The 72,089-nt window shown below is 44.1% G+C and overlaps 2 protein-coding genes across 3 annotated transcripts; both read right to left on the bottom strand.

Annotated features, from left to right (window-relative positions):
* Positions 1-43,719: 43,719 nt before the first annotated feature.
* Positions 43,720-56,454, bottom strand: SYF2 (SYF2 pre-mRNA splicing factor). 2 transcript variants are annotated; one of them, XM_081055990.1, is made up of 7 exons: positions 56,330-56,454; positions 55,993-56,103; positions 55,364-55,489; positions 54,792-54,909; positions 53,840-53,930; positions 53,004-53,102; positions 43,720-44,499 (listed from the first exon to the last, which is right to left on the bottom strand). In XM_081055990.1, exons 1-7 carry the CDS (start codon positions 56,357-56,359, stop codon positions 44,334-44,336), a joined length of 741 nt encoding a protein of 246 aa, XP_080912116.1. In that variant the 5' UTR covers positions 56,360-56,454; the 3' UTR covers positions 43,720-44,333. The 2 variants fall into 2 exon arrangements, with proteins under 2 accessions (XP_080912116.1, XP_080912117.1); XM_081055991.1 differs by having other exon boundaries at positions 43,721-44,499; positions 55,863-56,103; positions 56,330-56,385.
* Positions 56,455-60,321: 3,867 nt separating this feature from the next.
* RSRP1 (arginine and serine rich protein 1) lies at positions 60,322-64,427 on the bottom strand. The gene is made up of 5 exons (XM_081056847.1): positions 64,249-64,427; positions 63,448-64,027; positions 62,692-62,843; positions 61,377-61,460; positions 60,322-60,781 (listed from the first exon to the last, which is right to left on the bottom strand). Exons 2-5 carry the CDS (start codon positions 63,968-63,970, stop codon positions 60,662-60,664), a joined length of 879 nt encoding a protein of 292 aa, XP_080912973.1. The 5' UTR covers positions 63,971-64,027; positions 64,249-64,427; the 3' UTR covers positions 60,322-60,661.
* Positions 64,428-72,089: the final 7,662 nt, after the last annotated feature.

The following is a 72,089-nucleotide window of genomic DNA, read 5'->3' as shown; positions in this document are numbered from 1 at the left end:
GACACTTCAAAAGAAGAACAAAATGGGGGCATGTCATTAAAGATATCAAAAATTATTTTAAAGCTATTCACTACTAAGATAATGAAATATTAACATGGGAATAGACGAAATGATCAATGGAAGGAATAGAGAGCCTAGAAATAGACCCGCACATATATCAACATGAGTTACGACAAACTTGACATTGTAGATCAATGAGAAAAGGATGGACTCTTCAATAACTGCCGCTGGGACACTTGGCTATATATATGGGAGGGGGGAATGAAATTGAATCCTTACCTCACATCATACACTGAAATCAGTCCCAAGTAGATGAAAGACTCATAAAGCTTTTTAGTGGATAAAAGAGGATAATTTTTCATGACTTTGAGATAAGGGGATGGCTTTCTAAACAAGACATAAAATAACTTACCTTAAAGGAAAGGAATGGTAAGCTTAGTTACATTAAAATAATAACTTCTTTTATCAAACGACACAAAGAGAGTCAGAAAAAAGCCACGAACTAGGAAAAGATATATGCCATCCATAGTCAGAATAACATCAAGAACTCCCACAAACCAAGACGTGAAAGACAAACCAATCCAACAGACAAAGATTTTGGATTTAAATCTTTAAATCCAAAAGATTTAAAGCAAACACTTCACAGAAGAGGAAACCAAATGAGTAATAAACATCCGAAGACATCCAACCTCATCAGTATTCAGGAAATGCAAATTAAAACTGTAATGTGTTTCCAAATTTGGAGAATCAAAAAGTTCGATCTTGGGGTAGTGGGGTGGCTCAGGTGGTTAGAGCGCAGTGCTCATAACACCAAGGTCACAGGTTCGATTCCCACATGGGCCAGTGAGCTGTGCCCTCCACAACTACATTGAAAACAACGACTTGACTTGGAGCTAATGGGTCCTGGAAAAACACACTGTTACCCAATATTCCCCAATAAAATTTGTTTTTTAAGTTTAATCATATTAAGTGTAATTAAAGTTTGTGGGACAATACAAGGTTGAACAAAGGTGGTCATAGGATACCTTTGCTGGATTCCTGATCTTAAAGAGAACACAGATACTGCTGGTGGAAGCGTAAATTGGTGGAAGCGTAAATTGGTGCAAGCCTTCTGAAAACAATGCTCCATTATATAGAAAAGTTGACAGTGTGTATTCTCTATAAAGCAGTAATTCCACTCCTAGCTACTTAACTCTAAGAAACTTGTTCCTGTACCACAAAAGACGAACAAAATGCTCATAGCAGCACCATTTGTAATAGGAAAATCTGGAAATAACCAGAAAGTCGGTCAACTGTAGAATGCATAAGTAAACTGTGAGATATCCATATGGCAGAGAAAATAAATGAATTACAACTACATGCAGCTACACAGCTGTATCTCAGGAACAAAATGATGAATACTAAAAACAAATCACAAAAGAATACAAGATCCCATTTTTACAAAGTTCAAAAATGCAAAAAGCAGGCAATATTTATTCTCAGAAACATATTCATCTGGTGAAATTGCCTCTGAGGAGTGAGGTTAGGGAATGAGATTGAGAGGGTGGCACACAAAGGACCTCAAAACTAATTGTATAGTTATTTTTCTTAAACTGGGTAGTAGGTGATGGGGAGGGAGAGAAGAGACCATGTTAGTTCACTGATGGGAGTTCTGCATGCCAGTGCTCGTTAAAAGGAGGGGAGAAGGGTCATGTGTTCCCTTCGCTGGGGGTATTGGGAGGCAGAGATGAGGAAACTTGGAAGAGACATGAGAAGAGAGACAGGAGAGTCTGGCACAATGGAAAGTATGGAAGGCAAGTTTGCAGGGAAGCAGGAAATGGAAAGGTCAACATTAATTACCCATTAGGGTCTTTAACATATATAAACTCAATCCTTAATGATACCATCAGAGAGGCATTATACCCATTTTGCAGATGAGGCAACCGACATTCACCCTACTTTACCGACTCCTCTTCAAGCTCTCAAATGCCCCAAGGCTAAGAGAGTTCTTCTCCACCTATACTCACTTCTAGATGATTTCACCCAATCCACAGCTCTAAATGTCATCTGTCCACTAATGACCTTCACATTGATAGTCTAACCAGACCTCTTCTGGAAACTACCGTCTGGCAGCCCCAGCAGTCTGCTCAACCTCCAGACTTGGATGTGTCCAAATGAGAACACTCGATTGTTCCCATGATTAGGGAGGGCTTCTCTGAATCTTCCCCATCTCAGCAAATGGCAGCATCAGGTCAAAATTCTTGGGCAATCCTGTCTTCCTTCATGCTCCTCATTTAATCCAGGCACAAATTCTGTGAGCCCTTTCTTTAAAATAAACCTTGAATCCAGCCACTTCTCACCTTTCACCACGTCCTCCCTGGTCTAAGGCCCCATGATCTCTCACCTGGACATTAACACACAACAAATCTTCCAATGTCCATCCACTCTGAACTCCCTTTCCATCCATTCTCCACCCAGCAGCTAGAATGATCGCTCAGTATGTACTCCATCTGGGTGGTGGTTACAAGGATGTGTTCACTTTGTAGAGATTCACTGAATTTTAGGCCTATTATTTGTGCACTATTTTGTATGGATTTTATGCTTTAAGAAAAAGTTCACTTCGGTTTCCTCCTCCTCTTCCTCTCCCTCTTTTCTTCCCTTCCTTTCCCTTTCTGAACAATTTAGTTCAGAACAAAAGCTACTATCTGCGGTGAGGCCAGGCAAGGGCGGGTGTGGAGAGGGACAACAGGTGAAGAGTGGCCTGGAGTGAGGTGTCAGAGCCTGGGTGGGGTGAGGAGGACGTGCTCCTGAGGAGGCAGCTCTGAACAGGTGTTGAAGCCCCAGCAAAGTAAGGGAGACTGTCACACAGGGGCAGGGATGGCCCAGCACTGGGTGTTAGAGACCCGTTGGGTAAGAAGGACATTGCCATAGGTGTGCTGCCAGGGGCAGCAGAGTGGCATAGTGAGGAGGACGGACGTCTGTACAGCAGGACAGACCTGACTAGGGTGAAATAAATAAAATGTAATGAGATTCCTGGGAGCACCTGCCACCACTCCCATCCAAAATAACAACCACACCTAGGGTACAGATCTCGGTTTCTAAATACATTCCCCACTAAAAAAAAAAAAAAAAAAAAAAAAAAAAAAGACAGAAAAAAAAAGAAAAATAAATAAATAGAGGTCCTGGGAGAAATGGCCTGTTTCGGTGTTGGAGCAGGAAAAGTAGTACAAGATGAGCCTGGAACATCTTGTTGTACCAGAAAGTAGAAACACTCCAAGATAGATGAGGGAATGTTATAAGGATAGCAAGCAGCCTAAAGGGGCTTTCTCACTGGCTTAAATTAGGAGCAAGTTGATATCAAAATAAATAATAACATTAATAGCACATCAACAGGCAGAAAAATCACATGATCTTATTAATAGATGCAGAGAGAATATTTGACAAAATCCAACACCCAATCATGACAAAAACTCTCAACAAACTAGAAGTAGAGCGGAATTTTCTCTACTTGATAAAGAACATCTACCAGAAAAAGCCACAGCTAGCATACTTAATGGTGAGAAACTTTCCCACTACGATCAGTTAATAAGGCAAGGATGTTCCCCTCACAACAGCTTTTCAACATCATGCTGGAAGTACTGGTTAATGCAATAAGACAAGAAGAGGAAATAAGAAGCATAAAGATTAGGAAGGAAGAAATAAAACTGTGATTGTGTGTGTAGAAAATTCAAAAGAATCAACCAAAAAAACTTCTGGAACAGCAGCTTTATTATTCATAATTGCCAAAATTTGGATGGATAAATAAACTGTGGTCCATCCAGACACGGGAATATTATTCAGCACTAAAAAGAAATGAGCTGTCAAGCCATGTTCTCTCCTCCCTGGCCTGCCAGCACTTTGTTCCTCTCAGAGGACCCTGGTGTCTAGAGCATGCTTTCTGAGCTAGTCAGTGCATATGCAAGTATGCAGGTAATACATCTGCATATGTACATGTATATGATAGCATGAATATTTACTATTCTGCTCCTTGCCTTCAGAAAAAAAACAACTTTTATTTTGGAATATATTTTATATTTACACAAAAGTTGCAAAGGTAGTACAAATAGTTTCTGTACACCTTTCACCTGATTTCCCCTACTGTTAACATCTTATGAGTACATTTATATGGTCCATTTTTCACACTGCTATTATCCAAACTCCACAGTTTATTCTAATTTCATTAGTTTTTCCCTAATGTCCACTTCCTGTTCTGGCGTGCCATCGAGGACACCACAGGGTATAGCATTGTCATGTCTCCTTGGCTTCTTCTAGTCTGTGACAGCTTCTCAAACGTTCCTTGTTTTTGATGACCTTGACAGTCTTAAGGAATACTGGTTGGGTTCCACTCAGAGGAACAAGGTACTTGAAGGGCAGGACACTGCATGCCCTTTTTTACCTTTTGAATTCTGAATGTGAATGGTTAAAAATCAAGTGTTTTGTGCTGCTTTTTGGCAGCACGTAGGAGATCTGACAATTAAGTTCGTGAACTTGTTGCAACAATGTCGTTAACCTTTTTTGAGATCAGAGGGATTGTTCATTATGAATTTGTACCAACTGGACGAACAGTTAACCAAGTTTACTATTTGGAAGTGCTGAAAAGGCTGCGTGGAAAAGTTAGACAACCTGAACTTTTCACCAACAATTCGTGGCTCTTGCATCACGACAACGCACCAGCTCACACAGCACTGTCTGTGAGGGAGTTCTAAGCCAGTAAACAAATAACTGTATTGGAACACCCTCCCTACTCACCTGATCTGGCCCCCAGAGACTTCTTTCTTTACCTGAAGATAAAGGAAATATTGAAAGGAAGACATTTTGATGACATTCAGGACATCAAGGGTAATATGACAACAGCTCTGATGGCCATTCCAGAAAAAGAGTTCCAAAATTGCTTTGAAGGGTGGACTAGACTCTGGCATCGGTGCACAGCTTCCCAAGGGGAGTACTTCGAAGGTGACCGTAGTGATATTCAGCAATAAGGTATGTGGTGCTTTTTCTAGGATGAGTTCGCGAACTTAATTGTCTGACCTCATATACAAAAATTGGAACAATATAGAGAATATTAGCATGGCCCCTGTGTAAGGGTGACATGTAAATCTGTGAGGTGTTCCATACCTTTAGTGTTTAATGGGTATAGAGTTCCCGTTTTACAAGATGAAAACGTCCTAGAGATCTATTGCACAACAATGTAAATAACTTAACTATACACTTAAAAATGGTTAAAATGACAAATTTAATGGCATGTGTTTTTTACCACAACAAAATAAAAGTGCTCTGACGCAACGGTGACAAAATGTTGATATCTGCTCAGAAATGGGTACCCAGATTCTCTAAATAATTATGTTGTGTAATTTTCAGCAAATTTGAAAATTTTAAATCTCAGGCAAAGGATTGTGCGTGTGCAAAGGCCCTGAGGCAGGATGAAGCATAGCCAGTATGAGCTGGAAAGCAAGGAGCAAAGGACAAGATGGCACAGGATGAGAGAAGTAGGTGGGGACTTGATCACAGGGCCACAGAAGACAACACCCTTCCCATACATTCCAGACGCTCCCACCCCTGCCAGCCTACAAACCGTTCCGTCCTCAAGCACTAACAGGGCTCCTGAGTCACCTCCCAAGTCACCAGTGCCAGTGCCTTCCCAGGCCCTGCTGTATCCTAAACATGACAAGCTCATTGTTCCCCTTCTCCTGAAGGCTGCTTTCCCCCCAAGAGGCAGTTCTGAGCCCACAGGTTTCTGTGGGCGGAGGCCCCAGGGCACGGTTCACAAAGACACCACTGTCTGGGACACCATCCTGGCCCAGCAGAGCAAGATTCTTGCCTGAGCCTCCAGCTTCCACATCAAAGAGGAAAGATCAAAGCTCCTGCCAACAGCCCACAGTACACAGCCCAGCCCTGGTTCCGGGGTAGCTCTCTTGTGGCGCATTTCACCCTCTCGGAGGTGAGGAGGGTGGTGGAGGCAGGACACTGGCAGTAGCTGCTAGGCGCTAGCTGGATGCCCATTAGACACGCCAGGCTACGGGGCAGCCGCATCTCTCACGTGTACCACACTTTACAGTGCACAGCACAGCACGAGGAAGGCAAGGCCAGTATGGGTATGCTTAGGACAGGTAACAAAATGGAATCAGGGTGTGTCGAGGTCACACAGCTGGCCAGAGGGCTCCCTGTCCAGACCCTCAGGCTCCCTGTCCAGCACCCTCCCAGAAACACAAGAAGGCTTCCACTGCAGGAGTGGCAGTCTGACTAATGAAGACACTAGGGCCAGGCTTCCCAACTACACCAATTAGTAGCTGGGATATTTGGGCATACGATGGCCTCCTGAACTTGACCTCCCAAAGGTGCCAAGTGCAATGTCTGGCATGTTCAACAGACAGTAGCTTTTCTTACCATGACTCCCTAGAAACAACCCACCAGAGAGTTGTTACTTAACAGCCAAGACTTAGGCTGGTGAGCATTGCAAGGGCTGACACAGGAAGAGGGGTGAGGGTAGCAGAGGGACAGAGCACCCCCTGGGCAGGCCCAGTGTAGCAACTGCCTCAGGCCTCCAAGCGGACCCTCTGGGACAGACCCCCAGCCCCACCTCGAAAGTCACCAGCTTTGCTGTGGTTAAATGCAATCAGAGCCACAGAGGAAGCGGTGGCAGTCAGGAGACCTGGGGTCCAGTCTCCATGCTGATCATAACACCCCATGTTACTCTGGGTGAGTCACTTCTTCTGAGTCTCATGTTTTTTGCATCAGCAAAATGAAGAGTCTGAACTTAATGAAGTTGAAGTTCCCTTCAGAACTAAGTACCTATGAATGTATTTTATTCCCAAATTCCTCCTAAAAGAAATGGCTAGGTAGATAGAGACAGACGGATGTATGAGTGGATGGATGGATGGAAGATAGGTTAAAAACAAAAACTAATTAGTTAACATCTTCTCTTAAGGCAGACTCCTGAAAAAAGAAAATGAAGGAATGAAGGGAGGGAAGGAGAGAGGGATGGAGGGAGGGAGGGAGCGAGGGAGCGAGAGAGGGAGGTTGATTGTCATTTGGGGCATTCAGGGACCAGCAACTAAAAGGTAAGACCTACAGGGCTTCCTATGGGGCTGGTGCTGCAGGAATCAGGATAAGGCTCAGAGACTCAGAACTCAAAAATGACCAGTATGCATTTCTCTTTGTCCTTCCCCACCTGGATAAGGCCCTCCCTGTGACTCTAAGAATCCAGCCTTGTGTTGTGTTTGGATTGGAATCTGTTAGAAGCCCCTCTTATTACAACCAGGCCTAAGAGAGAAAGCTAGACCTAGATAGAAAGTCAGGAGCTTTCTCACTAACCCAAGATACTACTCATTTTATAAGACACAGTATAAGACTAGTGAAATACAATATGATTTTAATGAACTAAATATCCTACAGATTAAAATGAACAATGCAATGTCTCCATGTCAGTATTTCATCTCTACTGTGAACCACCAACTTGAATGTCTAACTCGCTCCTGGGCATATGAGTAACAATTGTCATCTCAGACTTGTCTAAAATTCATCTCCCACAGCCTTCCCAGCTCAGTAAGCGGCCATTCTATTCTTCCAGATAATAGGACTAAAACTTAGGAAGCTTCCATGGCTTTTTTTTAGCAAGTGCAATGGTTAATTTTATGTGTCATCTTGACCGGCTGCAGGGTGCACAGCTTAAACATTATTTCTGGGTGTGTCTGTGAAGGTGCTTCCCCCCTATTATGTCTGGGCAGACATGCAATCCGTTGAGGGCCTGCATAGAACAAAAGGCCAAGGAAGGAGGAATTTGTCCTTTTTTTCCTGCCTCACTGTTTGATTTGGGACATCTCATCTCATTTTCTCCGGCCCTCAAACTGGGATCCACACCCTCAACTCCCCTGGTTCTCAGACTTGAAATGAATTACAACACCAGCTTTCCTGGGTCTCCAGCTTGCAGACAGCAGACCGTGGGAATACTCACGTGAGCCAATTCCTCATAATAAATCTGTGTGTGTTTGTGAGTGTGTGTGTGTACGCGCTATTGATTCTATTCCTCTGGAGAACCGACTAATACAGCAAGTCTGGCTGGTTTCACCTTTGCACAATAGCTAACACATACCAGATGTGCTATGTGCCAAGCACTGTTCTAAACATTTTCCATATTAAGTCATTTAATCTTCACATCTTCACAATAATTCTGTGAAGTAGGTCCTCTTATCCCCATTTTACAGATGAGGAAACTAAGGCACAGAAAGGTTTGTGCCTTAGTTTGAAGGCAGGCTGCGTGGTCCCAGTGTCCTAAACCACACTGCCTTCCAGGGACTTCCATTGCCTCCATCACCACAGTTCTGGCCCCAGGCACCACCCTCTCTCACCAGCCTCCTAATGGGACATCCTGCTGCCCTCTCATGACACCCCTTACAAGTATTCTCAACAGAGCAGCAGAAAGCTCTTTTAAAGGGGAAGTCAGATCATGTCACACCTTTGTTCAAACCCTCCAGGGATTCCCATGCCACTCAAAGCCAAATTCTCACCATGCCCTGCCAGGTCCTATAAGATCCAACCTCATCTCCTCTCCCTCCTCTCTTCTCTCCCTCCATGTCAGCCTCCTTGCTCATCAAACACAGAGGCCTTTGCATTTACTGTTCCATTTCCTCTGCCTGAAACACCCTTCCTCATTATCCACCAGGCTCATGCTATCACTTACCAGAGAAGTCTTCCCTGAAAACCCTACTTAAAATACCAACTGCCCCCACCCACCCATTGCCTCCACTCTTCCTATCTCCCTTCTAGCACATCACCTCATCACAGTGTGCTCATCCTCTGACCTTTGGCCTGCCTACTGTCGACCTCCCCATTAGACAAAACCTTCCATGAGGGGAGAACCTGGGCTTGTTTGTTCGCTGCTATATCCCTCGGGCTCAGAAGAGTCCCTTATAGCAGGTGCTTAATAAATATGTGTTGAATAAGTGAATGAACACATGACTAAATGAAGCTCCTCAAGGTACAACAGCAGTCCTGTGGGAGTTCAGAGGTGGCACATTAGTCATGGCTGGGGATGGGAGCATCACGCTTCTGGGAAGGCGTCCTGGAGAAGTTGGGGTCTGAACTGGGCCAGCTGGCTTTGCAGAGGGATTTGAGTACAACTGAAAAAAACACCTGCACCACCACAAGTAGGGGTCAAGTCAAGGTGGGCAGCAAAGGCTGGGGGTCCCCGAGGCGCTCTCCCTGGCTGACTGATAAACAGCTGCAGGTCAGCCTTGCAGGAGGCCTTCCAGTTTGTCCTTCAGCCACATCACAAATGACCGTATATGGTAGACCGTCTTAGATGCCCATGAATAGTCAACACTGTACATGTTAAATCTGTAAAGCCTTGGGTCTGTTGTTCTGGCCCCTGTGAGGAATTCCAATATTCCTCACATTGTAGGGGGAAAATCAGAAAAATGAGAAAATGGAACAAGGTGGTGTAAGAGAACACCGATTACTGATGGGGCACCCAGGACTGCAAGAGGCCAAAGTGAGAGAGAGGCCCAGCTGAGCTTGAGTGCTTAAGGAAGTCTCCATGGAGAAGATGCCACATGATTTGGGTCTTGAAGAACAGTCTGAATTCTGTGTCAATTAGAATGTGTTTGGTTGTAAGCAACAGAAAACCTGAGCAAAAATGGCTTAAGCCATAAAGACATTTATGTCTATTTAACGAGTTCAAAAAAAGGCAGTCCCAGGTTAGTTTAAAGACTCCAAGAGGACCTTTGCCCCTTTTGCCTTTCTGTTCTGTCATCCTCAGCTGATCAGCTTTTAGCTGAATAATTATTGCTTCCCAGTAGCAACATGGCTGCCACAGCTCCAGGCATTACCTCCTCCCACCACACTGTCCAAAACAGGAAAGGAGGCCCAAAAGTCCATCATGGATAAATAAATTGTGGTACATTCATAAAATGGAAACCCACAGCAATTAAAAAATAAAAGAATGAAGTATTCCTGCAAGAAACAGTATGGATAATGCTGTTTAGCAAAATATAGATATCAACAGGGGATATTGAATGGGGAGGTCATGTATGTGTGGGGGCAGAGAACTCTCTTTACCTTCCTCTCAATTTTCCTGTGAACCTAAAACTGCTCTTTTAAAAAGCTATCTTAAAAAATAAAAAGCCAAACACAAATGAAGACATACTGGGTGATTCCACTTATATGAAACACAAGAGTAGACAAAACTAATCTATGGTGATACACATCAGAATAATGGTTACCTCTGGTAGGAGCTATGGACTGGGAGGGGACATGATGGCACCTTCTAAGGTGCTGGAAATGTTTTATATTTTGATCTGAATAGCATTTACGTGGATATTTGTGCAAAAACTCATCAAGATGTGTGCACGTCACTGTGTATATTTTACGAGTATATCTCAACTTTTTAAAAATTAAAGCATCGAGAGAGAGGAAAAGGGGCCATGGGGCATCCACCACATGGGTCTCTCTAATCAGGGGGGCAATTTTTTCCAAAGGCTCCAGCAGCTTTCCCCAAAAGAACTGGGGTCACACGCATACCCCAATACCCATCACCAGCCAAAGGGGCTGGAAGTGCCGTGATCTCCCAAGACCAAAATAATCCAGCCCCTGGAACTGGGCATCCTATTGCTGGAATAAAACCAGGGTTCAGTTACAAAAGAAGACCGGTGAGAGCTGTTGGGTGGGCAGCCAACAGTGTCTGCCACAACTGCAGGCAGCCCCAAGGAGCAATGAAAGTCAGCTCAGTCAGGGAGCATAAAAGCAAAACTAGCTCCTACTCACTGGACACTCCCACACGCATGTGTTGTGCAAAGCACTTACATAGGGTTCTCCTGCCTCTTCAAGATGGCACCAAGTGAAGACAGATGTGCAGAAATGATGAGAGGGAAAGGTCCAAAAATTATTTCCAGAAACCAACTATATGGGCAGGCTGGGATCTTACAGCAGGCTGAAAACTCAGGCAGCAGTTGATGTGAGACTTGGGGCAGAATTTCTTCTCTGGGAAACCTCGGTGTTTGCTCTTAAGGCTTTCAATTGATTGAATGATGCCTTCCCACATTACCAAGGGTAATCTCCTTTACTTACAGGCAACTGATTGTAGATGTTAATCACATCTACAAAATTTCTTCACAGCAACACCTAGGTGAGTGATTAAATAACTGGGTGCTAGAGCCTAGCCAAGCTGAAACAACACAGACTGTCAGCCTCAACTGTGCTGCCCTTGCTCTCTCTCCATCTTCCCAGTCCACCCCACCCCAACTCCCCATCCTTATGTGAGTTCAAATGGCTCCAGAATTAACTTCCAGACAGTGATGTTTCCACAGTCAAAATCTCCAGGGGGCTCACCCAGTAGGGTTCCACATTAGGGTAGGAGTGAAACGGAACCAGAAAGATGTTTCTGTCAAAAACAAGAAATGCTGCCTTGGCCGCATCAGCCACAGAAACCTGAGAAAGAAAAGAAAAAACCTACTCCCCAGATCAGCTGACCTTTCTCTGGCTCTCTGGCGTTTTCTACTCCATGGATTCCTTGGTAGTCTCTGTCTCTCATAAACATATTTCTGTGATATATACTGTAAATCTGCTTCATTTGAAATTCACAGTTAATGACCTATTCCCTCGTATTCAGGAAACATAGTAAGGTTCCGGCTTTTAAAGGCCAGGAGTTTACTAGCCAGAATATGACAAGTATTACAAAGTATAGGCCTGCTCTAAAAGCACTTAAGAAACAGTCTCCGTCAGAAATTTCAAGAATACCTTCAAATAACATCATTTATCTGCCAAGAGGCCAAGAGGGTGGGGAGTGATGGTGGGCAGAGAGTAAATGCGTATTTGATCAAATCCATACTTTCAACTCCCCAAGGGAGGGATAAATATTTACTAAACCCTTCTCACTCTACAAAGGTTTGTGTGCACACTTGTGTGAGCAAGGGGTGGGGGGGCACGCATGGGTGCAAGTGCGTGTAAGCACATGTGTGCAACAAAGCTCCATCCCTTCCTCCCACCCACCCCCATGGCGGACACAAAACCAACTTCGCCATAATCTGAACTCTATGATCAAAGAGTAATTTAATAAAACGAGTATCCCTGTTTTCGGGTTGACCCACTTAACTGAAATCCAAAGCCAGCTCTGGAGTAAATTGGGCTGTGAATAGATCGATTAGGCCCATCCGCACTTTCTCATTTTCAATAGAGTCAGGGCTTAACCAGGTTAATTTTTGTTAAACACATTACCCAGGTACTCTCCTCTTACCAGCCCAATGATTTTGTGTCGGGCCTGAAGGATTGTAATTGCAATCCTGCAAGACGCCAACTGAACAAGGTGATTGACTGAGGGCCATGGAGGAGGCTGGCCTTCTACCCGCAGGCCGCCTGGTGGGAACTTTCTTCCTTGAATTTTGTCCTGATTAACGGTGGTCCGAGGGTCTGGAACAAGGTGTTGGGTGGGAGGCCGTCCCTGGGGAGAACAGGATACTGCTGCCTTTGGATACCCATCCTGTGGTTCTCTCCAAATCTGGGAGGGGGGTCATGAGGGCCTCTTTGTTCCACAGAACAGACTCAGGAGGGTTGGGCTTCCAGGAACCAGCTTGGGTGCTGCTGGTCCTTCTAAGTCATGCCCGTTCCCTGGGGTGTATGACCCTCCTAACTGTTGTGCAGGGAACACTCTGGCCTGACTTTCCAGTCTCCTTTGGACCTCGGGCCTCACCGGGACAGACCCAATGCTCCCACCTCAGGCCTTCACTTCCCTCTGTTCTCTTCGGGCCCGACATCCACACACTCTACGGTTACCTCACCTGTGACCTGAGCGACTCACATCACATCTCCACATCCCAGTTCCCTCGTCTGCTGATTAGGTCTGACAAGGACTCCGGCTCACAGGCTTGGAAAGACAAAGCCAGGGGAACAGCCTGCCCAGTGCCAGGCACACGGTGAACCTTCTATAAATGTCACCTCGCCATTTTTATTAAGAAGAGAAGCTGGAAAGGACAGAAAATAACCAGTGCTGGCAAGGATGGGGAAAAATTGGACCCCTCATCCATTGCTGGTGGGAATATGAAATGGTATGGCCACTTTGGAAACCATTTGTTTCCAAAGAGTTTCTTAAAGACTTAAACGTGCATTTATCATATAACCCAGCAATTTTTACTCCTAGGTTTATACCCAAGAGAAAGGAAAGCAGGTGTCCACACAAAAACTTGTACACAAATGTTCATAGCAGCTTCATTCGTAATACTACAAAACTGGAAACAACCGGGAAGTCCATCAACAGATAAATGGATAAACAAAGTGCGGTATATCCATACAATGAAATATTATTCAGCAATAAAAAGTAATGAAAAACCAATACCTGTTGTGACATGGATAATCCACAAAATCATTATGCGAAGTGGAAGGAGCTAGACACACAAGACCACATAGTGTATATGATTCCATACATATGAAATGTCCAGGAAAGGACAAATTACAGAGATAAAAAGTAGATTAGTGATTGCCTGGGGCTCAGAATGGGAACAAGGACTAACTATAAATGGGCATTAGGGATCTTATTGAGGCGGCAAAAATGTTCTAAAACACGATTGTGGTGATGGTTGCACAACTCAGTACATTTACTAAAAAGCATTGAACTGTACACTTAAAATGGGTAGAGCTTATGGAATGTAAATTATGCCTCAATAAAGTTGTCTATTAAGACAGAATGAGAGAGGCTAGAACCTGCCTCTTATAAAGAAAGCTGCTACATTAGTTGGATTTGCGTTGGTTTGTTTGTTTATTTTGCCAAGGTAGTGTAATAAGCTTTTGTTGGGACTGTCATTATATGAGATACTGGTGTAAACCACCTAGGGCAGGGCCAGCACAGTGTTGGAATGACAACGGGCATCTTAATTAATATGTTAGCCTTCTTTAACTAAAAAAGATCTCCTAGAAGAGGAAAGACGTAAGGGGGGTACAAATGACCTTTTAGAGTCACTACCTGCCCTCTGGATGTTCAGTACATGAAATACCCATAAATATCCATTGTCAGTGGAAACTGATTAGAAATGCAGCTATGCATGCACTGCTTATTGAGCATTTTCCCTGTTACTGTATCTGGGCCTCAGTTTCTTCATCTGTAAAATGGGATCGGCAACCTCATAGTAGGATTACTTGAGTTAATATATGGGAGGTGCTTAGAACAGGACTGGGCACATAACAGGTGTCAGATACAATCATTACTTTGTCAACCAGGACCTTTGTTCCAGCTTAGCTTCAATAGTGGCCTGGCTAATCAGTGGCTGCCAGTCTAGCTGCTGCTGTGGGCTCCCAGGCTGTGCACCTCCACCCTTCAGTCAGCAGAGAACAGGATGAGGCCTCTCTTGAACACCTCGCCACCATCCTTTGCAGCTGCCCTTCCTGCATCCATGATGTCACTGTCCCTGTGTGACTATTTAAGCCACGGCTTTCTCCCCCTGGAACGCAAGCTTCATTGGGGCAGAGACCATGCCAGTTTCTGCTTACCACTGTTGTCTGCATCTACCTGACACAGGGCCTAACAAGCTCGCAATAAATACTTACGGAAAGGAGGAAAAAAGGAAGATGAAGAGGAAAAAAGGAAGATGAAGGAGGAAGGAAACACTGCCATTGGCCAGAACAGCCCTCCCAAGATAAATATTATTACCAAACCTCCAATCCTAAACGCAGAGTCTTCCAGTCCATCGGGGGAAATAGGAATTGTCATTATAATGGGGGAAATGAGCCACAAACTGGTACCATATTGCTCTATGTTTCAGCTAACTGGAATTCAGCAGCATTAGTGGTGTTAAGAGCACAGAAACTATAATAGCTGACATGTATTACTCTGAATACTGCCAGGCCCTACTCTAAGCACTCAACACACATTATTTAATCCTCGCAGCCCTTTGAGGTGGGTACTATTACTCTACCCATTTTGTAAATGAGAGAACTGAAGCCCAGAAGGCTTCAGTAACGTGCCCGAGACCACACAGCTAAGGGGCAGAGTCAGGTTTGGATTCACATAGTTTGACTCTAGAACATTCCCCCATCCTTAACTCACACATGGTGCTTCCAGAAGAGAGGGAAATGTCTAAGGAATGAATGAGTAGCATTTCTTTCCTGACACTGTTGAGCTTGGGAACCCATCATAAGAAAAACCCAAACAACCTGATATGGTAGGTCTAGCAGATCCTCATAGACTCTGTCACTCATTCAATAAGTGTTTATGGAGCACCTAACCCTCTGTTTCCTCATCTGTAAAGCGGGAATAATAATAATGATAGAATGTGCCTTGTAGGATAAGGCACTCGGAACAGGCCTGGGGCACAGCAGGGGCTCAGTAAGTGCCGTGTTGCTGTCAAATTGAGGCAAATGGTGGGGCTGTGGGAACTGAAAGATGCAGAAGACAAAGGCTTTCCCCAAAGGGGCCCTCTGGCTAGTGGGGAAACGAACAAATAAACCATCACAACCCAGTCATTCTTTAGAAAATGAAAAAGTGCTTCCTTGACCAAAATATTAGATCTTGGCATTATTTATAATATGAAATGCTATTTGTATTAAATACATACATGCAAATGAGGACATGGAAAATTAGTGACATCGGAATACGGCCAAGGCATTTTATTAATGTTAATTTTCAATGGATTGTATCAATGTTAGTTTCCTGATTGTGATATTGTACTATAGTTACGCAAGATGTTACTCTTGGTGGAAACTGGGTGAGGACTGTATGGGATCTTTCTATTACTATATTGTTTCCTACACCTGCGTGACTCTATAATTATCTCAAAATAAAATCTTTTTTCTTAAAAGAGCTCTTGGATCTTTCAAGAGCAGTTGCTTTGTCGCGCAGACTTTTACTTCCACTAACAGACACATGTAAAAGCTGTTATGAGTATCTATCTGAGACGATGGATGGTAACAAAACGTAACCATGGTAATCATTTTGTAACATATATAAGTCAGGTCATCATGCTGTACATCTTCAACTTCTATGACGCCAACTATATCTCACTAAAATTGAAAGGGAAACAATGCTGTTGTGGACATCTAGTTTGCCTGGAAATACAGTAATGATGGTACATATTAGGGACCAGGAGTGTTGTATGCACATCGTCTCCAGTCCTCACAAGAGAGTGGCAAGATGGTACTTTTAATCTCTGAATTCAGGTGAGAGCTCAAACTTTCTCAGAACATGGGGGAAATGACGGTCTGCCTTCGTGTCTGCCGAGACATCACTGTCCAGTGAACACTGCAGCTAAGAGCCAGGAGCACAACGTGCTGCTTCTGTCCCTCTGTATCCCTACCATTCCAAAAAAATAATAATAATACAAAAATAAAACACGGGCTATGACTGATAAGGAAGATGAAGGGGTTGGTGGGGCTGTTGATGTCAAAATAACAGTGACTCTGAAAAGTCCGAAAAGTCAAATGTCTCCAGTAGAGAGAAACTAAAGATTTTCATGACAGTGGTCAAATAGCCAAGGAAAGTGTGGCTTGTCATGCGGTTCAATGGTGCAATTTGCCCAAAGGCAGCAATGTTCTGTACCTGAAAGGTAATCCTTCCTTCTGTTTTTATGAGAACAAGGTGACTCGTCGCTTGATTTTGTAAGAGCAACTTCCAGGATAAATCATTGGTGTAATATTAGAACCACCCAGGTCACATTGCCTTCTCTGGACATTCCATCCGAATCAGGATTCAAAACAACACTTAAACACCAAGAAGAGACTTGGTCCTGTTCAGCTTGAGATATCCTTACTGAGCCCAGAAAGGGAATTTACACCTCTTAGACATATTTAGAAGCATTAGAAATAAATTTTAGAAATATTTAGAAACTATAATTTTCTAAATTATATTTAGAATATAACACCAAATAAATTGGGGGGGCCCATTTGGGTCCCCAAAAAATCATTTTAGAAGAGAAAGGCTTTGCTATGTCACTCCTGTCCTTTGGCAATTGTGCAGGAAAAAAACAAGTGGCAGGCACATCACTAATATCTGTAGGGACCAGCAGCTCCCAAAAGCGTGATACAAACTTGGCACAAAGAGAGAGCTTGGTTCCCGGGAGCCGAGTCATCAGCAGGGACATGAGCCCTCAGTTGTTCAGATCTGGCCCCACCCCAGCATTCCACTGGGGCAGCTTCCTTACTGCTCTTGGGAAGATCTAGGGAAGATTTTTTCCCCCAGTCTGTGGTGTGAAAGCAGCATAAGGATGTCATTTTTATGAACCAGGTAAAATGTCATTGATGCCATGCTTGGAAAGGCCTGGATGGGAACATTATAAATTTTTAAGCGCAAGTGAGATCAACCCATAATCTCTTGGTATAAAATATGGTTGCCTGCCCCCCTTTCTCTCTGCAAGCTGAGCTCACTTGCAGAAGGAAGCAGGACCTCAGGCCCTCACCACATTTCCGGAAGGTGGTAGAATACGCCATCTAATGAGAACGGGACATGAGGAAGATATATGAACACGTTCTCAAGCCAAAGAGCCAATCCAGCTGATTCTCCATTTCTCGCCTTTCTAAAAACAACAAGAATAATCATCTTCATCCCTCAGCACTTACAAGGGAGGCAGAGAAGCTTGGTGACCGAGCACAATGGATGTTCTGGCCTCAGATGACCCTGGGCTAGTTACCTGTGCCTCAGTTTCCTCATGTGTAAAACATGGAAGATAATAAGTGTACCTTGCTCCCTGGGCTGTTGTGAGGATTTAATGCAATTACCGAGGTTTGGGGCTCTTAGCTGGGGTGCTTGGCACGTAGGAAAGGGTCCACACAGGATTTATTTATAGCACATGCACCATTCCAGACTCCATGCTAAGTCTTGCCTTCACTATTTAATTAAACCCTCACAGCACAACATGAGGCAGGTTTATTTTGCCCAGTTTATAGAGGAGGAAACTGAGGCCCAGGGAGGTAAAGTGGCTTTGGCCAGGGTTCCACAGCCTCAATGCCTGGTAGGCCCTTAAGGGTCACCCCCTGCATGCACAATGCATTTACTCTGTCCTCATGTCCCCTCTGACAGGCAAGGCCCCGTAGCACCTTCCATTTCTCCCCCTCCTTCCTATCCCAGAGGATGCTTGTTCTCCTGAGACCTGGTTCCGTTTATCTGAACACAAAAGCAGTTCTGTTGGTTGTAGCTTCCAGGCCAGAGCACTCCACGCGGGGTCTTTGTGTGGGCAGGGCTCCCCCAGCCCTGCCGCGCTGCCCCACAGCCTCCTGCTCCAACCCAGGCCCAGTTCTCCATCTCTGACCACAGATGAGTCTCTGTTGCGCGTTTTCTCTCCCATAACCCAGCGTGCTGCCAGCATTTCAGAACTAACCAGCAAATAAAAAGCTTTCGTTCTCAATCAGCCTCTTTGGGTCTCTCAGCCACGTGGGAGAGCTGTGTTCCCTCACCTGTCAGCTTCACTTACAGAGGCAGCCCCAGGAATGGAACCACTCACCATCGGCCAGACATGCTGTGAAGGATACGTTTCATGGAGACCAGAAAGGGGGAAAAGTATATGTGAATGTGAATGAATGTGTGAGAGTGAGTGCGTGCATAAGTATATGAGTGTGTAAGTTTGGGAGAAACTGTGAGCATAGGTAAGTGTGTGAGCATATTTGAATGTGTATGAGTGAGTGTGTGACTTAATGTGTATGAGTATATGCAAGTGTGTGACAGCATGTGTGTGTGTGAATGTATGTGAGTGTGTTCTGAATATGTGAGTATATGGGAGTGTATTGTGATGTGAGTAAATGTGTGTGAATGTGCATGTGAGTGTGTGAGTGAATGGGAATATGTGAGAGCATGTGTGTGTGAGCAAGTATGAATGTGTATGAGTGCGTGCATGAGTGTATGTGAGTGTGTGTGTGTTCCCCAGGGCCTCCTCATGCTGTGCCCAGAGAAATCTGAACTGAGGGATATGGTGGAGACAGGCAGGGGTTCCTGCTGCTACTTCCTGTTTCTGGAAGGATCCAGGACCACCTGAGAGACCCCAAACTTCAAAGCATCTACTTTCCCACCTAAGCAGACAGAGGGGGGAGCAGACCATTGTCTTCATTTGGCAAACGGAGAAACTGAGGAAAGGTGTGTGGGCTGACATCCTGGCCTCTCTCCTCCCACCCAGCACTCTTAAACACACTGCCCCCCAAGCCTCTATTGTCTGGCTGCCTCAGGCTGACTGCCCCAGGCCCAGATGAGTGCCTGCTTTGCTCTGTGCCCCGAAGCAAGCCACTCAAGCTTCACTGGGACTCAGTTTATCCTTAGTCTTAGTAACAGCCAGCAGTTGACTGGGAGCTGACTGGGTGCCACGTACTGTTACAATCATGACAGCCCTCTGCAGAGAGGGGCTGACAGACGAGCATCCCCATTTTACAGATGAAGGAACTGAGGCTCAGAGAGATTAAGTGACTGAACTTGTACCTACATCTGTGACTTTTCCCTTAAGATAAGATTATGAGCATGAAATGGCTGGGCTGAAGGGTAGACAAAATGAAGGCTTCTAACACATCTTACCAATGGTCTTCCAGAAATTTGGTACCAATGTGTGCTCCTACCAGCCAATTTCCCTCTTTGCTTGAAAATCTCAGTCCCACCTTTCTGAGGGCCTGACTGCAATGTCAAAGTCAATCCCTTCGCCAGGTCTGCCAGAATTCTCACAAGTCCCAACAGACATCCTGTCATCAGCCAAGGTGTGCCAAGGCTCCAGGGTAGCAACAGGTTACCTCCTCCCCTTGCACGCGTACGCATGGAAGGTGCACCCTGGCCCATATACACAGGTACATATATGATAAACTATTTCTGTTGAGTCTGTTCAACAGGTTAGGGGCTGGGGCTCTTCTCAGAACTCTTCCCATCCAATGAAGAAACCCAAAGTGAAACAAGAATAAGCAGGTGCTGACACAGACACCAAAAGTCCTTGAGATAGCGTGTGACGGATGGGTTAGCCAGGGTTTTGATCCAGCAAGAAGAAGCTGCTTGGGTGGGAGGGGCTGCTCGTTCCATCCAGTTCCACTTTATAAAATAACTCATCAAATTGGAAAACAAAGCAAGATGCTGCCTCGTTCCCATCTCAGCGCCTCCCAGAGAGCTTTTCGAACTGGAGCAGCTCTGCAAAACATTTTCCAAACTCATTGGTCCTGCAAAAAGTCCAAGTTTGCTTGCACAATTTCCCCTGGCCCTACCAACACTCTCTAAAATTATTCCCCTTTTCATTCCATCTATCCCCCAGGATCTCCCCAACCTCTCCACATCACCTGGCAAAAGGAAATCTCAAGTATTTGCTACCTACAGCAAAGAACTTGAACTTGGGTTTAGACTTGGTGTGAAAGGGAACCAACAGGGAACCACTTCAGGTTAACGGAGTCCTTGCCCCTCACCCTTCATCGCCCTCAGCATGGTTTTCATTAGCCAGCTTCTGTTTTATCTTAGACCCTGTACCTGAGACGGGTTTCATGTCTACCGCCCAGTACCAGGACGTGCTCTGCCTGGCTCTGTACCCTACCTATGTCCCAAGCCCCAGAGCAAACACAGAGCCAACGACCGCCTCAAGCAGCCGTCTTGATTTACAGTCAAGCGTAAGCGCTACAAATTCTATTTTATTTCCCCAGAAACACATGAAAAACTTGGCTCTTTCATTTGCTGACACAAATCTTTCTCCTTTTTTCTTTTTCCATTATTCCTCCCTCCTCAGTACCCTTCCTCACCTCCCACCTCCACCCCATCGTCAGTCCATAAATGAAAGGCTGCAGTTGTACGGGCAGGGAGATTGGACAAACTGACTCATCCTGCAAATCATTTCCCTTCTGAATCTGCATCTCCTCGGGAGCACACATCTGTTATCAAGTGTCAAGGGCAGGAGGAGGCATTCCCTGGTCCCTGGCTGGAGTCCGCTAGGCACTCAGAGGGACCGCCCACTGCGAAGTTCCTGCAGATTGGAGAAGCCGGAGGCCCTGAGCCCATCGTGAGGGGCTGGAGTATGCAATGGGGTCCCCTACAAACAGCCTGCCCACTGAATTCTCACCATCTCCCCATGCCCCTGCCAGCACATTCTCCCCAAACCCCACCATGAGTGAGTCAGATGTATGTGGTCACACCAAACAGAAAAGTCCTCCTGACTCCCCAACCAGACTCACTGAGGGCAATCCTACAATCATCCACGGCATACGAGGCTTCAGAGCAAAGCCACAGGGCCACAGATTCCTCCCAAGACAAGAAAGACCCGCCCTTTGTCCCAAGTCCTCTGTAAAAGGGCTCACCATCTGAGCAACTTGTTTGGATATGGAGTTTATTGGGGGAGGGGAAGGGCTTTTGGTAGTTTAATGTTGCTTTGGAGTCTAGGGACTGGGTCACCAACTGTTTTGGGGTCTAGAAGCATGATTAGGACATCTCACACCTCACAGGAGTAACTCATCCCCTTGACCAGGGCCTTTTCAGCCTGCGGCTCCCAAGTCTGCGATCTATGACAGCATCAGCACTGTTCAGAGACTGTGAGAAAGGCTGGGCAGGGTCAGATCTGATGGGAATCTAGAGTGTTCCCCAGCCCACCCCCGCATCCTCCTCAGGTCTACAGGGAGATGAGCACTCTAACTAAAGAGTTCTGAGGGTTTGATGATGGTAGAAAGGATAAATTCATTGTTTGGGAAAAACCCAGCAGGTTCCCAATCCTGAGCACATGAGGCTGTTGGTCTCATGGCTTTTCTGGAGCATAGAATGCACACTCATTGTCAATCAGATTCTTAAACGTTAGTGCAGGCAGCAGTGTGCTGGTAAGTGCTCAACAACCAGCTTGTGGGGTGGGGCAGTCCTGATTTGTAGTGTTTGCTGATTTCTGGGATGCAAATGCTCCCACCACAGCCAATATCAAGCTCCCAACACGAAGTCATTGAGCACAGCCTTGGGAAGAGATACACGGTAGCATCATCTCGTGTTTCCACCACACAGATAGATACCTCAAGAGCATAGATAATAGCAAAGTGTATGGAAATAATTAGGAAGCGGTGAGTTTGGAATACTCACTGTCTTTGTTTTTCATGTAATTTAATTGTAACTTTATATAATTGAATTTTTAATGAGAGCTGACTCATAAAATTCCTGAAGATTTAGCAAGTGGATCTCACGATCCAGCACTAGCCAGCTCCAGCACAACACTAGGCAGAAGCTAGAGGGTGTGCCTGAAGCTAAAGCCCCCTCTTGTCCCAAGGTTCCATAGTTGGAGGTGGTGACCACAGCTGGGTGGCAGGAGAGGAAGATGGAAGCCACCTATCAGACACAGATGGCAATGCAGGTGGTGCTGAGGTGGGGTTCCCTGGATTTGCAGTAACAAGGAGCTAGTCAGCTACTCCCTGAAGTTCATCAGGGAGAGATAGGTCAGCCCCTATAAGTATTAAGTGAGGGAGCTTTTGGCTATACACATACTCCAGAAATGCTCTCATTACCTGAGTAGCTGGCCACAGACTCCAGGGTTGTGAGCCCAGCAGGTACTTAATGCATGTGTGGAATCTTTGGTCGCTCTTTGCTTGAAGACTTCCATCATTGGGGAACTCACTACCTATCATTATTCATTCAGTGACAGAACTGAACAGGACAGCAGTGATCCCCGATATTGTGCAACTTAAAGTCTGCTCCAACTTTTACAAAATGATGCCAGGGGCTTTGGAGTCAGACCAACTGGATCTTCTCTCAGCTCTGCATCATCCTAACTATGTGACCTTGGGAAATTGCTCACCCTCTGAGCCTCAGTTTCCTCACCTGTAAAATGGGACTGACAGACCCTCTGCAAGATGATGTTTAAAACTGTCTGGTACAGGAGATACCAACATGGTGTAGTATATAAATGCTGTGCTTACTGTCTCTCACAACCACATCAAAATTACAACTGAACTACAAAACAACCATTATCGAGAATCACCGAAAATCTTGCTGAACAGAAGCTCTACAACTAAAGACATGCAAAAGAAGCCATCTCAAGACTGGTAGGAAGGGCAGAGACACGGAACAGGCTGATTTCATACCCACATGGGACCATTAAAGATCAGGAAGGATATTTCTGCTGTGGGGGTCCCCCCACCCCTGAGAGGAGCGAGAGGTCACAGCTCCGCCCCAGCCTGGGGTTCCAGTGCCAGGGAGAGAAGTCCCCATAGTTTCTGGTTGTGAAAACCAGCAGAGATTGTGACTGAGTGAGACAGTGTGGCTGCCCTTCCAGGTGCTCCTCTTAAAAGGACTGTGCGTGGACTTACCCACCTGTGGAATCACTCGCTATGAGCTCTCGTGCTGTGGCAGCAGCTGGAACGGCAGCAGGGACATATGGTGGAAACTGAGTTGTCTGGCTTAGAACAGGGGCAGGAGAGGCGGCTTTCTCCTGAAGGGAAGAGCTGGCAGAGGCCATTGTTTCTTCGCTGAGCCCTCCCCCTTCCCAGCATGTGGACACAAGTGGCCGCCATATCTGAGTCTCCTCCATTCATTGGCCACACTCTGGTGATTCAAGACGCTGCCCCACCCAACTTTTGGGCTCACCCAAGCCGCTTTGAGTGACTTCTTCATACAAACTGCCTGCCTTAGCTCAAGATGCAGACTTTCCTAGGGTCTCTCAAATGTTCATGGAAGCCAAACAAGCAGTATCTGGCTTGAGCATGTCCTGTACCTCTGTCTGAGCAGCCCTAAGTTCGGCATTAGCAGCAGCCGACCTTGGTTCGCAGCTTGGCCTTTCAAGACGCATCAAAGCACGGCACGGGCAGCAGCCATTTGTGGATTTCTCTGTGGCTTCTGCCAGGTGGCCCCAGGTGGGGCATGGGCTGTCGCTGAACTTGACGTATAATGGGTCCCCTGCAAGGCGGTCCTGGGGCTGGCACCCCAGTGGCCAGCTTCAAAATGAACTGGAGTATCACCCAGCCGCCTCCAAGTACGACACACCCAAGGGACAGATTGGGCAGGCACCAAAGTCCTGCTGAGGCAGATTCTGCTCTGTAAGGTCAGCCCCTGCACAACAACTCATCCACTGTAGTCAAGGCCAGTCCTCACAACCAGTGAGCCCAAGGGTCAGTTCCTCCCACTGACATACACACAGCAACCAAGGCTTAACTACAACAGGAGGGCACACAAGGGACAGACCTGGAGCACCCGGCTATGGTGACCAGGCAGACTAGGCCACTGGGCCCCACAGGACACCTACTACCTAAGGCCACTCTACTAAGACCGGGAGGCATAGCAGCCCTACCTAATACATAGAAACAAACACAGGGAGACACAAAAAAAACATGTCTCAAATAAAAGAACAGAACAAAGCTCCAGAAAAAGAACTAAACAAAGTAGAGACAAGCAATCTATCAGACACAGAGTTCCAAACACTGGTTATAAGGATGCTCACTGATCTCAAGGAGAACTTTAACAAAGAGACAGGAAACATAAAAAATGCAGATAGAAAACATGAAAAAGAACCAGTCAGAAATAAAGAACACAATCACGGAAATAAAGCATATATTACAGGGAATCAACAGGAAATTAGATGAAGCAGGGGACTGAACCAGTGATGTAGAAAATAAGGCAGCAGAAAACACCCAACCAGAACAGCAGAAAGAAAAAAGAATCCAAAAAACTGAGGAGAGTTTAAAGGGCAACATCAAGTGTACCAACATTCACATCATAGGGGTATCAAAGGAGAAGAAAGCAAGGAATTGAAAACCTATTTGAAGAAATAATGACAGAAAACTTACCTAACCTGGCGAAGGAAATAGATAGACAAGCCCAGGAAGCACAGAGTCCCACACAGCTCGGCTAGCCGGGTCCCTGTCCTCCCCACCCCGGTCTATTCTGGATTAGGGGACTGGCCTGGCTGTTACTCAGACACAGGCCCTGCTTGAGAAACACAAATCTGGAGGACAGTTTCGTATTTGTAATCATTTGCCGGCGTCAGGTCTGGCGGGGAACAAAGGGAAGTTAACAGGGAACAGGGCTTTGCCTGTCTGCCAGGGCCTCTGCCATCCTGTGTGTCCAACCCTCCTAGGGGCTGCATTGCCTTGAGCTGCTGAGATCAGTGAGCAAATGTGTGGTGAGGGTGGCTCCTTCTTATGTGTGGAAAGATGCAGTGGCCACAGATGGAGAGATGCCAAGGCCTCTGTTTCTTCAGGTCTTAATGCAACAGCAACACAAAACCAATGCCAGCACCCATGAATAGTTTGAGCTTGTGATTCTAGAGGCCTCTAGAGACACAACACCATCATGGCTTCAGTTCCGTGGAAGGAGAAGCCTGTCTGCTGCCCATACTTGCTCAGCCCTGGAGAGGGTGTGTGTCTCCTCACCGCTCCACTCCAGTATCTCATGAAAGAACCAAGTGAGGAACTAAGTCACCACAAAACTTAGCTACATTGTTCCATTCAATCCTGGCAGCAGCCTTAAGAGTACCCATCTTGTAGATGAAGAAACTGAGTCTTAGTGAGGTCGGATTTCTTATCCAGTGATCAGCCTCTAAGCAGGAGAGCCCAGAGTGGAACCCAGGCAAGCCGACTCCCAAGCCTGAGCTTCTAAACATCGTGCCTATCAATGAAATAGTAGACACTCAATATTGGTGGGATGGACTTTTTAAAAGTTCTCTGAGTGATTCTGAGGAACAGCTGGGTTTGGCGATATCCATCTCAGATGGCAAATATTCCCACCCAAACTCCCAGTGGACAATGAACTTTCCTACAAAACTCTGTTCCCCTTCCTGATTTCTGATAAAATAGCCATCATGTATTGAAAACTTACCCTGGGCAGGAACCATTCTAGGCGCTTTACATAAATGGACTCACTGAAGCCTCCCTTACAGCACTGTGGTGTAGAACTAGTTATTGTCCCTATTAGACAGATGAGGAAACTGAGGCACAGAGTGATTAAGTAGCACAGCCAGTAAGAGGCAGGGCTAGGATTTAGAGCCAGGCAGAGCAGCTCCACCCTCCACCCTGGGCAGCGACCCTTAGCGCAGCCCCCTGGCACATCCCTCAGCTGTCGGGAGTGGGGGATAGAGGGCAGTGGCATTGTCGAGCAGTGTGATTTTTATCTTGACAAGTGGCCCTTTCACAATTGCTATTTCCCCTCCACAGCCCAAAGCGGAAATGAGAAGGGGAGAAAAAGAAAGAGGGCGACAGCAGAGCCTGATGGATGTGTGGGGCTGGATCACACCTTGAAACCAAAAATCCATTCTCCTTTGTCTGCACAAACAATGTGTCCCAGAGGTGGGCAGGAAGCAAAAGTAACCCAGCCCACCCAGCCGGAGAGCTTGGCATACCTCCTGGTCCACTCAGACACCCTCCTGCCAGGCAGCGAGCGGGGGACAGAGGACGGACGGGTGCATGCAGAGTCCAGATGGTGAAATCTTGGAGGTGGGAAGCAGGCGGCATGACAACGCTGAGAGACAGGCACCAGGGAGGTCCCCACAGTGCCCCGGACAGGCCAGAATGAAGCCTTTCAGATCGCCATTCCCCCTCGCACGTGTAAACAACCCTGAAAGAGTATCAGGAAAAATATTTCCTAGGTGGCCCCAAATCTCCTGAGAAACCCAGATCAACACACCCTGAAACCGCCCTAACCCGTCCAGAATACAAGACTCAGGGACCTGGGGTTGGGGCACACCCTGGTCACTTTACGTGAAACGTTATCTGGGGTTCCTCCTACATGCAAGGCCTGGATAGGGTATACCAAAGGGGGGCCAGTCTGAGGGGTTTCCAGGACTGAGCCAGACACACATGAAGTGTGACACCAGGCAGATGGTCTCCCCGTTGCATGTGTGTGTGGTTGATGAGGTGATGTGATGATAATAATCATATCAATAAAAAGCTGACATTTACCCACCATTTATTATGGGCCAGGCACATGCACAGATTACCTCATGTAATGCTCCCAACAAGCCTATGATGTAGGCACTCTGTAAAAACCTGTATTTTACAGATGAAAAACCGAGGCCCAGAGTGGTTAAGTAATGTGTCCGAGATCACACAACTGGTAAGTGACAGAACAAGGATGTGAACCCAGCAGCCTGGCTCCAGAAGACGAATACCAGCAAGGATGGGGATTTGGGGGACTGAGGACCTGTGACAGGGAGCGGTCAGGGGGCACAGGTGACGTCGGTTAGGAAGCAGGTGGAATCTAGGCGGAGACGAGCCAATGCCCCGCCCCGATGCCCCGCCCCGATGCCCCGCCCCCCGACTCCCCGCCCCCGATGCTCCGCCCCCTGCCCGTGCCCCGCCCCGGTGCCCCGCCCCCACGCCCCGCCCCCCGATGCCCCGCCCCCTGCCCGTGACCCGCCCCCTGCCCGTGACCCGCCCTGCAGCGAGCCTAAGTACCCAACTCTCTGTTGATGTTGGGTTGTTGTTCTGACTGGGTACCGCCAGCCACGGGGACAGGGAGGCAGCCCAGGGGCTGAGGCAGTGGGGAAAGGGCCTGTGGTGAGCGAGAATGTCCGCTCCGCCCTGGGGGCGAGAAGCAGCCAGGACTCAGGCTGAATCCTGGCTCAGCCCCTGACCGGAAATGCTGAGGGCAGGGAAACGGTGCACACAAAGCCCAGCGCCTCAGTAAACATCAGCTGCCACGGGCTCGTTACCGAATCACGCGTTCTCATCACGCCCACAAAGCATCACTCTTTCTGAGCCACCGGTGGGGGTCCATTTTGCCACTTGGGGCGACTCAGCGTCCTCCAAGGCTCCACCTGTGGCTCCCGGGGACTCGGTGGGTCGTAAATCCTCGGCACCTCCGCGATGTCAGCCAGCCCTTGGGAAACCCTGCTGAATTTACGAGCTCCAAAGTCCACATTCACTGCTGAGGGAGGGAAGGGATCATGTTGCCCATCAGGGACCTGGTGCTCAGAAGCCATAAACCATGCTGGTGACAGCCGTCTGACGGGCGAGGGCCCTCGCGGGTCATTTGCACTCTGCTTAATGGCCCTGATGATGAGGCAGTCACTGTTTGAGAATCCCGCCCGGGCCACTACAAGAGCTTTAAATCTGTCACAGAGGTTAAGGGAAGAGCGCTTCGTTTCATCTTCTTTCGGGGTGCCTGACCCCAGCCCTTTTCTTTTGCTCTCTTGTTCCTTCTTGTTTGTGCTAACTTCGCCTGCCGAGATGGCCACAGCACTCTGAACACACACGTCGAATTCTGACTTGGGGGCACATTCTGACTTGGGGGTACAGGGGAGTGACAGCCACTGTGTTTCCCAATCTTTCTTATTGTCTTTGAAACAATAGTTTGCTGTGTCCCAAAGCACACAGACTCATCTTGGATGGGACAAAGCATAAGGAATGAGGGGGCTGGGGTTGGGGGGGTGCATCTGAGGTAGCCACAGAGAGCTGGCGGTGGGGCAATACCGGTCTGGAGGCAACCACGGGGAAGTCAGGGTCTTCATGTCTCCAACGCCTTGCCAACCAGCGTGGTACAAGCCGCCACCTTGGCTCCGCTCTCCCTGGACCCCAAGCTCAAGCCCATTAAATAGCCATTGAAAGGAGGAGCTGGGGCCAGGCCTTGCACTGGAGCAAAAACTGTCAGGGTCTTAAACCAGGGAGTAATCTCAAATTACCAAAAACTGGTGCTCTTATTTGATCTCAGCCTCTCTCTCCCTCTCTCTCTCTCTCCCTCGCTCCCTCCCTCTCTCCTTCTCTATGTGTGTGTGACAGAGACAGAGAGAATTAAAGGCTAAAGGGAGTATTATATGTACTATCCATTGGCACAAGGAAAGAAAGATCTAGCATCTCTTGGCAGGCTGTGAATACCCTTTAATTAAGTAATAAATCTGGAACCAGGGAAATGAGTATCAGTAAAGAAACACTCGGTTTAATTACCCATTCATCTGTTTAGCTCTGCCAGGACACTATTGTGCCACCATTGCCAAGACGTGCCAGCACATGGGCACTTAGGACAGAGGCTGCCCAAGCGCACATTCCAGTTTGGTTCCAGCTCTTTCCTTGTTGAGAGAGAGAGAGAGAAAGAAACAGAGGCCAAGAGAGACAGAGGAGAGGAGACGACGACGACGGCACAGAGTAACAGCTATAATTCCATCAAAGGGCTCTGGTGACACAGTAAACCGCCAGACATGGCCAGAGTGGTTTGTCACCAGAGCCCCAGTGGAATTGATTCAGAAGGCATTGTTGCAGACTTTTCCAAAATGAGGCCAAAATAAAGAGGCTGTGTGTGTGTTCGAAACACTGCTCGCCATCATCTTGAGCCCCGTGTTGCTATTAAGGAGCAAGCCGGGCAGTATTGATCCCAAGTTCGACTCCAAGCCATTGCGGTGAGCGAGCGGCCCAGCGGTGCACTGTCTGCCCTTCCACTGCGGATTTAGAGCCTGGCCGAGAGCCAGGCAGGGTCTCCGGGGGACAGGCTGCAAACCGAGAGCAAAGGCTTCAGGATTCTATTTCTCTGTCCTTGGCAGACCTGAGCTCTGGGCCTAATTGCAGAGCTTGGGGCTCTAGGGTCAGCTCCATGGAAGCCACTCACAAGATTCCCCAAAGGCAGAGAGCCAAAGAAGTTGGGAAGAGCTGGAAGGGAGGGAGACCCTGATCAATATGAAACCGAGGCCCAGATGCTCTCGGCAGGATAGGCCTCTGGGAATCTGTGGTTTGGGTTCTGGAGCATTTCTAGAGTCTAAGAAAAGAGCAAAGTGAGGAGATTTGGGGGCACCAGAAAGTGTCCTTTGTGTCACTAAGGTGCCCCAGGAGTGACCAAGGAGGTACCTCCCACCTCCATCAAGGATTCCCAAACCTCAGTCACTGTTTCCAAAATGTCGTCTCTATGTGGAGGAATAGGTAGGAACATGTATTTCTGGAGGACTATGTATTCTGGAGAAAGAGGTATTTCTCTGTGTGTAGAGGGATGCGTTTATGGGGTGGACCAAATATTTCCTGCTTCAGCTTTTGATTCCTAAAATCTGCTCTTATAAATAGGTCTCACTTACCAGACAGCCTCGTGATGTGTCAAGAGTAAATGAACCTGAAACAGCAGAGGAGACCGCCTTCAACATACTCTTGACTTTAAAAAGTAAGACAAAGAAAGCATTTGGCAAAGGACCTTTCGGATTTGGCCAAATCCAGGTCTTCGGAAAAATATCTTGAGACGTTTTACCAAAACCAGAGCGAAGTCAGCAGGGCCCAGCTCTGGTCATTACGGGTTCTTTACAGCTTGTTTCTTTCTAAAGCAATTATCCTCCAAGCTCTTCTGATCCAGCCTGATTTCTACAGCTGTTATGTGCACGTCCTCGCCTTCACAGCCCCGACAGGCGTGTGGAGACAGCTCTGGCAGGCGGCAGGAATGTGAGGGCCCCAGCTTCAGCCCGAGCCCCCAAGGACCCTCGCCTGTCTGCTCTCAGCATGTTCCAGAGGCATCCAGAACAGTGCCAAAGGGTGCCAGGCACAAGTCAGCGTTCTCCCAGGTGGGGCCCAGCCAGGCTGGCAAAGTTCTGCCCACTGGAAGGCCAAGACCATGTGGTACCCAAGCTCTGACAGGCAGGGACTCAGGACAGATGGCGGAGCACAAGAGGATGGTAAGAGGGAGCCTGGGCCTCTGAGGCGAGCCTCAACACACAGGCAACGTGGAGAAAATGAATGGCTTGGGGTTCAATACTTGGGCTTTTCACAGCCAGCAAATCCGGGTTCTGATCCCAGCCAGCACCCGTAGCAATGACCGGGAGCCAGCAGTATAAACCTCTGAGCCTCTGCTTCCTTGACTGTAAGGCAAGGATAACCACACCATCCATTCACAGGGATCTTGTGCTCAGTAAATGAGTTCCTGTGTGGGAAATTCCCTCTATGTACGTGGAAAGGATCTTTAGGCACCTTCTTACATCCTCCCCATCTTTTTTTAAGTTCTGTGAGCTTCCGCCCCACTTTTAGTCCATCGTCTGGTAAAACGGTATCCCCATCCGCTGTTCTCCTTTGCTTCCCACTGTCCCCATTGCCATCCAGTAGACAACCACTGCAGCTCCCCACTCACTCAAGGCCTTTAGCTTCTATGTTTGCCCTGTACCCACACAGGCTGGAGGTCACCTGTTGGGGACAAGTTCGCCAGAGCCTTCTGAGAGGTCAAGTCAGCAAGTACATAAATCCTTGGGGAACATGTCCTAAGAACCTGCGTCCTCTCCAGGTAAGGGGATCCCAAAGGTCACGTCGTCCACTTTTGTTCTCCAACAGTGTGGCCAGATTGGGAAGGAGGGGGTGAATTTTAGGCCATGAAAGTGTCCAATTACCAATACCTTATGCCATCTAAGCAGTGACCCGACTCCGCCCTCAGCACCTCATGCAGAAAGTGAGAGTGAGGAATGTTGAGACCTTCAGAGGAAGCATTTCTCTAGGAGGACCCACACACTCTTTTCTCATTATTTCTGATTTGCGCGCCCGTCAACACTTCCCAAGACAACAAACAAAACACCAAGGAACAAAGAGCAATGTGCTCCCTGACACGTTTATTTCCAGATGCCCTTGTATGATTCTCCACTCACCAAAGGGACCTTTTCCAGCTGCCAAAGACAGTCTCAGGATGGGGATCATGAGCCCACTCCTAGGCTGGGGTGACTTGTTCTTCCACAGGCCAACGCTGAAAGTTAAGACCGAGAACGGGGGCTAACAAATTGTCCTGGCCCATGGAGCTTGTTTTTGTCTGATTTCCTTCCAGTTGCCTGATGATGGCAAGTTGCAGGTACATCTGTTCTGAATATCGGCCTCTTGCCTTTGATCCTCTGCCCCGTGTCTGTCTCCCAGCTGGGGTCTGCCACGCCTCAGACACAGCTTCTGGCTCCTCTCACTAAAGACCTCGATTTAACTTAATGGACTAAACAGGGAACCATTTCTATATGATTAATTCATTAGGGTCCTACTAGGAAGAATAATATAATAACTTAAATAAAACTGCAAGGCCTAGCTGCCAGTTTATAAAAAGAATACCAAGAATAGCACGATTACAAAAAGATTCAAGATGGAGGGAGTGTGGAGTAGGGGCCCCAGCTCTGATTAATGTTGAGCTTAGTTCAGGGGGACCAAATCCAGGGTCCAACTGTTTGACCTAAGAGTTTGCCCTGCCATCTCTAAGCTTTTCCTCCCTCAGGTAGATGGAAGGATTGAGGTATATTTATCAGGGCTGTTTGGAAATCCAATAGGTGCAGTGTATGAAAATTGCCCAGGACAAAATAGGCTTAAAATATAAGAAAAATGCTGCTCAGGAAATTCCAGCACAGTAGCTGGTATTAAGGATGGAAATAAATAGAAAGAGGTCTGTCAAACATGGTCTATTCTGTTTTATCAGCAAATGTCTTATTTTTCACTGCACTTTAATTCCTGCACCCTCACCTCAAGTCTTTTGAAAGTAAGTGCATGAAAAGGGCCAACAAGAATCATCTTAGTTGATTACAGGTGGATAAATAATTGTGATTTACGGATGAGTAAATAACTGATGAGTAAAGGTGATTCTAGTTAATAGATTTGTTGATTGGCATTTGGGTTTGTGGGCATTAGGATATTGGTTAATGGTCCAGAATCATCTCAGTGCCCCTCCATGCCTCACGCAGGCCTTTCTTCTCCTTTGTACTGTTCTTTCTCTCTTCCTCCTCACCCTCCCCCAATACTCTTGACCTACTCAAAGTCTTCCACCTTGGTCCCTCAATTGTCCTAGGGCAGTCCCTCAAGGACTTGCTAAATAACTCTTCTTCTAAACCTAAACCTTTTTCTGTAAAGCACCAGGTATCCTTTGCAAGCCACACAGTCTTTCAACTCTGCCTTTGCAGACTAAAAGCAGCCATAGATAATATGCAAATGAGTGTGTTCCAATAAAACTTTATTTACAAAAACAGGTGATGGGCCAGATTTGGCCCAAGAGTCTAAATAGTTCTTAGGTGTTGTGGATTATAATGGTTACTATAATCTATTGGATCTAGAGGCTCACATCCTCACTTCCTGACTGGGGTTTTTCATACTTTAACCCTAAGTCATGATCAAAGGGGGACATTTTAGACACTGGGAAAAGTCCAGTATAAAATACACTTGAGATATGGGTGCCTTTCAGTGTCTCTCAGTCACAACACTGTGTCTAAAGCCCACACCGTATCCCGTTACCTGTAATGCTGGCATTTTCAGGTTGTGGAAAGACCTCAAGCTTGACTGTATCAGTGGCTCTCAAGCTTGAGAGTGCGACAGAATCACCCAGACGGCTTGTTAAAACACAGGTTACTGGGCCCCACTTCCAGAGTTTCTGATTCAGTAGGTCTGGGCTGGAGCCAGAGGATTCACATTTCTAACAAGTTCCCAGGCGATGATGATAATGCTGATCCCGGACCATGCTGTGAGAACCGCTGGGCTACATTTAAAAAAAAAAAAAAAAAAAACCACCAAAAAAAAACTCTAAAGGTATACTGCCACCTAGTGGACAATTTTTAGTACTACCCCATGCCGACTGATTTTAAAATGTACTGAAAATGACACATCTTTCGTCATGGAGACGAATCAAATTCATAAAGCCAATTTGTCATTTGTGTACTTAGAATTCCATAACCATATTCCAAGCACTTTAAAGAAATGAGGGATCACATTATTTACAATAACATGGAAACAATTTTAAATCAACTTAAACCAGAAACAGGTTCTTTTCCACCAAGAGAAAACACTTTCAATATCTAAGTAGAATAAAAGCACTACTGGGTCTGTTCTCTGGCCACTCTCCCATTGCCAGATGCACATACCTCTGAAAGGCAAACTCTATACCCCAGCCCTCCAAGCCACTATTGATGAAACACTTCAACCTGGTGCAACTGGTGAAATTCAGGAGAGAGGCCGAAATGAGCCCATTTCAGGCCCTGCGCTTTGTGATTTTTGCACACACAGAACAGTAGCAATGGTAAAGGACCCTGGTAATGGACAACTGTGCAAATATTTGCATGCCAACATTCCAAAAATTCAATTACCCACTCCCACCTACCCATTTCTGCAAAACGCCAGAGTCTCTAACTCCACCTGGCACAAAATAAAAGGGCGCTACAGTCGCTAATAGCAGATGACTTGGGATTCCATGCTTGGCAGGCTGCTGGATTTTTGTCAGCGTGGAGAAACATATTAGGGCCGTGCTACAAAGGATGGCGTGGTACCAGGAGAACGGAAATGACAGGGACCGGAACAGTTTTTGATGCCAACAGTTTATATTTGATCTCCAGATGCGATGCAGCTGACAGCTAATTAGTTCGACTTAGATCTACACAGATCTCCCCCTTTTTTCCACACATGCTGTGGGCATGCTAGTGTGAAAATGTGTCTGCCTGAGGTTGTGCTTTGATTGAGAATTCTCTGGAATTAAACACACTTGGAACCCCTGAGAACTCTGGAGCCCCGGCATGTGGAACATCTGGTAAGACAGTCTTTCTCCCTCCTGCTTGGCCCACGTGCAGGTAATGCAGTGGCATTCTTTATTCAAGTGGCTGATTCCAGCCTAACAAAGCTGGAGTAAATTGTTCAGCTTCATGGTTCGGTATATGAGGCTACCATTCACTGCAAACCTCAGTGGTTTGAGAGCTACCGGATGTGAATTCTGTGGCTAATGAAAAAAGCAGTTGTAGTACATTAGCTGGTGAGCTGTCTGGGAGGAATGAGAAAGACACGCAGAGTGAGATGGGAGCCCTCACTGACATAAGAGGTAACACAATGGGACAGACACAGTTCCTCCCTTCTCCTTTGGGGCCAAACTCAAATGTCACAGCTTCTGGGGACAGCAGGAACATCGAGACCCTCCTCTCCTCTGGCCCCAGGAAGATCAGAGCTAACACTTATGGAGCCCTACTATGCACTAGGCATTTTTAGAAAAACATGTGGTCTTCACAACAACCCTATGAGGCAGGTGCTATTATTACCTTCATTTTGCAAATGAGGAATATGAGACATGAAATGTATTGTCCCAGATCAAAAAGCTAGGAGGTGGAGGAGCCGGAATTTGATCCTAAAAGTTCTTTTCCAAAGTCCATGCTCTTAACCACCACACACACCATAAGACAGCATGAGTCGGGCTTGGTCTAAGCCATCCATGGTAATCCAAACCCTGCTGATTGGTCTAGCGGAAGGCACGTGTGGCCTTCACTCCCCTGTAGTAGAATGACATCTCCACCCTCCCATCCTGTGACTTCATAGCCAACTAAGAGGATTTTCCTACCCCTTGACTTTGGGTTTGACCATGTGACTTTCTTGGCCAATGAGATGTTTCACCATGTGATTCGAGCAAGGGCTTGAAATGTACCTAACCCCCTTGTCCTAATAGGACCCAGGAGATTCATGGAACTGACCCAAACTGGACTGAAGCCCAGAGCCAGGCCCAAGTGAACCCAGCCTTAATCAGCAGAGCCTAGCCCCCCACGGATTAGTTACTAGAGAACGTCATGCACTGATTCAGATCATGATCCCATTCTATTTAATGATACACCAAGAAAGCTTTCCAGAATAAATGGAGCCTCCAAAGCATGAACGGTATGCCCTTGCCCCTTTGACCTTGCCTTCCTCTTCCTCTTTGGGCACTGCTGTGAGGACATTATGCCTAGTGCTGAACACCATGTGGTGACCACAAGCAACAAGCACGAAGACAAAAGGCCAATACTGAGGATGCCCACACAGAAAGAAGGACTGAGCCTAGGTCCTTCATGATCTTATCAAGCCACCAAGTGAGCCCATTTCCACATTTTTGTGAGAAAAACAGTCTCCTTTGTCCAAGCCACTATTCTTTGGGACTTCTATTATTCACAGCCAAAGTCATGCCACACTGCTGTTGACTTTCTTAAGTATGGAAACACTTTTACAAATGCCGTATCTTCACAAATCCCTCTTTTTACTTTACATTGGCTGGTCCCCCTAGAATAGCAGGAGGGAAGCCACAAATCCTTGCTAATATCAATCAATCGATACCTGCCGCACTCGCCCTGGAGCGATCAGTTTAGCCTTGCCATGTGAGAAGCAGCTTAACTCAAATCAACCCTTGAATTTTGTTCATTGATGTAGTCTATATCCTCGAATATCACAGGTGCTCAATACAGCTTGTTAAATGAATCATTTAATTGAGTTGTTGATATTTCTCTGGGTGGGCAATTATGTGTGTCTCTTGGGAATCTGTCTGGGCTGTTTTGTCTTCTCAAGGGGCCTCCGGGAAATCACGCCCAAGTGAGTTTTGTGAAGCCTGCATATCAAACAGAGCGTCCAAACTCAATAGAAGTCTTCTCATCATGTGGTTACAAACAGAAATCATGACAGCTTTGCTGAGACATAATTCTCATGCTAGAAAATTCACCTTTAAAGTGCACAGTTCAGTGGTTTTCAGCATATACAAGGTCAGACAATTAAGTTCGTGAACTCATCCTAGAGGAAGTGCTACATACCTCATTGCTGAATATCACTACAGTCACCTTTGATGTGCTCCCCTTGGGAAGCTATGCACTGATGCCAGCACCTAGTCCACCCTTCAAAGCAATTTTGGAACTCTGTCTGCAATGGCCATCAGAGCTGTCATCATATTACCCTTGATATCTTGAATGTCATCAAAATGCCTTCCTTTCAATATTTCTTTTATCTTTGGGTAAAGAAAGAAGTCATAGGGGTCCAGATCAGGTGAATAGGGACGGTGTTCCAATACAGTTATTTGTTTACTGGCTAAAATCTCCCTCACAGACAGTGCTGTGTGAGCTACATTGTCGTGGTGCAAGAGCCATGAATTGTTGGAGAAAAGTTCATGTTGTCTAACTTTTCCACGCAGCCTTTTCAGCACTTCCAAATAGAATACTTGGTTAACTGTTTGTCCAACTGGTACAAATTCATAATGAATAATCCTTTTGATATCAAAAAAATTTAGCAACCTTGTTGCAACAAGTTCACGAAGTTAATTGTCAGACCTCATAGTCATAGGGTTGTGTAACCATCACCACAATATAATTTAAGAATATTTTCATCATCCCAAAAGGAAACTCTCTACATCTTTACAAGTCATTCCCCCCATCACTCCCTCTCCCACCCCACCCAGCCCCTGGCAACCACTAATCTTTCTGTCTTTATGGATTTGCATATTCTGGATATCTCATATAAATGGCATCATACAATGTATGTGGCTTTATGTGTCTGACTTCTGTCATTTAGCATATTTTCAAGGTTCATCCGTGTTGTAGCATGTATCAGTACTTTATTCCTTTTCATTCTGAATAATATTGCTTTCTATGGATATGCTATGCTTATTTACTCATTCATCAGTTGATGGACATTTGAGTTCTTTCTACTTTGGGGCTAGTACAAATAATGCTGCTGTGAACATTTGCTTACAAGCTTTTGTGTGGCACTATGTCTTCTATTCTTTGGGGTACATACCTAGGAGTGGAATTGTTAGCTCATATGATAACACTATGTCTAAACTTTTGAGGAACTGCCAAATCAGTTGTTTCCCAAAGCACCTGCAATGTTTTATATTCCTACCAGCAGTGTATAGGAGATTCCGATTTCTCCATATCATGAACACTTATTATCTATCTCTCACTTAATTATCTGTCTATTATCTAATAGATCATAGCTATTCTAGTGGATGTGAAGCGATACCTCATTGTAGTTTTACTTTGTTTCCCTGAAGGCTAATGATATTGAGCATCTTTTTATGTGTTTATTGGCCATTTGTATATCTTCTTTAGAAAAATGTACAGACATAAATTTAATAATATTTACATAAGTTAATTTTGCTGAAACTTTTGTGAAGCTGTATTATGAAACCTAAACTCTTTTTCTCTAATAAACAGCAAAATGTTATTAAAACCTGATTAACTCTCATACCACTGATTTAGAATGCCTGCATCCACAACCAAGGAAAAGATGATTCTGTTTTCCCAGCCACTAAAGTCCCATCACTTAGTAGGTCTGGAAGAGAAAAACAAAAAATCAGTTTAGTTGAGCAAAGGTGTGATCAGAATTAGTGAAAAGTTTAAATTCTAAATGGCTTTTAGAATTCCCTTTCTTAAATTACATATAGTAACTGAAACTAGTTTATTATGGACTTTAAAAGTAAAATTTTCCCCACTTTTTTATTTATCTACTAATAAGTTTGTTTTCTTGAGTTGCTATGTGCCAAGCATTATACTAGGTTTATTCCAACTATTGGTTCATTTAAACTTCACAGGAACCCTATGAGATAGTGAATGTGTATTTGTTATCTATGCTGCATAACAAATCGTCCCAAAATTTAGTGGCTTAAAACAACAATCATAATTAATTATTTGTCATGGTATCTGTGGGTCAGGAATTTGAAGACATGGGGGGACAGGGAGGAGTGGCTTGACTGCTATATATCTGGTACCTCAACTGGAGGGCCCAAAAGCTGGGGACTGAAATAGTAAATATCACTCAAATATGTGGCAGCTGATGCTGGCTGTTGATTGAGACCTACCCATGGCATGTCCGTGTTCTTCACTATCTTCTTGGTGGTTGCTGAGGTTTATAAATAAGTAAAAATTAAACTATGCGTACACTCAAGTTGTGCACATAGGAAATCCCTATGTGATTTCCATACTGAAAGATTTCATAAATCAATAAAATTCCATATTTCTCTCCCCACCAACTGGAGTAAGTATTTTTCTACCGTGACTATGGATTAATATTATAACTAGGAAAAAGCCCAAAGCTTGTTTCTTGGGTTTAAAAACTGAGACTGATTTTGAAGCTATGCTCTTCAAATCCCACAAGGGGGCGCTAAACAGTTGCCACTGTCACTTTGAGGTGCGGTTTATCTCTGCTTTCCTACCCCATACCCCTTTCTGCTTTCAGGCTCTGTCCCTGTGCACAAGGGCCTCTAAGCAAAAGGAGAGGACTAGACCCGTTCTTATTTGAAGCCTTCTATTATACTAAGGCTTCATACTAATATACTAATAAGAATGAGAAAAGGCAAGACAAGATTTTGTAAAAACTGGTATATTTAAAATGTCTTACATTTACCTTTACATACATGTGAATTCCAGCTGAAGAAAATACCTGTCCCCTCCCAACACACACACACACACGCACACGCACACGCACACGCACGTGCATGCGCGCGCGCCACAAACCACACACCAACCCCACACCACATACACACTGAGGGTTTAGCCAGGTGAGAGGCTGTCAGTATCTTCCAGTTTCTGTGGTTCCTGCAGCCTGTAGGTTTCGAAACAAAAATCTGACAACCTCACCCATGTGGACAAAACTGAAACCAAAGCTAAACTATTCATCCAAACCATGAACATTTTTATAGATGAGTTTTTGTGTGTGTTTCTTAATGATTTGGTGACAAGTGCTAATTCTCTTGTAGCAAAAAGCCAGGTGGGACCTCTGGTCCTCAGAACCCTGGGTTCTGCAAGAGGTTGTCATTTGTCAGAAACTGAATTTTGACTCTGCCTTGGATTGGAGAAAGAGCTCAGGGAAAGCGCAAAATTAATCCCGCATAAACGATGGGCTTCTGGAGACAGCCTGGAGAAGCAAGGCCAGTCTGGGGGCAGGGGGTTTCAAAGCTTCCGGGTTTCCTGTCTCTTCAAAGCTTCAGATTGGTAGAAAGAGAACATCTCTGCTGGTCCTGAAAAAAAAGCCAAGATTTTGGGGGCAGGGAGCACGTCACGTGGAAATCCTACCTCCCTTGGAGATTTCTGAACCGTCAACGTGGTGTTTTCTGGATTTGGAGGAGAGGAAAGAGAGCAGACCAAGTAGAGGAAATGCCCAGAAGGATAATACTTAATCATTTTCTTATTACTATGATAACTCATATAGTGCTCACTATGAGGCAGGCACTGGTCAAAGCACCTTACACTCATTTCATCCTCCCAACAACCCTCTAGGTTTTACTAACACTTTTTAGATCTGGGGAAACTGAAGCATAAAGTGGTTGGGTGATGTTGTGGACCAAATTGTGTATCCCCAAAATTCATATGCTGAAGCCCTAACCCCCAACATGACTGTATTTGGAGATGACATTTAACGAAGTCATTAAGGTTAAATGAGGTCATAAGTGTGGGGCCGTAATCTAATAGGACTGAAAAAAAAGGAGGGGACACCACAAGTGCATGAACATGGAGAAAAGGCCAGGTGAGGACACAGCCGGAAGGGGGCCATCTGCAAGCCAAGGAAAGTTCTCACCGTAAACCAACGTTGCGGGCACCTTGATCTTGGACTTCCAGCTATCAGAACTATGAAAAAATAAATGTTTTGCCTGATCACTGCACTGTACACCTGAAGCTGAAGCTGAACAATAATGAATGTCAACTACAATTATATACATAGCTACAAGAAGTGGAGTACAGCATTAGGAATAGAGACAGTAGAAATGTAATAACTGGATGCAATGTCAGAGGGCTAGTGGATGGGGGAAGGGGGTTATCATTGTGTGAGGGATATAAATGATAAACGTCTAACTAGCACATTGTTTTGTACACCTGAAACTAATAAAAAAAAGATATCCTACTGAATGGGAGGATATTTGCTAATGATACATCTGATAAAGGCTTAATATCCAAAATTTATTTTAAAAAACACAAAAAACAAAAAGAGAAAAAAGAAATGTTTGTTGTTTAAGCCACCCCGTCTGTGGCCTTCTGTTATGGCAACCCTAGCGGACTAATACGGGTGAAGTGCCTGAGATCTGTTGCCTGGCAAATGGAAGCACTGACATTTGAATGCAGGCTGTTTGGTACCCGAGTCCATGATTTTCCTGGCTGTTGAGGTACTTCTTGCCCTGAGAAAGGAGCAAGAGAGAGTACTATTGGAGAAGGTGATGACGATCACAGGAACTACCCACATGGCGTGGGCCAACAATCCTGTGAGGTTAGTGCGGTTATTGCAAGGTTTTGCTAAGGCCTTAAGAGGACTCCAGTGGGGGTAAACTTACTCCAGAGCCAGCTTGGAACATTCTGCTACACTAGTTTAATTATGAGATCATTTTGTTATGGTCAGCCTCACCACCTGGCCGGAAACTGTTCCCCTGGGCCTCCCAAGTGAGAGACTACAGTTGAGTCAAGCAATAATTAAGCCCCATTTCTGAGACAGCCTTTGAAATAAAGGAGCCGATGAGAAAGGTGTCCCTGCTAAGATGTCACAGTTTTGGAGAAAGAGGGCCAGGGGGGAGGCAGCACTGCCCTGATGGAGCAGGAGGAGCACTGTTAGGGGAGTAAAGGACCTCTGCAGTGGGGAGATGGACAGGGCCACTGTCCCTGCTCCCTTTGAAGAAGCAAGGCGAATAGGGACTCGGCAGCAGTCAGCTTAAGCCCATCCAGAGCATCTTTCATCTCAGGCACGTAGTCGTCCTGTCTGGGTCAGTGTGGGTCTTTATCTTCATGTCTTAACTTCTTGACCATATGGAGTAGTAGAGTTATTATAACTGTTTTGATTTCTTTGTCTCTTAATTTGAGTATCCCAGTTCTTGGGAAGTTTAATTTTTCTTATAAGGAGTCCTGTTTTCCTATTTCTCTGATTAGATGCTGGACACTGTGAATTTGATGTTGTTGGGTACTGGATATTTCTGGGACTTTTTTTATGTAATTATTCTTGATCTTGTTCTAGGATATAAATTACTTCCAGTTTGACTCTTTCAGGTCTTACCTTTTAAGATTTTTAGGCAAGACCCCAACAGTGTTTAGTCCAGACATAATTATTCTCCAGGACTGAGGCTGCTGGAGAAACACTAGTCCTGGCCATGCATGAGTGCCTGGCGCTGTCCCCTCTAATCCTTTCAAGATGGTTCTTTCCTCACATGCCTGCTGATCAGGACTCTTGCTTCACACCTGAAGAGACCCTCTGCTAACTTCCCGAGTTGTATGTGCAGCTCCCTCCTTCCTCCCTGGCTCTGTGTACTGTGAGCTCTTGCCACTGCAGTCTCCCGATTTTCAGCTCTATCCCCTCAAGTAAGGGAACCACTGAGCTCCGCCTGTTATCTCCCTTCATGTGTCACAGCCTGGAAGTTCTCTAAAGGCAGTAAGCTGGGGCATTCACAGGGTTACACTTGCTTCCTCTCTTAGGAGTCACTGGCCTCTCTCTTGCCGGGTTTCCAGTATCTTGAAAACTGTTGTTTCATATATGCTATTTTTTAATTTTTTGGTTGTTTCAAGCAGCAACCAAAATCTGTTCCCTGTATAACTCTATCTTGATTGGAAGTAGAAGCCTCTTGTTTACTCTTTCAATTAGATTTTATATTTTCCCTCACATAGATCCTGTGTCTTCTCATTAAATTTGTGTCTAAATGTCAATATTTATTACTGTAACACAACTATTTCCTCCCATCTCCATTTCTAGGGGCTTATTTCCAGAGTGCAGAAAACTATGGATTTTTGTACCTATAACATTTGTTGACAGATGTCCTGAAATTGAACCATGCATTGGTCATAAATTTACTGTCATAATACAGGAATGTGAGGTAGGCACCTAGGGCTGGTGCAGCTGCTCGGCAATGCCAGCAGGGATGTCTCTTCAGCACATTGCCGTTTGTCCTCATGCTTACTTCACGGCACAAAACGGCTGCTACAACTCCAGGCCTCATGTATGTGATCTAAGCAGGAAGAAGGAAGGGGAATTAAAGGAGTAGCAACTCCCCTATCAGGAAAGCAAAAGATTTCACAGATTAAATTAGATGGTATCGTATCAGCCAGGACTATAGTATTGACCAACTGTAAGTCTGGGGAAGCAAGTGTTTACTCAGAAATTTTACCAAATTCACAAAAATCAGGGTTCTCATTGATAATGAAGAAAGCGAGAATTGATATTGGCGAGGCAACTAACAGGATGTAAATTACTTACAGTTTGACTCTTTCAGGTCTTAACTTTTAAGATTTTTAGGCAAGACCCAAACAATCTCCAAGCAGCTACTCTTGCATTCTTAAAACAAACACTGCTGGCTCATAGTAAATTATTCTTTTAAAAACATTGCTAGATTCTTTTTGACAATTTTTTGAAGTTAATTTTTTAAGACTGTTACAACATTCAGGATCAAAGACTTGAACTAAGGTAGTAGAAATGGGAATAGAAACACATTCGATATATTTTCCGAGGTAGCATCAAGGCCATAACCAGACCTGATTAACTACACACAGAAATGCTCAGGGAAGTGAAAACAAAGTGCCACCTAAATTTAAAAAGGGAATAATTAATCGTTAGTGGTATTACATGTTAAATTGCCTTTAAACACTAAAGCTAAAATATTTGTGACATTCCCTGAGTTTCAGATTTCTCTTAATTTGGAATGTTCTAATTAGGTATTTAGCAATTTAGTCAACATGCAGGAAAAATTATACCAATCTTTCTCTCTGGACTTTTAATAAATGAAACACTTGCTGAGATAACAGGATTGTGGTTTTTTAAGTATCTTTTAAATACATACTGAAATATTTATAGATGAAATTATACATCTAGTATTTGCTTCAAATAACATGGGAGTCATGGAGGGGCAAGTGGGTAGAAATAAAGATGAAGCAATATTGGCCATGAGATGATTATTGAAGATGGGTGTTGGGTATATGGGACTCATTGTATTATTCTATCTTCTTCTATGTTTGGAATTTCCCATAATAAAAAATTTTTAATGTTGTGGAATGGAAGCATGTATGTGTATCTGTACACATACATGTACACACACACATAATATATATATAATATATATTATATACATATATATTATATATGTATATATAATATATATTATATACATATATATTATATATGTATATATAATATATATTATATACATATATATTATATATGTATATATATATATATATACACACACATATACAAATATTTTTTAAATGATAAGCAGAGGGTTTGGTAGAGATTTTATTCCACAAGATATTTGCTTTTTAAAAAGGGAACAAACAGTACACGGTCAATATTCATGAGAGGACAGCTCTGTACGTTCCTGAACGTGGCCATGAGCAGCCCTCCCTCGGGCCTGCACCAGCCCTCCAGTAGCCACTGCCGCCTCATCACTGTCCTTAGCTTCAGAGTCCACACCACCAAATGACTCCCGAGCCCAGCTCTAGATTTTATCAAATTCATAACATTATTCAAAGCAACAATGACTGCGTTTATGATTGCTGCCAGCAATCGTAGGTCCAAAATGCTTAAAGATTAAATAATCGCATTTAAAATACATAGAAAAATAATGTAATTAGAATTCGTAGAAAGTAGATTATTACAAAACAAGTACACTACAAGAAATACATCTGATATCCAAGCACAAACATTTGGAAATATACATGGGAAGCATACGTTTAAGAAAAAACATTTATTTTTAAATGCTGAGTGGGAAGGCATAGACTGAATTCTGGTTTACTGGAGTAACTTTGAAGAAAATTTCAATATGCTCGCAGAAATTTTCACTCCATTCTCAAGCTTCTAAACACAGTTCCTGAAAGAGATTAGACAGCTGTTCCTCTTTCCAAATTCTGCTTAATTTCAGCTGTGTATTTCCCATAGAACCTTTCTGCTTTCTTGTTGAATTTGGCATTCCTTTCATTAATGTAGTCGATATCTGCATCATCGTTGTAAGGTCGTCTCCGACTGTATTTGTCTCGTTTTTCAATTCTGGGAGAAGAAAACAATTCATAAAATTCAAAATGTACCTTCTTTTTTGATCTTAATAAAACACAGCCAAATAGTTAATAGACTCAGTACACTTAGAATAGCACACTTGGTGTGAGGGTCATCAAGATCAAGTCAAAACTGCTCAGTCACAGCACAACCTGGGTAAGAACCATGAAACTCAGTAAATATACAAACTCATCTTCAGAATGCTTCTAAAAAAGCAATGATAACATTATTAGAAACTGGTCATATTAAGTATTACTTAAAAAAAGATGATAGCAATAATTATATTAATAACCACAGCTGATAAGAAAGGAGTGCACAGTATTAATAGAAATTATTCTTAATACTTCACATATTAACTCCTAAAATATAAATTCATTCTGCTCTGCCTAATATTCCCCCCTTCAGTATTAACAAACGCAAACAGGAGCAGGGTCCAAGATGGTGGATTGGGTAAGTGCTATGCTGACTGCCTCCCAGGATCACACCAAAGTTACAAATAAATCACAGAACAATCAACCTCAAGAGTCATCTCAAGACTAGCTGGACAGAACCCCTATAACTAAGAATATAAAGCAGAGGCCACATCAAGACTGGTAGGAGTTGGGGGAGACACAAAGTGGGCTGACCCCAAGCACATGGATGGTGGCTAAACACCAGGAGGGACACCTTGGTGGCAGAGGTCATCCCTGAGGAGGGAGGGGTCCCAGCCTCACGTCGGGCTCCCCAGTCCAGGGAACTGTGCCAGGAAGAGGAGTTCCCACGGCATCTGGCAGTGAAAATCAGCAAGGACTCTGTCTGCTCGTCACAGTGGGGCAGAGGGTGGCTTGAAACCCAGAATCCCTCTCGTAGAGCCCGCACAAGGACTCCCTCACTTGCCAGCATTCACCTGGTCTCTGGTGGAGGGGCGACAGCCCAGGAGGCCCAGGGACGTGTGGGGAAGGGCTGAGTTGTATAGCTTCAGGACAGGAGCTGGAGGGACAGAAGCCACTGTTGTTCCTATGTGGAGCCTGACACACGTGTGGCCTACAGGAGGGCACCATCTTTTCAGGGTTAGGCCAAAGGGCCAAGGCTGGGACCACATTGGTCTGGTGGAATCCATGTGTGTGCACCGCCTTGGTGACGTCCCCCTCCCCACACAGTTTGTGCTACATTGCCCGGGACACTCTTGACCACTGGGCTGCTGGCCCCCACCCCACAGGCTGTGGAAGCCTGTTTGCAGTGGTGAACAACTGACAGCAGCCCAGGAAACGTTAGCTGGTGGGCAGGAACCCAAGACCTGTGTCACAGTGTCTCTTGGGTAGCTCTCAGGAACCTGCGGCCTGAGATGGGTGGTGGTTTGCTGTGGTTTTCTCAGGGCGTTTTTGCAGGGTGGTCGCAGGCACAGCACTGTACAGGAGCCAAGACTGTACTGACTTTGTAGAAACCACCAACTACCCCCTTTAGCTCCCTGGAACTCTGCCCCACCCACCTAGAGGTACATTGCCAGGGGCACTCTGGGCACCTGGGTGGCGGGTCCTGCTCCACAAGCCACAGAGGATTTTTGCAGCAGCAGACAGCCCACGATGGCCCAGGGAGATTCTGGTAGTGGACAGTGACCCAAAACCTGAGCCGCAGCCACACTTTGGTAGCTCTCCGGGTTTTACCAGCCTGAGGCAACTGGTGGCTGGCTGCAGCGTTCTAAGGGCATTTCGCAAAGTGGTCACAGGCCAGGCACTGGCATAAGAACTGAATGTGCATTAACTTTGTAAAAAACCACAAGCCACATCTCATGACTCCCTGGCACTCTGCCCCCCTCCCCACCCCCAGCTAGTGCTGCACCACTCTCAGCACCAGGTCTACCAGCCCAGCCCACGCACCTAAGGAGGTTCTTTCACCCCTGAGCCTTACAGGCAGCTGGCACGTGGCAATAGGCCTAGGGGGCCCTGGACTTTTTTCTACGCTGCTTCAGGCCCACTACTGGTGGCAGCCGGCCTTGGTTCACATCAAGGCCACCCTCACATGCCTCCAGATCCAGCACAGGCAGCAGACAATCACATAGTTTTATGGCTCCTACCAGGTAGCTGCAGGCAGGTAACAGGCAATACTGAAACTGGCCTGAATTGGAGCTCCTCCCAAGAGACACCAGAAATGACACACTCAGAGGCCACACCAGAGCACTACCTAGTTAGCCTCACAAGTGGCACACCCAAAGAGGGGTCTTAACAGGCACAAGAGCCTGCAGGGGCGAATCCTCCTCTGAGGGGTCAGCCCCCACACAGCAGCTCATACACTGTGGGTGTAGCCAACCCTCACAGTCAGTCAGCCTGGGAGTCAATCCCACCCACTGACAAGCCAAAAGCAATCAAGGCACAACTACAACAGGAAAACACACACAACACACTCAAGGGACACTGCTGGAACACATGCACAGGCGATCAGGGAGACTGCGCCATTGGACCACACAGGACACATACTACATAAGACCATTCAGCAAAGACTGAGGGACACAGGAGATCTACCTAATACATAAAAGCAAACACATAGAGGCAGCCAGAATAAGGAAACAAAAAAACCACAAGAAATGAGCTAAATGAAATGGAGGCAACCAACTTAGCAGAGACAGGATTTAAAACACTGATTGTAAGAGTGATCAACTAACTTAGAATTTCAACAAAAAGATAGCAAGCATAAAGGAGGACACAAAAAAATCATAAAAAAGAACCAGTCAGAAATAAAGAACACAATAACTGAAATGAAGAATACACTAGAAGGAATCAACAGCAGATTAGATGAAGCAGAGGATCAAATCAGTGATTTAGAAGACATCCAAATGAAACAAAAAGGAATTTAAAAAAATGAAGACAGTTTAAGGGACCTGTGGGACAACATCAAGTGTAACAACGTTCACATCACAGGGGTACCAGAAGAAGAAAGGGAGCAAGGGATCAAGAACCTCTTTGAAGAAATAATGACTGAAAACTTCCCTAACATGGAGAAGGAAATAGACATACAAATCCAGGAAGCACAGAGACCCAAACAAGATGAACCCAAACAGGCCCACACCAAGACACAACAAAATTAAAATGGCAAAGGTTAAAGAAAAACAGAGAATCCTAAATGCAGCAAGAGAAAGACAACTAGTTACTTACAAGGGAGCTCTCATAAGACTATCAGCTGATTTCTCAACAGAAACGTTGCAGGCCAGAAGGGAATGGCAGGAAATATTCAAAGTGATGAAAAACAAGGGCCTAAAGCCATGCCTACTCTACCCATTAAAGCTATAATTTAAAATTGAAGGAGAGATAGTTTCCCAGACAAGAAAAAGCTAAAGCAATTCATTACCATCAACCAGTATGACAAGAAATGTTAAAAGTACCTTTTTAAGCAGAAAAAAGGAGAAAACAAAAATAAAAAATGCAAATAATAAAGGCAATAACTATGTACCTATCAATAAACACTTTAAACGTAAATGGATTAAATGTTCCAATCAAAAGACAAGAGTAGCTGAGTGGATAAGAAAACAAGATTCATGCACATGCTGTCTACAAGAGACCCACCTCAGATCAAAAGACACTCACAGACTAAAAGTAAAGGGACGGAGCAAGGTATTTCACACAAATGGAAATGAGAAAAAGGCTGGAGTACTAATACTTACATTGGACAAAATAGTCTTTAAAATGAAGACTATGATAAGAGACAAAAAAGGACATTACATAATTATAAAGGTATCACTCCAACAAGAGGACATCACCCTAGTAAACATTTATGCACCTATCATAGGAGCACCTAAGTATATAATGCAAATATTGACTGACATAAAGATAGAGATTAACAGTAACACAATCATAATAAGGGACTTTAACACCCCACTGACATCAATGAACAGATCTTCCAGACAGAAAATCAATAGGGAAACAGAGGCCGTAAATGGCACACTAGACCAGATGAATTTCATTGATATTTTTAGAGCATTTCACCCCAAAGCAGAAGAATATACATTCTTTTCAAGTGCACATGAAACATTTTCCAAGACAGACCACATGTTAGCTCACAGAACAAGTCTCAATAAATTTAAGAAGACTGAAATCATGCCAAGTTTCTTCTGTGACAATTGTATTAAACTAGAAATCAATTATAAGAAAACAACTGAAAAATACACATACACGTAGAAAGTATATAACATGCAACTAAATAATGAATAGGTCAACAATGAGATCAAGGAAGAAATCAAACGATACCTTGGAGACAAATAAAAATGAAAACACAATGACCCAAAATCTATGGGACACGGCAAAAGCAGTCTTAAGAGGGAAATTCATAACAATGCAGGCCGACCTAAAGAAACAAGAAAAACCTCAAATCAACAGTTTATCTTTACACCTAAGGGAACTTGAAAAAGAATGCAAAACAAGGCCGAAAGTGAGTACAAGGAAGGAAATAATAAAGATTAGAGTGAAAATAAGCAAAATAGAGTCTAAAAAACCAATACGAAAGATCAATGAAACCAAGAGCTAGTTTTTTAAAAAGATTAACAAAACTGACAAACCTTTAACCAGACTTACCAAGAAAAAGAGAGAACCCAAATAAACAAAATCAGAGATGAAAGAGAAGTGACAACCGACACCACAGAAATACAAAAAATGTTAACAAAATACTACGAGCAACCATATGCCAACAAATTGGACAATCTAGAAGAAATGGATAAATTCCTAGAAGTATACAATCTTCCAAGGCTGAATCAAGAAGAAACAGAAAATCTGAACAGACTGATTACTACCAATGAAATTGAATCAGTAATTAACAAGCTCCCAACAAACAAAAGTCCTGGACCTGACGGCTTTACCAAAACATTCAAAAAAGAATTAACTCCTATTCTCCTCAAACTATTCCAAACAATCCAAGAGAAGGGAAGGTTCCCAAGCTCATTTTACAAGGCCACCATTACTCTGATTTCAAAACCAGGCAAAGACATTACAAAAAAAAAAAAACTATAGACCGCTATCCCTAATGAACATAGATGCAAAAATCCTCAACAAAATATCAGCAAATACATTAAAAAGATCATACACCACAATCAAGTGAAATTCACTCCTGGTACACAAGTTTGGTTCAATATCCGTAAATCGATTAATGTGACACACCACATAAACAAAAAGAAAAATAAAAATCATATGGTCATATCAATAGATGTAGAAAAAGCATTTGACAAAATACAGCATCCATTATGTGATAAAAACCCTCAGTAAAGTTGGATAGAGGGAACATAACTCAACATAATAAGGCCATATATGACAAACCCACAGCTAATATCAGACTTAATGGGGAAAAGCTAAAAGCATTCCCCTTAAGATCAGGAACAAGAAAAGGATGCCCACTTTCACCACTGTTATTCAACATAATACTGGAAGTCCTAGCCACAGCAATCAGACGGGTATGCAGCAATCAGACAAGGGGGAAAAAAAAGGCATCCAAATGGGAAACGAAGAAGTACTAGGTTGGTGCAAAAGTAACTGCGATTTAAAAGGTTAAAAATAACTGCAAACATTGCCATTACTTTCTCACCAACCTAATAAATTTGTCATTATTTATAGATGACATGACACTATATATAGAGAACCCCAAAGATTCCACCAAAAAACTATTAAAACTGATAAATAAATTTAGTAAAATTAATATTCAGAAATCAGATGCATTTTTATATACCAATAACAAACTATCAGAAAGAGAAATTAAGAAAACAATTCCATTTACAATTGCATCAAAAAAAAGTAAAATACCTTGGAATAAATTTAACCAAGGAAGTAAAAGACCTGTACTCAGAAAATTATAAGACAATGAAGAAAGAAATTAAAGAAGATACAAATAAGTGGAAACATATACCATGCGCATGGATAGAACAATATAGTTAAAATGCCCATATTATCCAAAGCAATATGTAGATTCAGTGCAATCCCTATCAAAATACCAATGCCATTTTTCACAGAACTAGAACAAATCATCCTAAAATTTATATGGAACTATAAAAGACCCTGAATAGCCACGGCAATCCTAAGAAACAAGAACAAAGCTGAATGGAGAGCCCAGAAGTAAATCCATGTCTATATGGTCATTTAATCTATCACAAAGGAAGCAAGAATTAAAACAGTCTATTTAATAAATGGTGCTGGGAAAACTGGTCAAATATATACAAAAAAATGAAACTGGATCACCTTCTTATGCCATATACAAGAATAAACTCAAAATGGATTAAAGACTTAAATGTAACACTTGAAACCATAAAATTCCTAGAAGAAAATATAGGAAGTAAACTCTCAGTTACTCCCTTAGTAACATTTTTACTGATATGTCTCCTCAAGCAAGGGACACAAAAGAAAAAATAAACAAATGGAACTGTATCAAACTAAAAAGTTTTTTCACAGCAAAGGAAACCATCAACAAAACAAAGACATCCTACTGAACGGGAGAAGATATCTGCCAATGACACATCTGATAAGGGATTAATATCCAAAATTGATTTTTTAAAAAATTCATATTATACCAAAAAAACACAGAATCCAATTTTTAAAAATGGGCAGCGGACCTGAATAGACATTTCTCCAAAGATGACATACAGATGGCCAATAGACACATGAAAAGATGCTCAACATCACTAATCATCAGAGAAACCCAAATAAAAACCACAATGAGATACCACCTCACTCCTGTCAGAATGGCTATCATCAATAAATCAACAAACAACAAGTGCTGGCAAGGATGTGAAGAAAAGGGAACCCTCGTGCACTGTTGGTGGGATTGCAAACCGGTGTAGCCACTATGGAAAACGTATGGAGGTTCCTCAAAAAATTAAAAATAGAACTACCTTATGACCCAGCAATTCCACTCCTGGGTATTTATCCAAAGAAATCTGAAACACTAATTTGAAAAAATATATGCATCCCTATGTTTACTGCAGTGCTATTAACAGCCAAGGCAAACAACTGAAATGCCCGTCAGTAGATGATTGGATAAAGAAATTGTAGCACATTTATACAATGGAGTATTACTCTGCCATAAAAAAAGAATGAAATCTTACCATTTGCAACAACATGGATGGACCTAGAGGATATTATGCTCAGTGAAATAAGTCAGACTGAGAAAGACAAACAACATATGATCTCACTTATATGTGGAATCTAAAAACAGAATAAACAAATACACAAAACAGAAACAGACTCATAGATACAGAGAACAAAACTGACAGTTGCTTGATGGGGGGATTTTGGGGGATGGGTGAGAAATGCGAAGGGGTAAGGAAGTACAAATTGGTGGTCACGGGGATGTGAAATAGAGTATGGGGAATATAATCAATAATGTTGTAAAGACTATGTAGAGTGTCAGATGAACACTGGATTTATAGAGGAGGGGGGATCACTTCAGATTATACAAATGCCTAACCACTGGGCTGTACACCTGAAACTAATACAAAGTAATACTGAATGTCAACTGTAATTAAATATATATGCATATATGTTTAAAGTACAGCACAGAGAATATAGTCAATGGTACTGTAATAGCTATGTATGATGTCAGATGAATAACAACAGACCTAGTAGGGTTTTCACTTTTCAAGGGGTATAAATAACTAATCATTATGTTGTTTTTGTACACCTGAAACTAATTAAAAAAAGAAAAACAGGGCCAGCCCAGTGGCTCAGGCGGTTGGACCTCCGTGCTCCTAACTCCGAAGGCTGCTGGTTCGATTCCCACATGGGCCAGTGGACTCTCAACCACAAGGTTGCTGGTTCAACTGCTCAAGTCCCGCAAGGGATGGTGGGCTCCGCCCCCTGCAACTAAGATTGAACATGGCACCTTGCGCTAAGCTGCCACTGAGCTCCCGGATGGCTCGGTTGGTTAGAGCACGAGCTCTCAACCACAAGGTTGCCAGTTCGATTCCTCGACTCCCGCAAGGGATGGCGGCTGCGCCCCTTGCAACTAACAACGGCAACTGGACCTGAAGCTGAGCTGCGCTCTCCATAACTAAGACTGAAAGGACACAACTAAAGCTGAACAGCACCCTCCACAACTAAGATTGAAAGGACAACAACTTGACTTGGAAAAAAAAGTCCTGGAAATACACAGTTCCCCAATAAGTCCTGTTCCCCTTCCCCAATAAAAGTCTTTAAAAAAATAAAAGAAAAAGAAAACCAAATATAACAAAGGTACATTTACTATTAATAGAACATTCTTACTTCTTCAAATCAAATAGCAGAGTGATTGTTAAATAAAAGTTCTTAAAGAATAATTTTTTTCAGACCTTTCCCTGCTTTAACTACTTGTATAACAATTCAATTTCATCAAGATTTTGCTTCTCCATTCCAAATCATATGGATTCAACTCATCCTTGCAGTCTGTTTCCAAAACGACTATAGATGCTAAGTCAGAAATTAGCAAATATAACACTTGTCTATTCATTCTAAGCTCATTACGTCCATTTTGCCTTTAAGCATTTAAAATTTCAAGCTGCTCTACTGAGTACTTACTGTTTTTCCAGATCTGTGACCATCCTATCAATTTCCTGTGTGGAAGGCACATGTGTTCCATGAAGAAGACTGTTGGATGTTGGGAAAAACTCTTCTCCACTGAAAAGACAGTGAAATGGACTTATAGTAATGCTATAAGTGCTCCACATTTTCAAATTTCAAACTAAACAACCATTCACGATGAGATAAAATATATACATATATTTGCTGTGGGATCAGACCTTATCTTTTTTCTTAAAGATAGAAAATATAGCATTGGAAGGGACCTATGAAATCACCTAACACCTTCATTCCACAAGTGAAAGAGCCAAGGGCCAGAGATCAAAGGACTTCCTCCTAGGTCTCTTTCCACTAGACCAGGGTCAGCAAACTCTACCACTTGTTTCTGCAGTTTTATTGGGATATAGCCACACCCATTTCTTTATGTATCCTCTAAGGCTGCTTTCACATCACAACAGCAGAGTTAAGTAGTTGTGACAGCCTAGAATATTTACTGTCTGGTCCTTCACAGAGAAAGTTCACCCATCCAGCCCTAAAGCATTCTGCCTCCTACAATATCTGAGTAACTGTGATGATCTGGTGTTAAACACTCAACACCCAGTCTTAGAATGCCCAGCTAGAAAGATAACCAGGTGGTTAGCTTAACTGCTGTGGAGTGAGCAATAAATAGTGTTGTCAAGACCAGACATCTTTCTTAAGACAATTGGTGATAACCCATGCCTAAGCATTAAAGTGTGTACTTACGTATGTGTGTGCATACGTATATACACCCACACAATCATCTATGTCACCTCAGGATGGAAAAAAGAAAAGTGGCATTAATCCTGTCAACTTACTGCTTTTCTCTCAGTCTCCCATACGTTTCCATGTCAGGTTTGATCTGTTTGGTCAACCGATGATACTGGCGTAACTGGGCAGCAGCATAATCTAAAAATAAAATGAGAATCAGAGGGAATATACTTCCTCATTTGGTCATTACTATTCAGAAAAAAAATTATTAGTAGTACTATATGCATAAGACAGCAATCTAAGCATAGCCTCTATTCTGAAGATGCTAATACAAGCTTTAATTAGTATTACCACAAAGAACAAAAAAATCCAGCTGAGTAAAGTACAGCCTTTACTTCTGCCCTATGAGATATATTTATATTTTTCTTAGGTTTATACCCCTTAGAGAATATTCCATCAAGAGGCATAGCCTGGGGCCAGCCCAGTGGCTCACACAGTTAGACCCCGGTGACTCCATGCTCCTAACTCCGAAGGCTGCCGGTTTGATTCCCACATGGGCCAGTGGGCTCTCAATCACAAGGTTGCCAGTTCAATTCCTCGAGTCCCACAAGGGATGGTGGGCTCCGCCCCCTGCAGCTAAGATTGAACACAGCACCTTGAGCTGAGCTGCCGCTGAGCTCCTGGATGGCTCAGTTGGTTGGAGTGAGTACTCTCAACCACAAGGTTGCTGGTTTCAACTCCCGCAAGAGATGGTGGGCTGTGCCCCCTGCAACTAGCAACGGCAACTGGACCTGGAGCTGAGCTGTGCCCTCCACAACTAAGACTGAAAGGACAACAACCTGAAGCTGAATGGCACCCTCCACAACTAAGATTGAAAGAACAACAACTTGACTTGGAAAAAAAAAAGTCCTGGAAGTACACACTGTTCCCCAATAAAGTCCTGTTCCCCTTGCCCAATTAAAATCTTAAAAAAAAGAGGCATATCCTTTCATAAACCAGATACACTAAAGGCAATGCTTATCTAACAGGCCCAGTCAATAAAGTAAAAGCCAATTTTACCTGAAAATCCCAGATCAGGGTTTTTCCTCTTCTTTTTCCTCTCCCATCTTTCTGCATCTTCTGCACTGATCTCTAGCAACTTCACTTTCTCATAATCTTCCCCTCTTGCTGCACATTCCTAAAAAAAAAGAAAAAAGGAAAAAAAGCTGAAACCTGCAATTACAATAGAAGCAATTATTTGATCTTTTTTGAATGAAGGCTTAATAAAAACATTAAACAATACTTGTAAAATAATGATTACCAGAAGGAAATTCAGGAATCTTCTATGGTATACATGGAGCAAGCACAGCGATTTAAAAAATAGTATTATTCAATGTGTAGTAGGTGTCAGACCCTGTTTTAAATGTTTTACATGCATTGACTCATTTAACTCATAATTAACTCAAATAATTACTATCGTAGTCCCCATGTTACAGATGAGAAAACAGAGACTTACCCAAAGTGTTACAGCTAGTAAAAAGCTGAGCCAGGATGGGAACTCTGGCAGTCTAGCTCCAGAGGAGGTGTTCTACTGTCTCAAAACAACAGAAAGATTGAGTAACCCACTTACGAAGATAGCAGAAGTTCCTAACCTTTTTCTTTTCTTCTTCTTGTAGCTCCCATTCCAAACGAGCTTTTTTGGCTTCCCAATTTGCAGGTAACTTCAGTCTTTTATCTTCTTCCACAACTTCCTGGTGATTTAATTTACGAGCTTCATTCTAAAACCATTAACACAAAAGGTTCATCAGCTGAAACGTGAAAATCAACCGAGACAAATCTTGACTTTTTTGAGGGTCAGGTAAGGGGACCCCACTTTATCCTAAAAGCAACAGAGAGCCATCAAAGGATTTTAAGCAAGGGAACCGCCCAATTAGGTCAAGAAAAACGTGTTGAGCTGCCCCGGTTCGCTGCTCCAGAGGCCTGGGGGTTAACGTCAGCTCTGCCTCTGACTGGCTCTGTGGTCCCGTGGAGCAGGTTCCTTAAGGTCGGATGGGGCAGCGTCACCAAGTGGGGAAGGACTACCACAGCGGCACCTGAGACTTCAGATGGCCTGAGAAAATACGAAACCACACGATGAGAAAGACGTTCTACTTTCAGTTCTGCTGATCCTGATGAATTCAAGGGAAACGCTTCCATTTGCCTGAGCTTCTCCTCCTTGCTCCACAAACGCGCACCGGCCTGTCCGGGTGAGAGGTCTCAGGTGGCCTCGGGGAGGACTCACCCGCTTTAGGTGCAGCTCCCGGAACTTGCGCAGTCTCTGCTCGCGCTTCTGGGCAGCCAGCTCCTCCGCCGCCGCGAGGGGCTGCTGCTCCTCCGCGCCGTCCCCCGGAACCTGCGGCAAGGAGGAGCAGATGTAGACAGAAACGGCTCGGCTTCTCCTGGAACAGCCCAGGCCGATCCCCCGCCGACAGGCCGGGCCGGGCCCTCACCGCTGACCCGGACCCCAGAGTGTCTGCGCCTCCCTGGCCCGGGACCCAAGTATCTCCTCCACCTCCCGCCCCCGCCGTCCCTCAGAACTCTCTCGCAGAAAAAAACTGCGTAGAGCCGGTAGCACTTACCTCCTCGGCGAACGTCGCAGCCGCCATCATAACTTTCTTTTCTCACTTCCGGCAACAACACATAGCACTTCCGTCAGCCTTCAGTCCGCCAGGCCGATAGATACTAATTACCTACCATAAGCCCCGCCCCTTCCTGGCAGCCTCGGGATCTTGGGACCAATCCCGGCTCCGTTAGCAGTGAGCTGTTTCCGACTGGCCAGGGCCTTGGAGCAGCCGCAGAGAGCAGCAGAGGCAAGGGTTGGGAGAGGAGAGGCGAGGTGGGGAGTAAAGAGCGGGTAGTGCTCGATGGGGGACAGCTAGGAAGGAATGGTCGAACGGAGCCTGGTAGTCATAACTGCGTGCTGCTCCCTTGAGCGGGAAGTGCTTTCTATTCATCCCTTATCCTCTGTGTCACCTACTCCGAGATAAGTCTCCCGTCTACCTTGTCTCACATAGACCCTTGCTTGGGACTGGCATGTGGCACCATTTTAATTTTCTCAATAGCGTTAAAATATTTCTCTTTGTTCATGTTCTGTTTCCCTCATAAACATTGTAAACTGCAGGAGAGCAGACACATCCAATCATCTGTTTTACTCTTCCGTGCCTAGCAGGGATACAGTGAAGAGAATGCAGTCAAGCGCTGGATACAAGAATATATGAAAATAGCCTCCCACACCACCTTTGACTACTGATCACCTGAAATGTGGCTAGGGCAAATTGAGGTGTGCTTTAAGTGTACAATACACACTGGATCACACCACTTAGTACATACACACACACAACAGTAAAATATCACAGTATTTCTATTACTAAATATTGAAATATTTTAGAAATACTGGGATACATTAAACAGATTCACCTTTTTACCTTTTTTAATGTGGCTCTCATATTTCTATTGGACAGCATTGAATCTATAGACTCTTGGTACAATTTCTCATCTTGCTATAGTGCCACATAATGATATTTCAATTACAGACTGCAAATGCAAGGGTGGTCAAGATTATACTGGAGCTGAAAAATTCCTAATTCTTATCACTTAGTGAGGTGGCCATTGTAATGTAGCAAAATGCATTATTCAAGTGTTTCTGGTGATACTGGTGTAAACAAACCTACTAAAGAATATCACAGTTATGTACAGTACGTAATACTTGATAGATGTTACTGGTTTATTTTACGCTAACTTATAAGTTTGTTGTAAACTGTATGCCACGTTAAGTCCTGTTTACGTCTGATTGCATCTTTCTCTTGTGTTTGATTTAATCTTGTTTTATACAGTAACATCCTCTACAGGCTTGTAGCCGAGAAGTTATAGTCTATACCATAACCTAGGTGTGTAGTAAGCTATATCATCTGGGGTTGCACTGTTTGCAATGATGAAATCACCTAACTACTCATTTCTTAGAACATATCGCTGTGGTTAAGCAGCACCTGTTTTGTCCACACATTATAGAGGAACAGTTATCATACCACAGTAATTTTACCCCACTCATGTAATGGCTAGCCAGTCTGGGGTGTGAAATTTTATGTTACAAAGCTGAAAGAACAAGGTCAAGTTAGACAAGCATAGGGTGATTATGAAAAAAATAGAATGTAACTATTTTTAGGATACTGGGTAAAAGACAATGAGCCAACAGACTAAGAGAAATGAAAGAGGAAATAGGGAAGTCTCAAGCATGTTAATAGGCTGAAGGAGAAGCTAATGGTGAAGGCAGCTGAAAGATCACTCTAGAAATAAATCTCAGAAGTGGCACATATCCATAGCAACTAGCCAAACCTCTCAAAGAGGGGTTTGGTTGAAGTTTGTCACTTAGCTGTTGAGTGGCTAGTATTGAACACAGGTCATAACGTAATCAGAGTAGGTACTTTTGCTAAGTGAAGGTGGAAGATTCTAGTGTTATGTCAAGTTTCCCTCACAAGGAAATCCTTGAGTTCTGCAGCTTTACTTAATTATGCTTGAGTACCAAATAACAAGATACTCGGGTTAAGCCTATTTTGTTACAAATCTTAAATCCAGTCCCGATGTTTTCTGACTTTGGTATAAACAAGCATAAACCAATATTAATATTCTCAGGTCTCAGAATAAAAATGAACCTAATCATGTAAACTTTCTCTTTTAGGAGCACACGTTACCCTCCCAATAATTCATTGTTAACCTAGATGTGAAATGGAAACGTTTACCCAGAGCAGCAACCCATTTTTCAGGAAATTCTTGTTCAAATCAAGTACTGCTGGCTTGAGGGATAAGAATGTGACCAAAGCTATACAAAAATAACAAGAATTATGTCGAGGAATGTACACATATATCCAAGTCACTGCACACTTAAGTTTTTCATTTGGTCCAATTTTTTTAAAGCAGCTCTAACCGTAAAATGCTCTATGGCAAAAAATATCCTATTTAATCTGTACTTTCCTAAAAGACAGTCACTAGCCATATGTAGCTAGCAAACGTACACTTGAGAAGTGGCTAATATGACTGAGAAATTGAATTTTAAGTAACCACATGTAGCTAATGGCTGTTACTGAAAAGTACAGGTGAAATAATAGACAGCACAGCTTTAGTTTATAGCAATTTGTTAAGTCCCACTAGAGGACCTTCCCATCCTTTAAAAATCCAACTTCTACTTAATTTATAACTGCAGCTTGCTTATCTATTCATCTCATCTCTAGGTATCCTTTCCTGATTTGTTGTCTCTAATATTCTGCCCATCATATTCTTTAATTCGTCACCCCTGCTTATTGAAAATCTATTTTACTTTCTGAATTTAAAACGCTGTTCTAGATGGTGGCAAAAGGTGAGTAGGAAAGAAAAACACACCTTTAAAAAAATACATGGTGGTCAAAACCACTAGGATTTTTATTTCTTGCCTCGTTTTCTAGGAAGCCATGTTTTGTTGCTAGGCCGCCCTCGCACATAAGCACAGGAAGTTCATTAACTAGCAGGCATCTAATGTTCAATTCAAATATTTGATCTAATTATTAGGTCAAATAACACTTGTCGAGAATCTAAAAATGGCTTCAATCTTTCTAGACTTTTGGTGTCCACTAACACTTATCAATCAGCAAAAACCCAAGTCTGTGATTAGCCTATATAGATCAGCTGTGTAGAACTTGGTAGTTAACATTTCATTTAGATTTTTTTTATTGGGAAGGGGAACAGGACCTTATTGGGGAACTGTGTACTTCCGGGATTTTTCCAAGTCAAGTTGTTCTTTCAATCTTCAAGCTGTGGAGGGCGCAGCTCAGCTCCAGGTCCAGTTGCCGTTGTTAGTTGCAGCGGGCACAGCAACTAACACAGCGACTCCCTTAGGGAGTCGAGGAGTCCAACCAGCAACCTTGTGGTTGAGAGCCTGCGCTCCAACCAACTAAGCCATCTGGCCACCCAGGAGCCGAGCGGCAGCTCATTGACTTCATTCTAGTTGCGGAGAGCGCAGCTCCCTGGCCCATGTGGGAATCGAACTGACAGTCCCATTGCCCAGAGCTTGCGCTCTAACCAACTGAGTCACCAGTCCACGCCTCATTTTTAAAATTTTATGTGCCTAAGTTCCTTCTCAGCTACAGCAGCATTAAAGAATTTCAAACTGGAGTTTAAATTTTAGAATACTTTTAAAGCATTAATAAAGAAATCCAACTAAACCTCACAAATTTTATAGCTCACCAAGGCATTTCCATTTCAACCTCGTTAGCTGAGTTTCCTGCCCTGAAGCTCAGTGTTACTCTTCAAGGATCATACTATGCCTGTACTCCATAAACTTTAGGCCAAACTTCTCAAATGTTAATAAATATCCACTTCAACAGGAAATATTAAGATTCAGGTTCTAATTCAGGTCTGGGGTGGGAAGTTGAGATTCAGCATTTCCCACAAATTCCCAGGTAAGGTCAGTGAGCCCTGTCCCATCAGTCCATGGATTTGGAGTTGGGATTAGCAAGACTTTAAACAAAAGATAATACCTTCACATTCTTCTGTTAAATAAAGACCCATTATGTAACACATGCATAATAAAGTGAGACTAAAATAATAAAAACAATAAATTTATTAAATATGTACAACACAGTTTAATTACTGTGTCTGCCTTAGAAATTTCATTTCTACATAAACAATCGGTTACACAAAAAATTTACAAGTATATAAACAAGACTCGCACCTGTACGTAACCTTCTGGTCCATCTGTGCTATCTCCTATCTGCAAGAGAAATCTAAATTATTATTTTAAATATAAAGTATCTACATCTTTTTGGGTTGTCTGTAACGCAACAAGTTACAACTAAAATTGCTTCACAGAAATGGAATAATGCTAGAAACACAATCTTCCAATAAAGTGCATTTCAGGCAACCTTAGCCATCAGTTTTCTTTCTTAAACAGGTTTCCACAGTTCATACGGACTTTTTTTCTGTTCTCTTTTTGGTGATCCTGAAGAGATCTCTTCAGCAGTGGCTTTAGCTGATTTCTGAAGCACTGGCTTTGCTAAAGAATTCTGTAAGAGAACAAATTAAGTCAGTTTAATTAACAAGTCAAACAGACACTGTACATACTTGATACATGTTTTTTACAAAAATACATGAAATAATCCCATTTAAGATTGAAACTTGAGAGACACCAACCATATGCAAAGTGGACCTCGTTTGTAACTTGATTCCATTCAACTGTTAGGCCAACAAACTACCAAGTAAAATCAGACATGCAGGGCATATTACAGCAGTGAAGTGTTAAAATAGTTTGCAATTTTGTTTAAGTCTCATGCTCTACTGACTTAGCAAGCCAGGCATCTGCAACGACTTTGTTTTTTAAGCCCTTAGAGCTGATTTTAAAATATTCTGATTATGGGATATTGAGATTTTCTTTTTAAGTATTTCAGTAGTAATTTAAAAAGTATAAAGGGACTATAACATAGAAGGAGCCTATTAAACTGATCACTTGTAAAAGTGGCACCAAAAAAAAGTTAATTCTATTTATAAAGTGGCTTAGTAGGCCCCCAATTATCACCAAAAGACAAAAACAATGAGCCAACAAAAATTAAAGCCCACATAATGTATACATGTCCAAAGTCTAATTTTTTAGTCAATACTTACATTAGAGCTAAAAGCTATGCTTTTTTGCTGGTTAGTCTTTTCACTGGGAGTTTTAGTTCCATGTTCTGTTAGCTTTTTCAACAGCTAGACAGGTAAAACAAAATTTATTTTTTAAAAACCGTAACTTTGGTTTACAGTACTATATACAAAGCAGCCCAATTATATATAAATTTGGTGTACAGACACAAATCAAGTTGGAGCTAACCGTATAGTTAACTGTCTAAACACTGTACTCTGTTGAGCACAAAATTGGCCTAATAGGCCTGATTAAGACACTCTTCCCCATAAAGCAGTGTTCTATTCCCCAATAACGTAACTGACAGTAAAATTATACCAGATAATACATAGTTTCAAAGAACTAAGGCATTTGCCAGTTGGGCACCTAATCATCTGAAAAAAACAACTATAGTAAGATCTTATTTGCCTACTACTAATATGTAAGCATACCCACATCTGGGTCTGAATGATAGGTTCATCTAGACATCTTTCCTCTTTTAACTGATTCTAATAATTCCTAAGTACCTTAAACCTTCAGAACTATGGATTTTATGCTTTGGGTTTCACATAACTTGAAAAGCACAGTGCAATTTGTCAATGCACATCCAGCACATTTCTGGAGAATTGTGATAAACTTATCTGCAAGTGAAGCAGGCCTCTTCTTCTGTAATCTCTCAAACCATCTGGAATATATTGCATTTATCATGAAAGAGACATCTATATCACAGATGCCCCACCATTTACAAAGTGTACTTTTGTTTAAAAATTGTCTGTAATATCTTTTCCAAATAGTACCTATCCCAAATTCTAGCATGCACATGGACCTACAAACAAAACACTAAGCTTTCAGTGTGTGAACATAAACTTCCAATTAGTTAAACATCTGATGCTTAATGCCCATGTATCAATTACCAACAGATTTTCTTCATCAATGTCTGGAGACCACATTCATGATTTCTATAAGACAGAAATAAAGCAGATAAACTATACTGTATGTTGAATACAGAACTTGAGGGAACAAAATGCTGCAAATGCAAGCTACAGATAACTCTGTATAGTTAGAAAAATGATAACTACACAAAAATCACCAAGGTACCAACTACAATCATGAAAGTAATTCTGTCAATTTATTTCATTAATCTCCCATTTTTATGGGAGACCATGTCTAGTACCGTCAGATCTGCTATTTTGATTTTAACAAATGTTTGACTAGCCTTTCCAAGTAGTCGTCTAAGGTAAATCAAATAAAAATGGCTAATCAGATATTTCTGGCAGTAGCTTTCTGAAGATTTTGTCTGGATAATCCTTGAATACTCACCTCCAACTTTGCACCATTATTTGTCACAGCTGTCCCACGGTTTGTTTCTTTAGATACAAGAACAGTTCTGAGACTAGGAGGCAATTCAAAGTTGGTTGTTCCTAAGGCTTTTGCTGCATTGGCTTTTGCTATTTCTAACAGCTCCATTCGATCTACAAAAGAAACACAAAATGTTCATTAATCCTGTACTAGCTCCCCAAAGGGACTCAGGAATCACAAAATAAGCTTGTGTTTTATTTAGAATAGCAAAAGAAAGATGTTGTTTTCCCTTCTTTCTGTTCCATGACCTCATCCCTTATACCACAACACTGAATAAAACACTGAAACAAAATCCTTTTTAGTAATACGATGTAAATGTTTTAATGCAGTGTGTTGATACGTTTCTTCCCGTTCAATATTCACCTTAGCAGAGCTTAAGGCGAGTCGACAAGTCACTAACATTTAGAAGACTCCACGAAGAACTGCCGGCCACCAGGAGAAACGGTTACCTCCCCCCTGGGCCGTGTAACACCTACAGCTTAGTCCCAAGGGGAGAATGGTGTCCATGCAAACACGGGTGTCGACTACAGTGCAGTTTTAACTGTCAGCTTTAAGTCCTCCCTTTCCTCCCAAAATACTGGAATTTCAGGCACCCAAGTAAACGAAAACCTTGTAACTACACAGCATCTTGGGTTCCCTCGCCGGCTCCTACGACCGCCCCACGCGTGAGAAGGTGCCCACGGAGAAGTTCCCTGCGCCTCGACCCCAAACGCTCACCTTTTTCACTTAAGCGAAATGGGGTCGGGCTCCGCGACCGCGTCCGGGGTCTCCCGCGCCACGTCCCGCGCTCCTCCGGGTACACCGTGCGACCGAAGCCGTAGTAGCGTCGGCCCCGCGTGACGGCGCAGGCCCTTCGGGAAGCCGACCGTCCGCGAGAGCGGGACCGGCTGCGGGACCGGCCCGGCGAGGGAGCCCGGCAGCACCTCCGGGAGGAAGCGCAGCGCCTCTCCCAGGACCCGCGGCGGCTGCGGGAGGGCGACCGGCTCCGCGAGTACGACCGCGAGTAGCGCCTGTACTTCCTCCGGTGGCGCCTCCGGGCTCGCGACCTGGCCCTCCTGGCCGCGCTGCCGCGCCGGGGCCGGCTCCCGCTCCTGGACGACCACCGACTGGAGACGCCGGAACTGGACCGCGAGCTCCTCGAGTGGCTCCGCGCCACGGACGACAGCCGGCTGCTCCGGCCCGACGTCGACCGCGGCTCCTGCGGCGACCCCGGCCACAAGTCGTTCACGTAGTTGGACATGTCGGACTCCGGCGTGGGGCGTCCGGTTTTGGAGGATCCTTCCGGGACAGGCGGGTCCTAAGGCCACACAAGTGGGGGAGGGGAGGGAAGTTCCGGAGGCCGCGCGGGCGGAGCGGGCGGGGAAAGGAACGGGCCTCGCCTCCTCCCGCTGCGGCCGACGCCAGGCGCCGACCTTTCCGCCCCACCGCCGGCCCCCCTCTGTTCGCCACACGGGGCCCCGCACCTTCCCGGCCACCCACGCTGTTTCCGCGGGGCCGACCCCGTCCCGGAAAATTTACCCCAGATCGCCGACGCCTCAGTTACGACGAAGAGAAAGGCCCAACGGACGCCTTCCTCCCACGGCTGAGGACGAAGCGGGGCTTTGGGGCAGCTGCTCTCCAGCAGCAAGATCACACACTACACCTCCGACCTCCCGACGCGAAATGAGCTGGGCGTCGGCGGACGCACCGAAAGTACCAGAAGCCGAAGTACGGAGTCTGCGCAGAAGCGGCGGTGCAGTGGGCGTGGCCTCCTCTCCCGGCCCCCGCGCCCCGCCCCTGGCCTCCCGCGGAGTCCTCCTAGGGGCGCCCGTTCGACGGAGCCTCTGGCGGGAAGTGGGGAGAGGAGGGGAGAGGAGGGGAGAGGAGGGGAGAGGAGGGGAGAGGAGGGGAGAGGAGGGGAGAGGAGGGGAGAGGAGGGGAGAGGAGGGGAGAGGAGGGGAGAGGAGGGGAGAGGAGGGGAGAGGAGGGGAGAGGAGGGGAGAGGAGGGGAGAGGAGGGGAGAGGAGGAGGAGGCGGAAGGTGGTGCCGCTCTATCCGGGTATTGGGCGGCCTGCGGTGGCGTTGTTTCTTTGGAACCGGAGAGTGAGCAGACCCTGCGCGGAGCGACGCCGCGATCCAGAACTCTCCACCCAGCTCACGCTGACGGCGTCGTTGCCTCCACCCCTGGGAAGCTGCAGGCTCGGCCGTGTCTCCCTGGCCGTTTCCCGGCCGCTTCCTCCGGACCCGTGTCAGGCCGGCCGCGGGGTGGGCGGCGACCGCGTCCGGATCCTCCCCTTCCCCGGGCGCCACAGGATGCCTGAAAACGCACTATTAACTTAGAAAAGCCTTTTACTTCCATGGTTTGTCCAGTCGGTGTGAGATAGGTGGAGAAGGAATGCAACGACGCCCTTAGGTGACATTTAATCAAAGGGGGCAGTGATGTCTGAGATCATTCTGAGTTCATTGTGCTTCCTTCCTGTTGGGGATTAAACAACCGTGACTGTTTCCAAGGATTTATACGCAGGATACATTCCAAACATACTTGTTGCTAAGTAAAGCATGACAATTCCCTTGAAATCACTTGTAACTGAATGAACTAACCATCTGTCGGGAGAGGAGAGTTAGTCGTTACATTGCAATCAAGGGTGGCATTTTTACAAAAGCCACTGTATTTGGAGATACGAACTCATTTTTCTTGTTTCATTGTTTCTTGAAGGTGAAGCCTCTTGTTCACCTTCACCCCCACATTCCCCAAAAATACACAGAAGTGGAGGGAATAAAAAACCGTATGGCATCCACCCAGCGGTGTGAGCAGCCTTGCTTGGCACTGTCCACAGTATCATCCACTTCTCCGAGGAAAGCATCGTGGCGGAAATAAGTGAAGAAATGTTTCCTTAGAAACAAAGTGCTATCACAAGTAAACTGAGAAGACAGTGCCCATCTGCCAGGAATTTTTGCTGAAAGTTCTCAGGAAGCTGTGTGAATGGACCGAAAAATAAAGTGAGTTTCAGATTTGACACGTGTCAAAATGGTGTGTTGGGGGAAATAATGTGAAATTATATAAGATGATGCAATCTCGCTTGAGCTCTTGGTTATGAACAAGGAAAAAGTGGTGGAAATCTGTAGATAGATTATATAGATTATGGCATGAGTCAAATATTTGCCTCAAGGTGAGTAGAAAAAGTACTGAAAACACAACAGGAAACATTATTTTGCTCTCGTGCAGAATACTGGTGTTTTTTTGTCTCCAGAATATGTGCAATCTACTTGAGTTAAAGTCTGCAAGGGATGTCAGTGATCCCTTGTTTTTCTAAACAGTAGTCTTCTCTGAGCATCTATCCACTCGCCCAATGCCAAATCGTCATTAAAGCGTCGTGCACAGAATTTGCAGGCTAATTTAGGCAGAGATGACATCTTGACAATACCACATCTTCCCATCCAAGAATGTGACACTTTTCTCTAAATTTTTTATGTCCTTCACTGTGGTAAGCAGATTAATAGTCCCCAAAGGTGTCCATACCCTAATTCCCAGAACCTGAGATTATGTTACCTTAAAAAACAAAAGGAATTTTATAGAGTGACTAAAATTAAGGAACTTGAGATGAGATGATCCTGATTGGGTAGGCCCAATCTTATCACAAAAGAGACTCAAGCATGAGAAGAATTCCTTGCCCTGTTGCTGCCTTTGAAATGTTGGGAGCTTTCTGCAAAGACCTGAGAGAGCCGTCTAGGAGCTAAGGATGGCTCCCAGGTGACAGTCACAAAGAAAATATCTCAGTCCTCATGGAACTGAAACACCTGGTTGAGCAAGTTGTTGGGGATTCTCCCCTAGGCCTCCAAGAAGAGTCCAGTCCAGCTGGCGTCCCCGCTGCCTCCTTGACTTTAGCCCAGTAAGACTTCTCACCTACAGAACTGTAAGGTAATAAATTTGGGTTGATGTGAGCCACTAAGTTTGCGGTTATTTGTTACTGAAGCAATAGGAAACTAACACATTCGCTAAAATTTTATAGCTTTTATCATTCACATCTTACACTTGTTGGTGTATTCTGAAATATTTTGATGGTATTTGTGGATTGTGAATAGGATCCTTCTTGTTATATGTTCACTTGGTTTTATGTTTTATATGCACAACACCTAGCTGAATTTTACACCCAATATGAGAGATTTTTTTCATTTCATAGGTAAATTCAATCCATTTACATTCATTGGAGTAACTACAATGTTGATCTTATCTCTTCCATTGGTGTCTATTATTTGTTTTACTTTGCTTTCTTCACTTTTTCTGTTTTATTTTGCCAGCCTGATCAAGTATCTTTTTCACTCCCTCCAACTATTCATTTAGAGGTTCTGCAATGATTCATCATGCCAAAAATCGCTTAATAGTTATCTCTTTATCTCTACCAAACATATTTAAACCTGTTCCTTCCCCGTCTCCTGTATCTCCATCCACAAATATTTATAGAGTGTTTATTGAATTAGATTCTGTTGGGTAAGTCAAGAAAAGTATTTTAGTCCTTTTCTCTACACGCATCTCATGACTCCACTCACTTGAATAGTACTTTGTGGCACATTGGATTACCTTCATTTGCTGACCTCAATCCACCAGGCTAGCTTAGAGATATGACCTCTTGGGAAGCCTGGCTCAGATATACCTTACAACATTTGCAGCTTTACTAGGAACTAAAGTCACATGCTGCTTTAAGTACTGGTACTTTTATTGTTATATGATTAAGTCCCAAAAATGTAATCACTGGGTTAAAGGATCTGTGTGAGTTAATATATTGCCATACTGCTGTCTAAAAAGGTTATAGCAACAATGTAGGAGAAAACCTTTCTGATCCCCTAAACTGGTTCATTCCCCATTAAAGTTTGTCCTATTTTCCTGTGCCTCATCTTTTCAACATTTATCTCAATTGTAGTAATTAAGTTTTATTTCAATTAAAAATTAATTCATTTTGTAATGTATCATTTTCCTGCTAGGATATAAATAACATAGGATAGGCTTTGTTTTGTTGTACCTTACCATTCCTGAGAGTGCATTGCATATGCTAGGCACTCAGTTGTGTTTAGGAATAAACAAATGAAAATAGTGAGACAAGTTAGTTAGCATGTTGTTAGGTAGACAGGGAAGTCCCTGGTGAAATAAACAAAAGGTAGCCATATCCTGAAATTTCAGGTTCTGGAATGTCTCCTTCACTCCAGGACAAAGGTATAAGAATGTGCCTTGAGGTTAATAAATTATCTCATAAATCCCTTACAGCCAAAGGAGCAGATCTGATAGACAGGGATAGGTTGTTAATCCCTTGAGGGTGGGCAAACAGGACAAACCTGATAGACATAACCTTATATGCCATAAGAAGGCGCCAGCCCCATTCTCCAAGCAGACAAGGGAAGATATAAAAACCAGAGCCTTTGCCCCACGTTGGGCAACCCAGTCGGGACCCCCTCTCATTCCAAGAGCTGCGACTCTTTACTCTTCACTTTTAATAAACTATCCTCTTGTACAACTCCTCGCCTCTCCTTGGTCCGTGCTTCCATTCTTCGGTTTCATGAGACACCATCCCGGCACAAAGAAAATACTCTACATTGATGGGATCTGAAACAAGTCTTGAAGGACAGGCAAAGGGAAAGGAAGGGAGATTTTAGAGAAGAACAAAGGCCTTAGCAAAATCTTAGACATATAAATGCCCATTTTACAATTTGGGGGCGGAAAAAGAAACCAGCTTGGCTAGAGCAAAGAGTTTGTGGTAGGGAATTTTGGAAGATAAAGCTGGATACATAGAGCCGGGGCAGAACGTAGTGAGCCATGAATGTGATAATCTGCTTTTCAAGGAGCAAGGTCCTACCTAGTTTGTCACTAATATGAATCTACCTTTCAAAAGCTGACTGGATACACGAAGATGGTAGATAGCTTTACTTAACTGAATTGGAGGGAAGAGAATACTTGCAGGACTTGGGGTGTGGGGCTAAAAAAATAATACTTTTCCTTCCACTTTCTAAGCTCTTCTAGCTGGGCTAATAAATTAACAGAGGCGGAGTAACAGGAGCACATCAAATTTTAATACATGCACACGGAATTTACATAAGCATGAAAATTCCAAAGACTGTGAGGTAAAATTGGGTACATATGTTATGTTGTTACTTTCAACAAAGGAGAAAAGGCAGGTAGGGATCTGAGATTTCAAAGGAAGTAGACAATTTACAGGTCATTGAGGAAGAGCAGTATGTGGCAAGTAAATTTCTGCTAGGCAACCCAGAAACAACAGATGCAGGAGTAATCTAGTAAACCGGCCCCAGCTTGACGCCCTCCCATCCATCATACTCAATACAAATTAGGTTGCTTAAGCAAACATCCTAACATTTCCTTCCTGATGTAGGTCTTTCCATCTGAATCTCTTAGGCAGGAAAGGGGGGCCGGTCAAAGTTTATTTCTGAGTCTTTTCTTTTCCTTTCCTTTTTTTTTTAATTGCTCACTGTGACCTGTACAGAGATCAAACTGGCAACCTTGGTGTTATTAGCATCACGTGCTAACCAACTGAGCTAACCAGCCACCCCATTTCTGAGTCTTCTCTTAATAACCAGCTAAAAAATCAATATTCCAAAGTCAAAACTTTTGGTCTTTTTCAGGGGAATAGTGCTCAAAAGGCATTTAACTTTAACATGTGCTCTTCTTAAACAGACACCTAAAACAGTCAACTATACTACAAAAAAAGCATAATCTCACACCTTATTATGCATTATAGAATATAGTGATAGAATACTGTCCAAAATGAACACCTTAAGCTTCCTTTTTACAACTTCCAGAATCCTTTGTTATGAGGACAAATTTATTTACTAAAGAAAAATTAAACTCTTTAGTTTTCCTTGACATTCTGCTAAAAAGATTTTCATTAAAAGCACAAGAAACAAGGGCATAAGTGACACTGACGAGAGTGGTTACTGGGAATGGCAATCAGATTGGAGTTGGCTTAAAAGAAAAAAAATAGGAGAGAAGGCGTTCCAGATGGAGACATAGGAAGACCTTGAACTCATCTCCTCCTATGGACACACCAAATCTACAGCTACATATACGTAGATCATTTCCCTCTGAAAAAGATCTGAAGACTAGATGAACTGCTCTTCTAGGACAAAAGAACAGAACCACCTAGAGAGGAGTAGGAGAGGCAGAGACATGCTCTTGCCAAAATACCCATCCTCAGGTGCAAGGACACACAACAGGGAGGGATCTCACCAGTCCTGCGCTTCTACAGGAGGAGCCATGGGTTTGTGCCCCACATCAGGGACCCCAACCCTTGGGATCTGCACCAGAGAGATGAGCTCTCAAAAGGTCTGTCTTAGAAAACCAATGGGGCTGATATCCAATGGGCCCAAAGGGCTATAGGGAACTGAGATTCTCCCTTTAAAGGGCTGGCATATGGTCTCACCACCTGGGACCCAGTGCAAAAGCAGAAGTTTGAAAAGTGCCTAGACCATACCTGAAGGAGATTCATTTACTAATCTTAAAGCATCTGCTGCAGGGGTAGGGGACAGCTGAAACTCTGGAGAGGGAGGTGCTGGCCAAGGTTATTTTCACACTCTCCACATGCCCTATGAAGGGGTGGGGAGAGCTTGGACACATGGCACCCTCCCACTGCCTTGCTAGGACAGGGGGCTGGAGGGGATGGGGTGAGGGGGTGGCAGTGGTCATGGCACTGTCCCGCAGCCTTGCTGGAACCAGAAAGCAGGGAAGTTGGGACACTGCGTGGCTCACCAGCTGGGGCCTGTAAGCTCCATCCATCACAGCATTCTCCTGCTCCCTTCCCAAAGCCTGTCAGTGCAGCCAGCCCAGACAAGACACTTGCATCACATGCGTGCACATGGTCAAGGCATTTTCCTGACACCTTGCTAAAGACTGTGAGAATCCCTCAACCGCTACACTCTCCAGCTGCCTTGTTAAAACCAGCGGGAGCGGGGAGCGAGCAATCCACATAGGGGATGCCCATTTATCACCTTTTTAGTTAGGAATTTTTATGTTCAGATCATCCTATGTGGTTAATTTCGATCCCTGGGTTTGTAGGGTCTGCTATGCTGGCCTCCCCTGAGCTTCTCAGGTTTACTATGTGTCCCCTCTTTTGTCCACAATACCTTCCAGAAAGGAGCTCATACACTCATCTGGAGCCCTGATTTTTGTAACTGTCACCCAGGGGACACCTCCAAATCTCCTGGCCTAGAGACCAGCAGGGTTTACGATTGTGTGCACACAGGACTGCATATATATTTGCATACTTTAAAAGCTGCTGTTTAAGGGTCTGGCTGATCAGCTTGAAACTGGTGCTAAATGAAGATTCTTCCCCTTGGAACACTGACAGGTCTTCGCACACCTTCAATAACAGGAACCTATTAAGAATATATCAAGCTGTTTAGACAATCACAGAGGTTGGAGAGACAACCAAGAGCTGGGCAAGTTTAAATGGTAAGTTCCATCACCTACAAAAGGCCACTCCATCAAGACTAGGACAGATAGCTGTTTCACCCAATACATGGAAACAAATACAGTCAAGCAAAATGAGGAAATATAGAAATATGTTCCAAATGAAAGAATAAAACCTCATAAAAAAACCTTAATGATACAGAGATACGTAATCTACCTGGTAAAGAATTCAAAGTAATGATCATAAATACGCTCACCAAATTCTGGAAAAGAATACACAGAATGAGAACTTCAACAAAGACAGAAAATATTAAAAAGTACCAAACAGAAATCACAGCACTGAAAAATACAGTAACTAAACTGAAAAATATACTAGAGGGGTTCAAGAAAAAAATGGGAAAAGAGGCTCTCAGGATAGATTTAGGTAGATTAGAGGAGTTTTAAAATTGAGATTTGGTACATTATAATGTTCTATAATATTCATCCTTTTAAAAGTATACAATTCAGTAGTTTTTAGTATACTCACAAGGTGGTAAAACTATTACCACTAATTTCAGAACTTTTTCGTCACTTCAAAAAGAAACCCCCTACCCATTAGCAATTATACCTCTTTCCCCTCACTTCTCCACCCTCACAACAACTAATCTACTTTTGGTGTCTATAGATTTGCATATTAAGGACATTTCATATAAAAGGATTCATACAATGTGGTCTTTTGTGTCTGGCTTCTTTCACTTAGCATGTTTTCAAGGTTCATCCATGTTGTAGCATGTATCCGTACATCATTCTTTTTCATGACTGAATAATATTTCATTGTATGGATATGCAACATTTGTTTATCCATTCATTGATTTATGGACATTTGGGTTCTTTTCATTTTTTGACTATTATGAACAATGTTGCTATGAACATCTATGTAGAAGTTTTTGTGTGAACATGTCTTCAGTTCTCTTGGGTACATACCTAGAAG

This window comes from Rhinolophus hipposideros, assembly GCF_964194185.1.
Source record: "Rhinolophus hipposideros genome assembly, chromosome: 8".
Taxonomy (NCBI): domain Eukaryota; kingdom Metazoa; phylum Chordata; class Mammalia; order Chiroptera; family Rhinolophidae; genus Rhinolophus; species Rhinolophus hipposideros.
The sequence above is the reverse complement of the archived record's forward strand: the minus strand, read 5'-3'. Positions and strand labels throughout refer to the sequence as shown.

Excerpts from the sequence above, each read along its gene's own strand:
- RSRP1 (XM_081056847.1), bottom strand. The coding sequence starts at position 63,970 with ATGTCCAACTACGTGAACGACTTGTGGCCGGGGTCGCCGCAGGAGCCG. Across the intron at positions 62,844-63,447 it reads ATTTCGCTTAAGTGAAAAAG|ATCGAATGGAGCTGTTAGAA; the intron begins GTGAGCGTTTGG and ends TTTCTTTTGTAG. Across the intron at positions 61,461-62,691 it reads ATAATGGTGCAAAGTTGGAG|CTGTTGAAAAAGCTAACAGA; the intron begins GTGAGTATTCAA and ends TTACCTGTCTAG.
- SYF2 (XM_081055990.1), bottom strand. The coding sequence starts at position 56,359 with ATGATGGCGGCTGCGACGTTCGCCGAGGAG. Across the intron at positions 56,104-56,329 it reads CTGCGACGTTCGCCGAGGAG|GTTCCGGGGGACGGCGCGGA; the intron begins GTAAGTGCTACC and ends TCCTTGCCGCAG. Across the intron at positions 53,103-53,839 it reads GGGAGACTGAGAGAAAAGCA|TGGAGAAGAGTTTTTCCCAA; the intron begins GTAAGTTGACAG and ends CTGTCTTTTCAG.